This window comes from Lissotriton helveticus, chromosome 7, assembly GCF_964261635.1.
Source record: "Lissotriton helveticus chromosome 7, aLisHel1.1, whole genome shotgun sequence".
Taxonomy (NCBI): domain Eukaryota; kingdom Metazoa; phylum Chordata; class Amphibia; order Caudata; family Salamandridae; genus Lissotriton; species Lissotriton helveticus.
In genome coordinates, this window is record NC_136068.1 from 543,789,719 (window position 1) to 543,861,807 (window position 72,089).

At 42.3% G+C, this 72,089-nt stretch overlaps 1 protein-coding gene across 1 annotated transcript; it reads left to right on the top strand.

The window, feature by feature from the left end:
• Window positions 1-23,258: 23,258 nt before the first annotated feature.
• Window positions 23,259-30,262, top strand: LOC144766879 (hemoglobin subunit beta-2-like). The gene is made up of 3 exons (XM_078650589.1): window positions 23,259-23,350; window positions 23,716-23,938; window positions 30,086-30,262. The coding sequence occupies exons 1-3, from the start codon at window positions 23,259-23,261 to the stop codon at window positions 30,212-30,214; spliced, it is 444 nt and encodes a 147-aa protein (XP_078506715.1). The 3' UTR covers window positions 30,215-30,262.
• Window positions 30,263-72,089: the final 41,827 nt, after the last annotated feature.

Here is a 72,089-nt window from a genome sequence, read left to right on the forward strand (position 1 = left end):
AAAATAATTGTTGATCCCATATGCTCTACTCTGTCAATAGCTTCTAGTTTCACAATCTCCTGCTTTTCCAAATGCAACATTTTGTTCTTGAATTTGGCACATTCTGCAAGAGTTGGCATCAAACATATTCCAGATTTCTTCTCAGTAATTTTCTGAAAAATATTCTCAGGCACAACATCTTGTTCTGGATATAAATTTGACAGTAATCGTGCATGTAAAGCTTCTTTCCCATGCTCGGTCACTTTTCCAATTCTAACATCTTGTAGAATACTCTTGTAAACTTCATCCTTAGCCTGACGCATATTTTCATGCAGTTCAGCATAATTGAAGTTTAACCATATATTGACGTTGCCAATGCTCCCTAGGCACTTCCTGGTATCTTCATGCGTGAGCATTTTGAACACAGGTTGCCCTTTCACTGGTGTCAGCTGCAGAAGATCTCCGAAAACAATGATGTGTTTGCCACCAAATAACACATCATACTCTGTTTTGAGAACTTCTTGCATTCTCAAATGCACAAACGCAAGCATGACATTGGAAACCATGCTTACTTCGTCAATGATAAGAAGTTTCATTTTCCTCAAGATTCTTGAAACTTCAAAACAAGCATCTCCAGATAGCTTGTGATATTGTAATTTGTTGTCATGCTCCACTGCCAGCATCAGTAAACGATGTAAAGTAATCCCTTTAATGTTATGTGCTGCCAGTCCAGTTGGAGCGGTGACAACACAAGACAGCGAGGACTCTGTCCTTTCCTGCAAATAGCATGAAATTGCTTTAATAAGGAAACTTTTTCCAGTTCCCGCTTCTCCACTCACGTACAGTCGGACAGGCTTCAATGACGTACATGAACACTCTTTCTTGTCATGACTTAATCCATGATCAATTTGCATGGTAACTTCGTCATATATTTTCCTCTGCTCAACGTTGAGTTGTCTTTCCAACTCTTCTAAGTTAACCGCATCCTCCTGAGCATGTGCCATGGCTCTTTCCACTTCATTCATAGCAGTGACAGCTTCATTTTCGATAACAGGTCCTCCTAGTGGATCCTGACTCAATGAAGCAGAACTCTGACTGTCCTGAGAACTGTCTCTGGCAATCTCGGCTGCAATCGTTGCTTCCTGCTCAATTTCCGCATTCAACATTTCTACATATTTGGGAAAAGCAGGACATTCTATGGTCTCCTTGGCAGCATTGAAAGAGTCTTCGTAACAGAGGAAATCTCCAAGCAGTTCCTCTTCTGCACGCCAAGGCTTGAAAAGTTGCAAAAGTGCTAAATAGAAAAACTCCTTTTTTTCAGGAGATTCGCCACACAATTTTAGATGGTTTACCAAGTGGCATTTTCTTTGCTTGACCAGACATCCCTCACTTCCTATTACAGCATACACTCCTTTCTTAGTATCTTCTTTGATGTTCCTCTTGAATATGTAATTTTGAAGAACCTCATACAGACAAACATTGTCGAGGTGTTTGCTTCGATTTGGATAATATGTATCCAACATGTTGGTCTTCAAAATGTCGGTACTGTTTGGCTCCTTTTCCGCCAAATACTCAATTTCCCGCACAGGTTTCAGAACTCAATTACGCGTTGCAGCAAGACCAAGACTCGCCCAAACGATACTCCTGGACTTGGCATAGAGACTTGCTGAAGACAACCGGTCAGAGCATTCGTAAGCTCCGATTTCTCGATGCGACAACATCTTCAGACTGAAACTGTACAACTTCTTGCTGAGGCTCTTTTCATGGGAAATGTCCTCCCACATATCCTTCAATTCTGTCTTCTCTTTTTTGGTGATGTAAGATGTCACATACCGAGCCACAGCCATACAGTTATCAGCCACAAACTGTATATCCATGTTAGCATTCCACATGGACAAAATCACCGGGTTGTAGTCGTTGATGTACTTGGACTCTTCGTTCCTCTTCAAATTGTATGTGTTTTTAGGTGATTTCTTCATCACATTATGTCGCAGCGAAGACATCAAACTGTTTACTCTTCCTTTAGAAATCACCGGTCGTAGAAAGCCGAAACGACATTTGGTGTAGAACTTGTCCTTGTTTCGGAATTTACGACGACAGTACTTTCCACATCGAAGGCTTTGGAAACGTAGAACTTTTTCTCTTAGGCTTTTCTTCTCCTTTGCGTTTGGAACAGCACACGTAGAATACTGTTGTATGAAACTCATCACTGAGTCTTCTGGATCCGTTCCAAATTTAGGTGCATCCTTGATCCACAGCAGCATATGTATATGAGGAGCACCTCTTGCTTGGTACTCCTTTCTCCAGAAGAAATCCAACACCTCTCCAAGAGGTGGATTCTTCTTATTCATGATGAAAGACATCATAGCTTCAAATCTATGATTGAAGTACCTGCATACATTGACTGGATCCAAAGAGCACAGTTCTCCGGGTGTCTTGAATTCGATGTTTTCGATGTTTGCATTTGCCTCTCGTAGAAATTCAAGTAAGTCTTCCCAGCCATACTCGGCACAGCTCAGAGTGAGGAACCATGTGGGAGTTCCTAAGTTCCTCAGCATACATTTTAAATCACCATGACGACGGTACCAGTACTCATTAGTACCACGCTGACACGCCATGAGATTAATCAGGTGAGAATCCAAAATACTGTCTTGGACATTGACTTTATCCATAAAGTCACTTGCCGAGATGTTTTGCATGTGTATACCACTTTTCAAGATGTGGTTCACTGCATATGACAGTCCAGACAGATCGCTTTCAAACAGGAGATGAAACAAATAGGGAATGCATTGTCGAAACCTAGCATCTCCTGCATACAATCGCAAAGTCCGGTATTCAGAAGCAGGAATTTGATGAGGTCGCTCATCATATCTTCCTCCCTGACCTGTTGGAAAAAGCTGTGGGAAACACCGAGCTTCCAAACTTTCCTCCCAAACACTAATGGGACTCCCTTTGGCTTGTTTCATTTGAAACAACTCAATAGCATTCCCCATGACTTCCTTGGAATGCAAAGGATGAACACTATAATGTTCATATATTTCTTCACTAGTACAGGGTTCTACTTTCTCAATTTGACCAGCACACAAATCGCTATCCTCTTCCTCACTTACTTCCTCTTCTGCAACATATAAATTTTTATAGTATTTATTATTTTTTTTCAAATACAATGTTGCCTTTTTGACTTTCCTAACATCCACTAAATCTTGCCATATTTTCTTATTCTTTGTCGGAACCCCATTAACTAAGATAACCAGAGGTTCCTCTTCCACTTTTTCTACTCCAATTGTGTTAATGTTTTTTTTTCAAATCTAGAGGCAAATAAACAACTCTTCCCTTTAATCCTCTCTGTAAATCTGATGGAGGCAATTTCCATGTCTTTGGCTCCATTCTTACAATAGCCTGAAAGGGATGGATACTTTGAATCAAAATAGATTCATAAGTATTTAAATCCTTCAATTCAGAAGGAATCTCAACCAATTCCAGATTATTATGAACTGCTCTAGCAGGCATCTGGTTTTGATTTAATTTGTTACAACAATAAGTACACACACGTTGATCCAATCCCAAATCAAAACAATTTTCTACCATCAAGTATGTTGTAAAATCCTTCCATTCACTATTATTTTCCCTTTCACTTTTTGCATATAAATCCACTAACTTAGTCTGATTCTTATAATAAGTGCGTCGACAACACACACAAGTGAAATTTGGCCCCTCACTTGATTTCACCTCAAACGTCGCAATTTCCCTCTGGAAATGATCTGTACTGGAAACCTGTACACTATCTTCCACATTACTCTCTTCTTCTTGGTCAATTTCAACATTCTCCTCTTTACTTCCAAAGTAACAAAACTCAATTTCTTCACATATATTCTTCACATCTATTTCAGAACGATGCAAAAGAGCAGCACATAATTGTTTAAGCATAATTGCTGGACTCTTAGCATAATACAACATTCTAACTAATTTCCTCACTTTATTATGATGCACTGCTAGCATCCTGAAATGATGAAAAACACTCTGGCATACTCTCCTGGAAAGACAAGCCAGTGAATGACCATGCAAACCTGTCACTTCTCTCACTCTGCAAGGATCTAATTCTTGCAACAACTTCATTTTCTGCTTCAAACTTTTCTTATTAAATGTCCGTACAAAATCACAAAGCAAATTGATGGAATCCTGTCGCACACTGCAAATACTACTACACTTCCAGGTGTACACAGGACCCTTAGGACGTCTTCCTAAAACCTCATTATCTAACACCTCTTCTGTCTCTGTTGTCACAAGTTTTTCTTTTTCAACTGGACAACCATCTTTCACTTCATAAGCTCGACCACTGGTGTCAACTGCATGCACCAAATCATTATCCTGGAAATAACTCTCCTCATTAAAAAATGCCTCAGAGCTTGAACTATGCATCCATTCTCCAGAAAAAACTTCACAAAAATTACTACGATTAACTATTCTCTTCCATCTACTATTTCTTTTGAAATCATAAATTGCCTTGTTTAGCTTCCTAATTCTATTGATTATCAAAATAAATAACTTACGTTTAATTTCAAATGCCTGATCAATAACTTTCTCAACTATTTTTTTTCTCTTATAAAAAACCACTTTCTGTTGACCTTTCTTAATATTTTTTAACAAATTGCCAATTATCCTGTTGCGGAACATTCGTTTACGAATGTCCCTAAACTGTTGTTTCCTTCTACTATCATGCACAGAGTTATCTCTTGCTCTAGCAGTAACATTTTTCATTGGCCTTTCCTTTCCGTTTGAATTGCTTCTCCTTTTCTGGACTGAAACATTTTCTGTAGTAATATTTTTTTTACTACAGATATTTCTTATGAATGTTTTTGTACTCTTACCCGGTGCTTTCTTGGTGACTTGACAAATATTTTTGTTAGAGGACTGCTGCTTTTTTTCATTGACCTGCTGTCTTTGACGTTTTGCAGCCTTTCTCAGTCTTTCTTTGGTTGGCATGCTGAAATCTTGAAATGATCTGCAGTTGAATCTGTGGTAAAATATAATAAATAATGTTATTAACCACTATTACCCAACAGTAAATCAATAACAGTCATCAAAAACTTAACACACTACTTAACATTTTTACATAGAAGATTTTTCAGTGCTTGGCAAATTTAGAATACAGAAATAGCAGAAAAGAAATGGAATTTATATTCATTTTACCTGTGCTGTTTTATATGTGAATCTGACCTAATTTTATGAGCATATTTTAATATTTTATTGAAGACACTACACATAACCTGTTTTTGAAGGTGTCTTTATTTTTAAATTAAACGGTTTACATTTTTACTTTTTATTTATTATAAATTTTTTAAATAAATGTTTATAGTTCCATAGGCTCAAGCACGTCAGCTTCCCATCCTATGTCATACAATTCTGACAAATCTGCATCCTCATCACGTTCTTCTTCATCCTCAGGATTTAAATCATCCAAGGGATCAACATCCACTGATGTTTCAATTACGAGTTCAATGATGAGGTCGAAATCAACTGATTGCTGATTGTCGCTCATGTTGATGTTGTCTTTATCTTTAAAGAAAGATAACAACAATGAGATGTTCCAGAGTAAGAGACAAATCTCAGAGATTATAATAGTAAAATTGTTTAACAAGAGTAACATTTTGCAGCTATTATTTAGCCATGTCCAGCGATGCTGAGGAGGTGAAGCCTATGTCAAATTTTTCAGTGAACAGGACTCATCTCTTCTTAACCTTGGATAAGCCTCACCGACTCTGTGTCCCCTGCACATACTTAAATGTAAAGGGGCAGATTGATGTTAACTAGCACATCCCCAGGGATGCACCAGTTAACGTGCACCGCTGCTCTGCCACCCATGGTGTGCCGCATTTACAATCAGATAGGACAAAGCTGCGTCAAAACCCTGCGCCTGCTTGAAGCAGGCATAGGTCTTGACGCAGGTAGGCTGAAAGCTAAAGCAACAACTAAGTGTTGTGTGCAGAAGTTGCAAAAAAGGAAAAATGGCGTTTAAACCGGTAATGAGCCCATGCTAATTTAACACGGTGTAAAGATATCCAGGATCTACATCAGTTTGGGGTTCACAAACCTGGCAGGTACAAGGCACTGAGGCTTTGCACCGTGCATGTCTCATCCCGAATCATATGTTGTTTCTGAATGAAACAATTTCCCAGACCACATGCTTTGGATTGGCTACTTCTAAAAAATTAAACACCCCTACTATCCCGGAGTTAGAGGAATATGATGGTTGGAGTAATTTTACTCGGTTGTCCATTAGTGATTTACAGGCCCTACTCCGTAATTCTTCCTTTAACATTTCCAGTATGAATCCAAAAGGTTGGCTGCTTTGGCAACGTAGTTCAGATTCTTGCCAGAATCGATTTTTGGGTTTAACAGAAGGTTTTAAAAATGTTAGATCTGATCCCCGGTTTGACTTGGTCCACACTGTCACGACTTACTCTGTAGGAAAATTGTGTCAGAATTGGCTGAAGCATTCAACTTTACTTGCAGTTAAAAGTCACCTTTCTAAACTGAATGCAGACGTGGATTTGAATGATTTCATTAAAGGCCCGGCTAGTGGCAGGTCGAAAAGGTGGATATATGCAGCTTACAATGAAATTTGGAAACTGACTCAGATTGAGGCTGCTACACGCCTTAGGGCTATTGATCAAGCGAATCTTGAAAAAGTGCTTGCAGTTGTTGACAATAGTATTAGCGTTCTTTCATCTAGAATTTACACACTAGATGACATTGTGTCGTCAGTTGTCGATATTGTGCATGATGAAGTGTCAGTGTTATACCATGGTCAGAATCAATTAAGATCAATCATGCAATTTGCTTGGACCCTTCAAACTCTGAAAAATGGTAAAGTTCCCTGGGGATACATGAACGTTTCTTCTTTATTTGCCCCATTCAATTTCACTGACAAACAACGCTTGCTGTCAATGCGTGATGCTTCCTTTTCTATGTTACATATTGAAAGGTTAGAATCTTTGCCTTTTTCCGTGGCAGAGGCCACTGCTGCAACGTGGCTTATCCACGGTTTAATAACGCTGCCTTTTGCTTTATATAAGTTTTCAAATTGTATGAAATATGTACCAATAGGTCGTTATGAACCTTTAGGTAGTGGTTTTCTTCATGAGGTCTGGTCGCTTCCATACACATACAGATGTTTCAAAGATGATCAAGAAGTTTATCTGAATGGAGAGGAATGCACTGAGACGCCAGATCATTCACTAATGTGTAGGCACATACAGTTACACGGTTCATGCAACAAAGACCGACCAAATATGGCTTGCGTGTTGCAAGGCACACCAGTTCCTGCTATCATCCCCACGTTCAAGTTGTTGGAAAATGGTAGTTATTTGATGCTCAATAATGAAGATTGTTGTGGGTTAATTAGAAGTATTCCTTTTATCGTAACAGTAAGTGAACGGGTTATTTGCTGCAGAAATGTTCTATTTCCTCCCACACATGAACATAGGGAGTTTTCAATCTGGCCACAAATACCAACCTTGGGAGCAGATTTCAACGGCATGGCAAGAATAAGGGCTCTTTTGTCTCAGAGAGAGGTGGCCTTGAGTTCGGCCCGTGAAACTTTCGTGCTTCACATAGCGAACACCCGTACAGAGGTGCAAGCCCTTTTAAATACTGATTCGCCTTTGCATTTCAGCGACATGGTTCGGACTATCTTTAACGCGTCCTCCACAAAGGGCCTGGCGCATTTTTTTAAAGTTGTTAGCAGTGGTCTCGTGACTTCATTTGAGAAAATCTTTGGAGTCATCCCTGCTTTCTTTCATTCTATTTTTTCCACTTTGTTTCGTGGATTCCCAGTTTTACTTGCATTAGCAGCGGGCGCTCTTGTGGTTTTTTACATTTTTAAATATGGATGTCCTTCCTGTGCAAGGTCCCGCCCTGCAGCTGCTGACGCTGTTCCGCAATCGCATGCTTGAATATTATGGCACAATGCCGTTGGCGATATTAAGCACGGCATATGGATTATCTTTTCGATTCTCCTACTTCACCTGTGTCCAGCCTGTATTTCACTGCCTGACCTGTGATTTCGATTGGGCCATTGATTAGTGTCTCTGCGGACCGGTTTCTCCTGACGTCGACTTTAATCAGCTGATGAGTCCTATCATTACTCACGAGTTGGTTTGTCCTGGCGAAAGGATTATGGCTGTGGCATTGATGCATGGACTAATTGGTCCCTGGAATTTACTGGCGGCAGCACAGTCTTTCTTGGAACAGAGCTTTCTTGAAAACCCACCGAGCTGTCCTCTGATGGTGATAGAGGATCCGGTGCTGGGAGAGCACGTATGTTCTTTTCCGCTTTTAAGTTGGATGGCTGAACTGTTTTCGGATGAAGACGGTGACTTCCTATTGGAGGCTGTTGCAGCTTATTTTGCATACACAGTTATGTCATAGACCTTTTTCATGTTTGACATGCTGAGTACTAGCATTTCATTGACAATTCATTGACTTATTTGTCAAGTTTTTATTATTTAGCTTGCCTATTGGCTTAAGCCTCGATAAAGTAGTTGGCTGTTTTATTTTTTTTTAGCATTAAATTTTGCTAGTTTTTAATGTTTTACCTTGCGGACCGTGCACATATAAAGTTGCAATCTGCTCTCATGAGATGGCACTTCTATTATCTTATTCAGTTCGTTTCCGGATCATGGGGGGGTGTCATGTAGATCCTGGATATCTTTACACCGTGTTAAGTTAGCATGGGCTCATTACCGGTTTAAACGCCATTTTTCCTTTTTTGCAACTTCTGCACACGACACTTAGTTGTTGCTTTAGCTTTCAACCTAGTAGTTCATCGTGGTTTACATGAGAATAATATGTTATTGCTCTACTATCTGCTTTGCTTGTTAAACTATGTCTGTACAGGGAGTGCTGAAGTTTCAAGAACAACACGATACAGAATTGTTATGAGGTCTGATCTCCACGACTTCATAGTCATAACATAAGTGCAGCTTCTGCCAATTCTGGGCATGAGGCGGTTTTTATATTGCTTTGCCGAACACACATACACAACACTTGATGCGGTTCACATGAAGAGAGAGCTGGTGTATGCTGATGTGATTCCTTCAAATCTAGGACACTAAGGTATGGGCCCGCCCTAAACCAACCCAAAGAGACCTTCTTAGCAAATAATATAATATGTGTATTAGGGAGGGTGAGATATAAGTGTTGCTAACTCTTATTCATTTACAGCATGTTAACATGCTGTCACCATTCGCTTTTTATGTACTAGTAACTATGCTGGTAATTTTGCTACTGATAATATGTGTACTTGTATTATCTAAGATACTACGCCTGAGAAGACGGCATTAGTAAATAAACATTTCAAATGCACATGTGTTCTTCTTAACTCCATGTTCTGGTTTGTAATGAATATATAACGACCGAGTGTTCATGAGTTCCACGTATCCTGAGGTACTGTAAGTTCATGTTCTGGATTGTCTAACCATTGGGAGTTTGTTATATCCAATGTGACACTGTAGCTAGCTTGGTAAGGGGTTTTTGGGTACTAAGGTGAGTTTTGGGGCACCCTAATTCGCCGAGGTTCCAATCCTCTGTGCACAGTTCTGTGTGAGAACAGAAACCCTGCGACAGGGGCACCCCTGAGCCTTGCTGGAGCTTCATCACACTTACGATACAACTCCAGCAATGCGCCACCTTTACGGCACAGATGCGTCACGCATCTGTGCTGTTTTTGCCCCATGGTGCGCCGCATTGTAAATGCAGCACACCATGGGTGGTGGAACAGCGGCGCAGGATGACTGGCACATCCCTGGTGATGTGCCAGTCATCATAAATCTATCCCTAAGCTTCTTATCTTGTTAGAGATGAACCGCCATATGTATCATCAAAGTTTTTTGCATTTCCTAAATAGCGAACTTTAAGGAATAAATAGCGATTCTTTACCATTCCTAATTTGCAATGAGCAAATTGCTAATTGCAAATTACCCATTCATTTCCATGGAGCAGGAGGCCCATAGGAATGAAGGTGCAATTTGCGATTAGCAATTAGCTCATCGCAAATTAGGAATTTTTCCGAGGGTGCAGGGGTGTCTCAAGAACACCCTGCTGCACCCCTGAAAAACAAATTTGGGGGCATATGGCGCACATAAATTTTAAAAACATTCCTTTACCTCAAAAACGATTTTCAACTCATAATTTGAAAACACTGCCCACGGGGAAATGACTTAAAATGTCCTCAAGACACATGAAAGTGTTTTTTTAAAGCCTTTGCAACTTTTTTGGGTCACTTTTAACATGGCTATGTAACTCAAACAGTCAAAATCTAAATTTACCATGCACAGGTGGGAGCATATTTACAAGGAATTTGCTCCACGGGGAAAGGTCTTTTAATTAAATATTGGAAAAATAACATCAGAGACACTGAAATGCCTTATAAAGAAGCATACACCATTATGTCCTTGTCATCAATTTTAAAAGCATTCCTTTTCCCCAAAAACGATTTTCAAGTCATAATTTAAAAACACTCCACATGGGGAAATGACTTAAAATGTCCTTAAGACACATGAAAGCGTTTTTTGATTGCCTTTGCAGCATGTTTGGGTCACTTTTAACATGGCTATGTAACGCAAACATTCAAAATCTAAATTTGCCATGCACAGGTGAGAGCATATTTACAAGCAATTTGCTCCACAGGGAAAGGTCTTACATTAAAATGGGAAAAATAACATCAGAGACACTCAATTGCCTTATAAAGAAGCATACACCATTATGTCCTTGTCATAAATATTAAAACCATTCCTTTTCCTCAAAAACGATTTACAAGTCATAATTTGAAAACACTCCACAGCTCCTATGCACAGAAAAACCCTGTCAGTACTAATACTTCACATGTTCTCCAATTACAATTTCTCAAAGAAACAAAATCTATTTGTAAAACACTTGAGACAAAGCAACATTTGAAAAACACAACTTTCTTCATAATTTTCTCCTTAAAGCACACTATTCTCTATCTAAATTAAAGAAATCTTTTCTCACCTTAGCAAATACTTTGAGTTTCAAAACAGTGTCAGAAACACACCAATTTGTCTTCAGCAGAGCAAAAGGTATGCACTCCAGAGTCTGCAGCTATCAAAAGCACAGAAATGCTGTAATTCTTCACACATATCTCTCATGTCACCCAATCAAAACTCTTCCCTCACTTTTTTTCAAATCAAAACCCTTCCCCCCTCTGCCCTCTCTGCTTTTTTTGCATAGCAACCACCTCTTGGAAGACCTCTGGTGTTTGCAAGTTCACACAACAATGTTGCAATTGAACTCTGAACTCTCAGTGCACCTGCATATCCAGTGCATTCTTTCATTTAATGATTTTTTCTTGACCACTCAAAATACATCTTTCAAAGAACTCATCCATGCACCCTAACTTTCTGTTTTCAGCAATCAAAATCCACCAATCACTCTTACTGATTCATTAACACAGAAACTCCACAGTTTTTTTCATTTTAAACTCTTATTTTGTCAACTGCCATTTCATTGCCACACTTCATCTGACTGCAGCAGAACCTTCTCTCACCATGTTTTCTGTCTGGATTGTTGGACATAGTTACATCTACTGGGCTCAGAGGTATGCTTATAACAGAAATTTACCTAACCTCAATTTACAAGATGTGGAAATTAAGTGGTTTGGCCACAGAGGATTAAAATGTCACCAATTGATACCATTGGTGAAAACCTTTATGCATTTGCCAAAACCTGACCTGTTAATTGTGCACTGTGGAGGTAATGACTTGGGCACTTTGACTGGGGTAGGTCTGGAAATGCTTTTAAAGGACACCTTTGAGCAATTAATGGCACTTTTTCCTCAGACTGCCTTGGTATATTCAAATATATGCCAAAGACAGAAATGGAGGTGGTCGAACCAATTTTGTCCACAAATTGAGAAGTCGAGGAAGCATGTAAACAAATCTGTTTCAGCTTACATGAGAGACCATGGAATGGGCTCCTTGTACAACAATAACTTGCGTTACTACATGCAAGATATCTACAGAGGAGATGAAGTTCACTTCTCAGATGAGGGCAACAGAATTTTCATTCTGAATTTAAGACTGTGCATTGGTACCTACTTATAAGTACCTAAATGTACCATAAACCCAAAAGCTCTTCTCAGAGCTACCCTACATCTGATCACTCACAATTATTATTTTACTCTAACTTTTTTCACTAATTTTCAACAAAGTACGCTCCCCAGAACGCTTCCCGGTTCGCGAACCGGACGCTCCCCACGCAAAAAAACAAAAAAACATTTTTTATTTTTTTTTGCCCTGCGGGGCCCTTTTAAAGCCTCCACATCAAACCTAGGGGGTCAGGGAGGATCTACTATGCCCCCTTATGGTCATTTGCCCCTTCGCTTTGGCCTCCTCTTGTCTCTCGATCCTACCGAGAGACAAGATGGCGGCCGCTACGGACTGTTTGGAATGTTTACAGACGCCTGAGAACCAATCAGCTTCGCTTCACAAAGCTCCGTAACGCGAAAAGTACGCGAAGCGGAGCGCTGCCCGGTCCGCTGTCACAGATATATATCTTTTTTTGAACGTTAATTTCTCAAAATCCACTGGAGCACATATATTGAGACATAGCAAAGGCACATCGGGCTACCAGTACCTACAATTTTGCCAAGTTTCGTGCAAATCCATTCAGCCGTTCGATTATTATTTTTATTTTTTTTTTTGCCCCGCGGGGCCCTTTTAAAACCTCCACATCAAGGGGAGGAGCCTAGCTCGCGGCCGTGATGGTCGCCTTTTAGCTCGGCTCCCGCAGCCCTCCATCCTGACTGCCTATCCTGTCTTTTATCCTGTCCCGGGACGGCACACTTTTGGGGAATTGGAAACATTACGGCTTGTTTGTACTTACCATCTGACCCCGGGGTCTTGACGTGCAGTGGCTCCGGAGTTCCGGCCTCCGAGAGATCGGGGCCTCTGCGAGACTTGGACCGGGACCTGGCCGGTGGGATCCGATGGCTCTCGGCCCCGGCCGAGAGCGAGAACCAGTGTTGTGAGCCGATGTGCGAAGATCCCGGCGATCCTGACCCGGACCTGTCCTGCTGGTCGCGTGGCAGACGTGGGTGAGAAGCCCCGGGACCTGATTCTGAGAGGGGGTCTCCCCCCGCCGCTGCTTTGTCCGGCGGCCCTGGTCCTCGAGGCCCGGACTCCGCTTGTTTGGGGCACCGGTGCTGGTGCGGGCGGAGACCCGTTTTGGGCGGACATCCTTTTTGCATCGAGGCCGCCCTTGCTGGGACCCCCGGTGCTTGTAAAGTCCTACATTTGAGAACTGTTATTTCCGGGGGTCCTCGTGGGCGGCGATTGGGCTGATCACGAAATGGCGGCTGGCCCTCTGGATCGAGAGTCACCTTGTGGCGGCGGGCCCGAGTTGCCTGATTGTGTGGGGATCGGATCTGGTGGGCGTGAGCCGACAGTCGGAGACATCCTGGAAGCCCTCAGATCCCTGTACGCTTCCCTGGCCCTGGGCGTCTCGGTGGGTCCGCCACGATCCGCCGCCATTTTGGGCGGCCGTTTCTTCTTGTCGCCCTCTTGTTTCGATGCCTCCATTGCCTCACCCCCCTCGATTGACCTGAGTGTCTCCACCGCTGATCGAAAATCGTGTAATATGCTGGTGACTTTGGGGCGCCCTGCTTTTCAAGGCTCGGACCCCGGGGACTCGGATGCTGTACTGCGACCCTGTTCGACATTGTTGCCTGGATTTATGGGTGGACTTCCTCCTGTGCCTGCTTCGATGACTTTGCCTGAGTTTAAAAATGGGACCACCTCGCCCGCTCCAGTGGCGCAACTGAACTCCTGTTTCTCATGGCTCGTGCTTCTATTGTTGATGCAGCGATACTTTCAGTTTGAACTATTGCTCACTTGTCGATCTATCTACTCCCCACGTAGCTATGCTAGTCTCCATTCCACTCGATTATCTGCTGATTTCGTATTTAGTATGTGGTTGTACATTGCCATGTGGTGGGTGGGGTTTGTCGCTCGGAAGGGTTGGGGGTGAAATGTACGACTTCTGCTTGATTCCCGGTATGCGATTTCGTTGCACACTTGTCTCTGATTGTAGAGGGGTGGGAGGTCCCCTTCTCCTAATATTTGGTGGCGCGTGATGGGGTGACATCCTGGTCTGTTTTTTTGATTGTACTTGTCCGGTTGGGCGGAGGGCTGTGGCCTATCGTTTGTATTATAGCTCTTCTGCTCCTCCCTCCTGTTTTCTTTCTCCGTTTTTGTGGTCTTTTTGTCTCGTTTTTCATTCTTTCTTCTTGCTATATTTCGGGTTCTGGTTTAGGGCGACAGGCACGCTGTTTGAAGGGTAGGCCGTAGCCTTCTACAGGGGTGCAGGGTGGGACGGGTGGGTTGGGTTCTATTTTTTGTTTGTCTTCTGGTTCTATGGCCCTTTTGTATATCTTTTTCGTGAGGCCGCGTCTGTCCCGACCTCCTATGGTGTGTTTCGGGTGGGGGTATGGCGTCGTTACTCCTCCTGCTACATTTTGGCTGTCTTTTCATCCGATTGCCATGCCCCGCTTGGACCGTTAATCCTTTTGTCTCCTGTCCTCTCACCATGGGGCGCCGTGTCGGCGTGTCTTTTACCTTTCTTTTTTCATATTTCCCTATTCCCTTTTATTATTTGGTTTTTCTTCCCTCCATTTTCCTTTCCCTTCCTCTTTCCCCCTCCCTACCTAGTCCCCCTTCCCTTTTTCCCTTCCTGCGTCCCAGAGGGTACTGTGACGGGCGGGTTTTCATGCATTGTCTTCCGATCCCACTGTTCTGGCTTGGTAGTGTCCCGGGTGGCGGGCGTGTTACGAGGATAACGCTCAGGGGTTGACTGTATCTCACATATCCTGATTTCTCGAATGCATTGTGTTGTCCCCCTGATATTTTGCCCCACGCCCCCTTCTTAATGTTGAGGTTGATTACGGGATATCGGATGCCTCCGTATTGCAATTGTGCCTGTCATATGTCCTCTCCCCTTATTGTAAAATTAAGCCTTCTTTACTCCTGTGTTTTAGCCCTTTAGTTTCTGTATTTCTTTTTCCCTATTGCGATTATACGGCCTCTGCTTTGTGTTGATTGATTATGTACTATTTGCCTGATGACTCCTGACTGTTTTGTACATTGCGGCCGGCCGGCATGGTTGTGGGCCTCTATTTGTCTTCTTTTGATATCAATAAAGGTTTTAAAAAATAAATAAATAAATAAATAAAACCTCCACATCAAACCTAGGGGGTCAGGGAGGATCTACTATGCCCCCTTATGGTCATTTGCCCCTTCGCTTTGGCCTCCTCTTGTCTCTCGATCCTACCGAGAGACAAGATGGCGGCCGCTACGGACTGTTTGGAATGTTTACAGACGCCGGAGAACCAATCAGCTTCGCTTCACAAAGCTCCGTAACGCGAAAAGTACGCGAACTGGAGCGCTGCCCGGTCCGCTGTTACAGATATATATCTTTTTTTGAACGTTAATTTCTCAAAATCCACTGGAGCACATATATTGAGACCTAGCAAAGGCACATCGGGCTACCAGTCCCTACAATTTTGCCAAGTTTCGTGCAAATCCATTCAGCCGTTCGGGCTAAAAGTGAGGCCAACCGCCCTATGGAAAACTCAATGTTAAAAACACGTTTTGGGACCCCCTTTTTTCTCGGCCCCCCCTTGACGAACCCCCCCCAAATTTTCAGGGGCTGCTCAGAAACAAAATGTTCCATTTTCCTGAAAATTTCAGCCAATTCCGTCCACAAACGCCAAAGTTATTAGACATAGAATTTTCAAAAATCCCATAGAGAAAAAATCCTAACTATATATACCTACTGGCGACCGCCAGTAGGTAATATATATATATATATATATATATATATATATATATATATATATATATATATATATATATATATATATATATACAATTACCGCTCCGGTGCTTGAACCCACCACAAAGAGAAAAACGAACTGTTTCTGATATGATTAAACTCATATCCGTCAATTGGTGACGATTAATTAGAAGCTTCTAAGTCTGGCTCAATCGTGAAGGCACCCTGAGAAACACATAAAAATATGAAATCACAACGTGAATCAAGGCCGATACACGGCGTTAATTGTATTACTTGTTAATAGCATGAAGAAGTAAGGTGTATACTTAATGTAAATAATGCTTACTATTGTATACTTACTGTGACCATATAGACCATTTCAAAATGGCGGGACCGTTTGGAATTGAGTCACAAGTCCGTTGTTTATTTCAATAACTGATTGTGGTTTTAAATAACGGCGCTGCGTGAAGCACAATGTTGAACCACTGACGAAGGGACGCTGTCCCGAAACGCGTTTGCTTAAGAAATAAAAAATACTGCTGCATCTTTCTGAGCCCGGGAGTGCTGTTTTCTGGTTTTTCCGACCCGGCTGGGTATGGAAATAAAGTTTGGAGCTTGCATTTAATAACGCGGTACACCGCCGCGTTCTGACAGCACCCAACACCAAGAGTGACCCACGGTTCCGGTGTGTTTGGAGCCTTCATATATATATATATATATATATATATATATATATATATATAAACCAAACGATCTTCAGATGACCACACTCCTGTTGTGGGAAACACGAAGACACGGACCCAATGGCTGTAGTCAAGGAATTCTTTAATCAAACCCTCGCTGGTTACGCGTTTCGAGCACCGAGTGCCCTTGGTCATATATATATATATATATATATATATATATACAATTACCGCTCCGGTGCTTGAACCCACCACAAAGAGAAAAACGAACTCTTTCAAATACTTTTTCATTCACTGCTGGCTATATATATATATATATATATATGTACTGGACAACTAAACACCCACTTCCCTTACAAAGAAATGGAAGGTTTGCATCTCTGTAGCCTTTCTTATTTTTCACCTTATTCATCTTCCGCTCAATCAACATATCATCCACAAATACACCCACCTACTTGCTGCCTTTCTTAGCTGGGCTTATCAATTATTATTCTTTAATTCAAATTCAAAGTGCAGGCCCTTTATTCAGCCTTCTTGGTAACTAATACCCGTGAATAGAAGTGGGTAATTTGTACACTTCCGTCCTTTCTTGTGTCCTTTATGCACTAGCTTGCTTCCTTAGATGTGATACTCGTTTCTCTTGTTCCCACTGCGGAATCCAACACCCTATCTGTGTAATGAGCTGGAAATCCAAAGATCCACTTCACTGACAAGGCAGTGGGTAGTTTGCGTGTCTCCAGCCTTTCTTATTTTTCACCTTTTTCATCGTCCACTCAATCAATACATCATCCACACATACACACACACAACTACTTGCTGCATTCCTTAGCTGTGATTATCAACTATTCTTCTATTTCATATTCCTATTCAAAGTGCAGGCCTTTATCGAGCCTTTTTATTGTAACAACTACCCCGGCCAAAGGCACTGTAAATTTGTACACTTGCTCCCTTTCTTGGCTGGGGTTATCAATTATTCTTCAATTTCATATTCTTATTCAAACTCAAGGCCCTTTATCAAGCCTTTTGTCAGAACCCTCACTCCCCGTCTGTCCACAATAACGCACTACCAGCCTGAGAAGAGTAGCAGAAGGTCAAAAGATGCTTCCTGGTCCACTTTAACGCGATCGCCGCTCACTAAGATGGCTGCCGAGGTCGCGTGGAGTTAGCAGTCTAGTGTTGCATAAAACTTCCACCGCAGCTCAGGTGAGGCGCGCGATGCCAACGAACTGCGCACTTCACCGAGGAATTCAGCCTGCGCAGTATTGGAAATTGTGTCACCAGAATTCCGAAGTGTAATGGCAAAAAGACAAGAGAAAAATAACTAGAGACATTGAAAAGGTTTTGAACAAAACCTTACTACGTGAAATATTAGGCGGTTCCCGCATTTTCTGTGAGAGTTATCGAGTGTTGGAGTCAAGAGGAAAAGCGAGAGTCCAAGTCCGTTGCAGTCACCGCTGAAGGGAGTGACGTGCGCTAGTTCGAAGCATCTAAGGAAGAAGAATTAAAGAAAACAGATAAGTGATTTTTCTAAGACGTAATTGCAGGCAAGAGACATTGTATGAATACTGGTATCAAAGTGAGGCTCTGCTATGTTAATACTGGTAAAGCGAGGCTCTGTGAATACTGCCGTTGAAACTGTTCTTGACATATTGAGGCAAAGCGAACAACGAGGTAGCAGTGCTGCTGAGTGTACTGCACACAGTATGTACTGTGGAAGGGTAGTGGCACTTCCTTCTGGGCTCGTGTGAAAATAAGAAGGCGATATTATTTCACATAATGGGGCAATGATTGTAGTGGCATTAAAATGTGTGCATTATATACCGAGATCTAGGTGAACAGCGGTATGAAAGTGTTGCTTAAATATTGGGTCAATGTGGGCACCATAATCAAACTGGAGCTCCACATAGTGGGCAATATGAAGACTGGCATGAACATGCTGCTTTAAATACTCGCTAAATGCGCAGATTGGCATGAAAATGGCGTTGTACATACTGGTGGGCAGTGTTTAAACTGGCATTGGTAGGTATTTTACTTATTTGGGTGATGTAGGCACTCCCATTTTGGCAGCATCCCTACCCTGATGGACAATTCTGCCGTCAGGTGCCTGAGGCTGTGTTTTATTAACCTAAGGAGTCAAGTAACCGCATCAGTTTTGGCAGGATGGGTAGGGCAACAGCCCTGGCATCCTGAGCAATCAGCTAACACAGTGAGAAGCCCACTGGCAGAATGAGCAGCCCCCTGAGAGAGCTCGCCTCCTCAAAGGCTAGCGATCAGTTCTGAGAGCCTCCATATTGAACTGAGCAATTGCATATTCAAGCAGTACAACTGGCAGGCTGGCACGGTGACATTATATTATTATTACTATTAGTAGTAGTAGTAGTAGTAGTAGTAGTAGTAGTAGTAGTAGTAGTAGTATTAGTAGTAGTATTTAACACTTGAGCAGGTTTCTAATGAAATGTGCACCACCATGAAGCCTTTCACAAGCACTTATACATTCGAACTATCAGTGTGAAGAAACACAGGGCAGTAGTTCTGCGAGTTTCTACAAAAAATATGAAAACTTCTCAAATTTCTATTCAAATAGTGTGTTTTAAAACTATCAAGGAAGACACAAATTAGTATTAAAAAGGTAGAAAATAATTTTCAAGTTGCTTTTCTCTTAATATTATTTTCAGCAAGATGAGTACAACCAGTACAAGAGTGTTTTTCACTTATTTTGCGGAATACCTGAGAGCTGTATGGTTACACTCCTCCAGCATTCGCCACCTGAGAGATGCAGCACACCCCACCCCTCTGACCGCAGCATGTTTATACCGCCCTGCCAGCATTCACAACCTGAGAGCTGCGTGGTTATACCCCTCCAGCATTCACCACCTGAGAGGTGCATGGTTATACCACCACAGCATTCACCACCTGAGAGAGAGCTGCATGGTTCACTCCTCCAGCATTCACCACCTGAGAGCTGCATGGTTATACCCCTCCAGCATTCACCACCTGAGAGCTGCATGGTTATACCCCTCCAGCATTCACCACCTGAGAGCTGCAAGGCTATACCCCTCCAGCATTCACCACCAGAGAGGTGCATGGTTATACCCCCACAGCATTCACCACCTGAGAGAGAGCTGCATTGTTCACTCCTCCAGCATTTCCCACCTGAGAGATGCATGGTTATACCCCCACAGCATTCACCACCTGAGAGAGAGCTGCATGGTTCACTCCTCCAGCATTCACCACCTGAGAGCTGCATGGTTATACCCTTCCAGCATTCACCACCTGAGAGGTGCATGGTTATACGCCCACAGCATTCACCACCTGAGAGAGAGCTGCATTGTTCACTCCTCCAGCATTTCCCACCTGAGAGCTGCATGGTTATACCCCCACAGCATTCACCACCTGAGAGAGAGCTGCATGGTTCACTCCTCCAGCATTCACCACCTGAGAGCTGCATGGTTATACCCCTCCAGCATTCACCACCTGAGAGCTGCATGGTTATACCCTTCCAGCATTCACCACCTGAGAGGTGCATGGTTATACCCCCACAGCATTCACCACCTGAGAGAGAGCTTTTTTTTTTTTTTTGGTAATCCTCATATACCATTATTGGATGTCTTGATGGGAAACTGGTAACCTTCGCGCTATTTGGTCGTCCTGATCCGGCCCTTGTTGTTATGCTTGACCAGAAGCGGGATAGGTAACCTGATCCCTCAAGTAGCCACTGCTTTCCCATCCATACTCCGTTTAGCAGCTCTACTAGTGCCCCGTGCTACTTTGGAGTCAAGGGAACCGGCAAGGCCCCAGATAAATCATTGGAAAACCAATCATCCGTGTTGCCATGCCTCGAGGGCCGCCCAAACTTTAACCAAACTTGTGGGATCGCATGCCAAAGCAGACTTGCTGGTAAAAATGATTTGTCGTAAGCAGCATGGGAAAGTGGGGGGGCTGGATCCTTCCAGGCTCTACATATTTCTCCCCTTGCAAGGAGGATGACATAAAAGACGAGTTTTGTAGAGGGGTCATTGATATTGTAGCCCATACTTAGCCCCGTCAGGATGGTAGTTATAGTTATTGCAGTGGGGACACCAAGAACCTCTCCCAAGAAGTCGTTGATCTTCCCCCAATAGCCTTTCAATTCGGGGCAGTCAGCGAACATGTGAACATCGTCAGCTTCAGGATGGCTACATCTCGGGCAACAGTGCTCTAACTTGGTGATCTTCGCTAATTTCTTTGGAGTTATATAAACCCGATACATAGTATACAGGTGGTTTCTTTTTAGCGTCGCAGGTTTAACTACTGATTGTAAGATAGCAAAGGAGTCAAGCCACCAGTCTCTGAGGTTAATGATATCCGTGGTTAACTTGTTCATCCAGAGTTTTTTTAGTTCGGGTTCAGTTAATCATCTTCCTCGAGCAGCGATGTATACCAGTATGCGATTTGACTCTTCCACCTTCCTCTTCTAGTTACTGCGTCAAATTTGGGGTTTGGGATTTTATTGCCCTCACTTCTAGTTGACCACCAACCAGATAGCTGGTAGTATTTGAACCTGGTGAGTGATCCCCCTGTCAAGTTGAAAAGAGCGTCCCATGTCAGAAGCTGGGTTCCTTCCTGTAGGTCCCCCCAGCATTCCAGTCCTGCCACCTTCAATGGTCGAGACAGTTGGTCGTCAAGACAAGCTGGTGTCCCAGGAGAGTCTCATATCGGGGCCTGTACTGCGTAGTAGGGAATGTTAAGCTTCTTCCTGACAAATACCCAGTTTCTAACCGCAGTCCCCAGAAGCATGTTTATACCGCCCTGCCAGCATTCACAACCTGAGAGCTGCGTGGTTATACCCCCACAGCATTCACCACCTGAGAGAGAGCTACATGGTTCACTCCTCCAGCATTCACCACCTGAGAGCTGCATGGTTCACTCCTCCAGCATTCACCACCTGAGAGCTGCATGGTTATACCCCTCCAGCATTCACAACCTGAGAGCTGCGTGGTTATACCCCCACAGCATTCACCACCTGAGAGAGAGCTGCATGGTTCACTCCTCCAGCATTCACCACCTGAGAGCTGCATGGTTCACTCCTCCAGCATTCACCACCTGAGAGCTGCATGGTTATACCCCTCCAGCATTCACAATCTGAGAGCTGCGTGGTTATACCCCTCCAGCATTCACCACCTGAGAGCTGCATGGTTATACCCCCACAGCATTCACCACCTGAGAGATAGCTGCATGGTTCACTCCTCCAGCATTTCCCACCTGAGAGCTGCAGCACCCCCACCCCCCTGACCGCAGCATGTTTATACCGCACTGCCAGCATTCACCACCTGAGAGCTGCATGGTTATACCCCTCCACCATTCACCCCCTGAGAGCTGCATGGTTATACCCCACAGCATTCACCACATGAGAGCTGCAAGGCTATACCCCTCCAGCATTCACCACCTGAGAGCTGCGTGGCTATACCTGGTAACATTCACCACCTGAGAGCTGCGTGGTTATACTCCTCCAGCATTCACCACATGAGAGCTGAGGCACCCCCACCTCCCTGACCGCAGCATGTTTATACCGCCCTGTCAGCATTCACAACCTGAGAGCTGCATGGTTATACCCCTCCAGCATTCACCACATGAGAGCTGCATGGTTATACCCTGCAGCATTCACCCCTGAGAGCTGCATTGCTATACCCCTCCAGCATTCACCACCTGAGAGGTGCATGGTTATACACCTCCAGCATTTCCCACATGAGAGCTGCATGGTTATACCCTGCAGCATTCACCACCTGAGAGGTGCATGGTTACACTCCTCCAGCATTCACCACCTGAGAGCTGCAGCACCCCCACCTCCCTGACTGCAGCATGTGTATACCCCCTCCTAGCATTCACAACCTGAGAGCTGCATGGCTATACCCCTCCCAGCATTCACCACCTGAGAGCTGCATGGCTATACCCCTCCCAGCATTCACCACCTGAGAGCTGCATGGCTATACCCCTCCCAGCATTCACCACCTGAGAGCTGCATGGCTATACCCCTCCAGCCTTCACCACCTGAGAGTTGCATGGCTATACCCCCACAGCATTCACCATTTGAGAGCTGCATGGTTCACTCCTCCAGCATTTGCCACCTGAGAGCTGCATGGTTATACCCCACCACCATTCACTCCACCAGAGCTGCAGCACACCTCCTCCCCCCTGACTGCAGCATGTTTATACCCCCCTCCCAGCATTCACAACCTGAGAGCTGTGGGGTACAGCCATGCTGAGAGCCTGAGAGCTCCATGGTTATACCTTCACCAAGTGTGTTACACCTCTGATTACACTGAGAAAACTAAGCTATAGTATGATTGGTCTGGTAAATGGTAAATTATGTCACCTTGAGCCTTTTATACACTGGTAATCTATAATGCCTTGGAAACTTTCCATATAGCATCACAATATGTGGATCTATGTACTGATCGTCTTTTGTGAAAGGAGCACAACTTAACCAATTAGGGTGACGCACTTTAAGGTTGTATATTGTGCACCAGGCGTGCGGACGTGATAAAAACATATTTTTTTTACAAGACGACGTCAGAAAGGGCAGAGCGATGGGGGCTAGAGAGCCCCCCTGAGGAGATAAGAGGGTCCAGCGTGACTCAGCAGAACGACCCACCCTGGGTGTGTCTTGGCCGCCGGCCATATAAATCTCTGGGGTCTCAGAAGTCTTCAGCAGCAGCAGCTTCCAGCAGCAGACTCTGACTCAACAAACTACCAGCACCGCCAGCAAAGATGGTCCAGTGGACAGCAGAAGAGCAGGCCGCCATCAGCTCAGTGTGGGCACAGGTGGACGCGGCAGCTGATGGGCAGGAAACCCTGGGCAGGTATTTACAGCCAATTGTAATCTCCCTTCTCCCACCATCTCCACTCATTCATCTTCCTTTACACCTACACCTCTATAACCTGATACTCCCCCTGTCCTCTCAGCCTTGGGAAACCTAAAATGGCCTCTTCAGCAGATTTTCCTAACATGTTTTCAACCCATAGCTTACTAGCCGACGACATTTTCTAGTAAACTATCCAAGGTGATTTCCCAGGGTCATGGAGATGTCTGTCGAGTCAGACAGGCTCACAAAAAGTGCCGGTTTGGGGACCTAAATGTATTGGGTATTTTCAGCAGAAGTTGATTGTGTATGCATATCAGCATTATTAACAGCCTGTTGCCTCGCTCCTTTCTCCGCCCTCTTAGGGTGCTGGTCGTCTTCCCCTGGACCCAGAGGTACTTCAGCAGCTTCGGGGATCTCTCCACCGCATCAGCCATCGCTGGCAATGCCAAGGTTGCCGCCCACGGCAAGAAGGTCCTGTCCGCTCTCGGAGGGGCTGTCAGCCACCTCGGTGACATCAAGGGCACGTTGGCCAAACTGAGCGAGCTGCACGCGGACACCCTCCACGTGGACCCTCAGAACTTCCAGGTGAGGAGAAAACGGTTGAGGGGGAAACACCATCCTGAGGACTGGCACACCTGAGGAAGAGAAGCCTCACGTCTGTCAGAGAGAGAGTGCGTGCATGTGTGCGTGCGTCAGTGTGCGCGCGGGTGCGTTTTTGAGTATGTTGATATACACACATCAGGAGGCTATATCTCAATATGGAAAACAGGGGCGGCTCTAGGCTCATGGTGGCCCTGGGCAGGGAGCGTAGGTAGGGGGCCCCGGAAGAGGGGGCCTGGGCAGGACGGAGCGTAGATGCCAGTGAAGGGGGGGGGGGGTTAGGGTGTTTGGAAGTGGAACAGATGCGGAGGCCGCCAAATCCCGGGCCAGGGGCCGCCACTCAAATATGTATCCATCCTCAGAGGATTATTATATTAAGGATATATATTGGAGTGGTGGCCCCTGGGGTTTGGTGGCCCTGTGCAGGTGTACAGCTTGCACATGCCTAAGGCCGCCCTTGTGGAAAAAAACAATACAGTGCAACTCTTTATATGAGTGCCGAGCCTAGCAGGCACACCCAAGACCTGGCCTAAAACCAACGGGTTTTAAGTCCCAATACATTACTAATGGGCTTTCAGCGTGCACACAGGCCAGGGCAATGGCGGTTTCGTCATCTCTCCAGCATTCTAGATGGATGTCTAGGTCCAGTGAAACTAAGGGAAAAAACTGCTGAGTAACAAATGCTAGCCTGAGGATTGAGCCGACGAAAGCAGAGAGCAAAAAGCCCTGACAGAGACAGTTCGAGAAATAAACAGAGAAGGGAGCACGCCGCAGAGGACTGACTTCAGGGAGGTAGACACCTCACCTTCCTCAGCGTGGCCACTTCACTCTAGTATCGTCAGGACGCCACGTTTCCATTGCGGGCTTTTCTGAGTCACATCATTGTTATCAGTTGTCAGATTATTTGGTTCAACAGAAGCAAATCAGAGCTTCAAACTTAAACAGATATTTATTTTTTGTTATCAAATTAAAGTCAAGAATTGAAACTATGGCGCTCTGGCGAGATGGAGCAATGTAGCATCAAAAACCTGTGAGCATAGGCACCGGGAAGAAAGAGAGAATTCCTCACTGAGTTGGATGAAAAGAGAGAAGGGGAGGGAGACAGAAATCTAGCAGGATACTAAGAGCGAAAGAACACTTTTCTGAAGGCTAACACTCTGGAGAGAAAGGGGGCACACCTCTGAAGACTGTCCTGTGAGGGAACAACCCTCTGGGGAGCTGACCCGAGAAAGACAGAACGGCCCTTGACTGATGGCCGGAGACTGAGCACAGCTGAGACCTCGCATCAAGGGTAGGGTGGGCAGGCGTCCTGGATTTGCCAGGAAAGGTTTGGATTTTCACCACCCGTCTTAGCTAATTTCAGCAAATTTAGCACATGTCCTGGTTTTCAGAGAGGGTCAACTGAACACAGGGGGAGGAATGTTTTCATGTTTTCTAGTGGATAATTAGCAACTCCTAACAGAACGTAATTTTATTGCCAGGAGGTGATACCAGGCGTGCAATGCCCATAGGGCTAAAAGAGCTGTAACCCCCCATTCCCCTCTCCCACACCACTGCCCCGTATTGTGTCTCAGCCTGGGTTGCTGTGGGTTCTAGTACCCCCTGGTCCCCACTCCGCCTATTCCTCACATTTGTATTTTACTGTTAATGCCACAGTGGGAGAATGCATTTAGTAAAAAGGAACCTCACAAGTGGGGATGCCACCTTTCCAAAATAAAAATACCGGCCATTTGTTGTTGAGTCTGAAAAGGCCTCGCCTTGAGACTAAATAGGGCTGTAAATTAAATGGTATGTATTCATTTATAATATGACTTTTCTGTCTTTGTTTCCTTTAATTATTAGTTATGGATCATTAATGCAGCCCTAGAACACATTTAAAAGTGCTTTCTATTTATATTTGCTGTTTGAAGTATGCAGAGATAAGTGATAAAAAAAATACCAGCTTTAGGTGTTTTTGCTTATTTTTGTACTGGTTGGGAAATACCAGTGGTTCCAGTAGAAATCAGATCAGCTGGCACCCCTAACCAGGATACTGAAAGTTCTTTGCAGGATTTGCACATTATTTATTTCTTCCACCCTCCATCCCTGATTGATGCCATAGTTTAACTTATATCTAAAACCCTACACCAGTCGTCAATACAATGCTGAGTTACTCCAGGTGTCTGAGAATACAACCTGCATGCAAACAATTCACTCTTCGTTCTCACCGCTCACCCTGCAATTACAGCGATCACATTGCACACACACTGTTCAGAAAACACGCACGCCATTCCCCTTCTCCTGCCTTTCACTCACATGAACACACTGCTCACCCTGCATGCACATGACACTCCACTCACTTGTCACTTTCACCACTCACCTTACACTCACAGTGATCACACTAAATTCATGCTGTTACCCTGCACTTACACAGTTCCTCCTCCTCTTGCCCTGCGCTCACACGAGCACACCACTCACCCTGCACTCACAAAGACCACACTGCACTCATTTCCCTCGCCATGAACTCATGCCGTTCTCCCTCCACTTACCCTGCAGCCACATGAACACACTGCTTACTCTGCACTCATAGTGATCACACTGCACTCACACCACTCACCACCTATTCTAACAATGTCATATCGCTCAAGGGATGTATGAAATTACAACGCATGCTTTTACCACGCATGCCTTTACAACGCGGTTTTTACAACGCAAACCTTTACAACGCATAGCGCTTTGGGGTGCTGGATAGTGAATAGTTTAATTTACTATTCCAACTTCAGTCCCCGTGGACACTAGGGATGGTGTTGGATAGTAAATTATACTTATTCCCTATCCTAGAGCGCCCCCCAGCGCAATGCGTTGTAATGGTTTGCGTTGTAAAAGTTGCATCGTAAAGGCACGGCGTGGTAAAAGTTGCGTTGTAAAGGATGTTTCCCCGCTCAATGTGCACTCACATAGACACTCCTGTCACTCACAAAGCTCACCCTTCACTCATATGGGCACATCACTCACCCTGGACTCACACCACACAAACAAGCATAGCACACACCCTGGAGCGACACCACTTACCCTGCGTTTTCTCCTCTCACCCTGCACTCACAGGGGCACACCGCTCAGCCGGCATTCATACAGGCACTCTCTTCATCCTGCCTGCACACAGGGGCAATAATCTGCCAGAACTCTTAGGGACACACCACACACTCAGCACTAACTCCTCTCACCATGCACTCACCAGTCCTCTTTCTTGCTGTTCACCCTGCACCACATACAGGAACACCACTCACTCTGCATTTACACCGCTCACACCACCCTGCATTCACTTCTCTCACTCTGCATGCACTCCTCTCACCCAACACTCACATGGGTCCTCCTCTCACATTGCATTCATGCAGCACAACCGACAGTCACATTGACACATTGTTCAAACTACACTTGCACCAACGCTGCACTCACTCACAATTTTCACCATCACTCAGCACTTACACGAGCACACCTCTTACTCTGCACATATAAAAATTACACAACTTTCATGAATATACACATATTTCTACAAAAGCACCCACAGAATACCTGCTCCTTACATAGTACTAGATGCCTACCTAATTCCATCTGCAACAGCGGGCAGGTGCAAGAAGGGAGAGTGGACTGAGAATGTAGGATGGCACAAGGAGGTAGGCTAGGGCTGAGGCTTTGGGGTATGGTGCTGGACTGAGGATTGTGTGACACCTTCAGCCATTCCTGAATTTCCATTCACCGCAGTGTTTCATTACGAAACATGTAGGTTTTCTTTGTTTACATTGTAAGTTGTTCTCAAAAACCCCAAAATTCAAAGTGTTACTTGATAAAAATCCATGGTTGCCGAAGAAGTCAAGCATTTCATAAGATCAGTTGGATGCTGTGATATTAAATGTTAGAACATGAATTACTTCATTTTCAATATTGTAACTGCTTGATCCACACATAAAACCAAATATAAGCCCGTACAGTTATTTTAAGGAAGTGCACTTTACTAAAACAATAAAAGCAGATTGACTAATAGAAGTGTGAGGGGCAGTGTGTCTGTGTGTGAGTGTGACAGCGTGCTAATGTATGAAAGAGTACAAAGGATATGGTTAGAATGTGTGTGTCAGTTTATGCATGTTGTGCTTACAAGTGTGCTGCTGGTCTGGCATAATAGAGGTTATTCTTGCCTTATGGGCATGGGCACCAAAAGCATAAGGATGGAAAGTTACCTATGGCAAACTGCAGGCCCTGACATGCTTCTATTAAGACACCATCATTGACTGTGGGTATTTGAACTATCTAACTGAAAAAGGCATTAGCCCAGTCATTCCCAGCAGCAGGGACACATAACATGTGCCATCACACCTGGCCGTAGGCCCTGACATACACTTAGGGCCAGATGTCCGACCATCTCATTTAGCGACTCGCAAATTGCGCTGAATTGCGAGTCGCAATTTGCAATTCGCAAAATGACATGTACAACAATGTCTGAGACACAGTTAGCGTTTCCTAATGGAGTAGCAAATTGCATGCATCATGCATGTTAATAAGGCACTCGCAATTTGTGACCCCTTTTAGGAATGGCTAGCCCTCCTAGGTATGGTGGCCTGCTGGGCTCAGCAGACCTCCCTGTCTTGGACTGTTTTTAAATAAAGCAGTTTTACTTTTTCAAATGCAGCCCGTTTTCCTTAAAGGAAAATGGGATGCATTTAAAAACAGAAAAATTAAATGTTTTCGTTTAATTTTTTATGGGCTGGTAGTGGTCCCTTGGACCGCAGCCTGCCCCTAAAAAATATTTTCCCCTGCATTCGCAAAGGGGAAGGGGTCTCCCGGGGACCCCTTCCCATTTGCGAGTGATTTACCACCCTCTTGAAGAGAGCGGTAAATTGCGAGTGTTTTGCGACCGCAATTGTGGTCGCAAAACATTGTTACATAGGCCTCTGACTCGCTATTAAGAAGGGACGCCCTTGGAACCCCCCTACCTAATAGGGACTCACAATTCCTATTTAGTGAGTTGCAAAAAAAATTGTGACTCGCTAATTAGGGCTTGTACATGGCCCTATTAGATTTTGCGTGTGCAAATGGGTCGCAAACCCGTAGGCGCATGCAAAATAGGGTTGTACGTCTGGCCCCTTCTTAGCATTTGGGGTGGATCCATAGCAAAGTGTTGGAACTGATATTAGCGGTACCCATGACTGTGGCTGAAGTATCCATGGTAAATTCCTGGCACTGTCATATTGAATGTCCTCCTTGGCATATGGGGCTCAAAAATGATGACCTATAGTGGAAGTAATTTCTGACTTAAGACTTTAGAAAAAAATGACATCTATTCGTAGGAAAGGCCAGGCTTCCCTGGTGCACCATGAAAGTACTGGAATATTTCATGAATGCCCTATAAGGGTCTGCAGTTTTTTAGCAAATTTGATCCTAAAAGTTTTACAACGTTCTCAGAGGAGAAGTCTACTCTCCCTTAAAGCATCTACAAGAAAGCTGTTAACTTGTTTTGCTTGCTTGAATTTGGGAGAAGTATCACACCCCAACACTTCGATAGATCTTTTTCCTCATATAATGGCTGTGAGCAGCCACGGTCGGTGCAGGTAAGAGAGGTACGGCGGTGGGGCCGGGTGAGGAGGGGAGATTTCGACTGACAATGAGAAGGAAAAATTAAATAAATAATTTATTTTCCCTAGCCATCGTCCGAATTCATGGAGAAGGAGGTTATAGGGGAGGAGAGCACCAAAAAAGACTATCGTAACAACCTCATCCAGTGCTTGAGTCAGCCCTGGCTGGGAGTCTTAGCCCCCACCTCCTGAAGTTCGGGTCTAGTTGTGCCCCTGGTGATGTATACTAAAGGTGCATTTAATTCCCCTAAGATCCTCTCTGTGATTTTCAGGGTGGTGAGCGGAGCGCTGTCAATTGCGCCATTCTGTGCCTTTAGGTCGATGCAAAATTTTCGTTTTTTAATTGTTTATAGAATGTCACGGTTTTTGGTTTTCAAAATCTTGTCACCCCTACATCTGGTACAGAGACAAATTTGTGCCACTCAGCAGATGAGCCTTTCTTAACAATATTGTGCATATAAGCGCTGATTCTAGGGTTTTTGTCCTGTGACAACTCATTAACAGCCCCATTTGCTTCCCTCCTCAGCTCCTTGGAAACTGCCTGGTGATCGTCTTGGCCCGCAAGATGGGAGCCGCCTTCACCCCTTCAGTGCACGCGGCCTGGGAGAAGTTCCTGGCAGTGTCTTGCGCTGCTCTGTCCAAGCATTACCACTAGAGGGCGCTCTCCACATCCACTTCAGGCAGCTGTCTGCGACTGAAGAACTGAAGAACTGCAGAGGCAAACCGCAGATGGCAATCTGTGGTAGCTGACAGAGGAGGCCAACGTTTTCATCAGGAAATCCGAAAATGTGTGAACACCAATAAAGAGACCCGCTGCCTTTCTACTAAACAGTGTCCTCCGTGCTTACTTTCAATCCTAGCAGCCAAGGTGTCAGCATGTTTTTCTGTGTAATTTATCCCTCAACATTCAATCATCTCTCAAATGTATGCCCATCCTACCTCTTAACCAGGGCCAGTTCTAGGATGTGTGGAGTCCTGGGCCAAAAGAGAATGTGGGAGGCCCCTCCAATTTACAAAAGTGACACATTCAGGGCTCCCGAAGCTGCTTTGTGCAGATTCCTCCTGGGCTGTAGCTCCTCCTCTTAGCCTCCGACAAGCACCTCTTTTACAGCTCTATTGGGCTGAAGAGGTGAGAATTGCTTGTGGGTGAATGTTAAATCTGTGGGAGCGCTAGAGTGCTGACAATGGGCGTCCCGCAGTGTCTCTGAATGGTCTCCTTGCAATTGGAACAAGAGGAAATGTCTCCCTCCCCTAGGCCTCCCGACACCTTCCCCGAAAGGCCCGGGGAGGGGGGCCCCTTCCATGGACCCTAATTGCAAGTAGACACCTTGCTTTCTTTCAGTTGGATCGGCAGGGAAACAACAGGACTGGTGGTATTTATTTATTTTAAAAGTTTTATATAGCACTAGATTGACCCATAGGTATCAGAGCGCTTAACATACACACTGTAAAAACAGAAGGAAATTGCATTACATAGTAGGAAGGCAGTAAACGGAGCTAAAAAAAATACAACATGAAAAATAGGCAAATAGTGCAGGGGAGGGAGAGAAAACAAACGAAGGTGGCTAACATAATCCGGTCACCAACTATCCTTGAAGGTTGTACTGGTGCGGGGCCCCATGCTGGTTAGATGAGTGCAAGGCCCTGGGCAGCTGCCCACCCTGCCCATGCCTATTGCCGACCCTGCTCTTAACACTTGTGTGCCCACTGCAACCACTTTTGACATTATTCCCACGATTAGCCTCGCTCTTTTATGAACGAACCATGGGATTTAAATTTGTGTTTAAAAAAAAAATAGAAATATAAAATCAGGGTTTCCCTCTGATGAGGATGTGGATGCAGTGGACCATATCCCGTAGATAGTGGCATTTTCATTACAGGACAAACCAAGTCATTCTTTGGCACACCTCCAGGGCCTCATGAGAACCCCAAGGGTATACCCAGTAATTCTGTCCCCATCTTTCCCCACCCGATTGGCCATCTTTTAAAAAAAAACATAATTTTTCAGTTATGTAACATATACAAAGAACACCCTCAATTGGCATAGTTACAACACATGTACACAGCTCGACAACCTCATTACGACACTTGAGGACACAGGTATCACCTAGATAGGTAGGACACACCGGGATTAACAGAATAGCAGACAAATAAATAACATCATGAGGAAGCAGCCGAGCACCGCCCAACTCCCTGTAATAAATAAGCTCTAGCAGTCCCCCCCTCCCTCCCCATCAGACCCCGACCCCACTGGCAAGAACAATTCGTCACTTGGCCCATCAGACTCACTTTGGGAAGACAACCCCCTCTCCGACAGTCTCGAGGCACACATAATTCACCAGGCGAATAAATCGTCCTGCAGTTTCTCGTTCCTCCGAGTGAGTTGCATATGAGTTTCCTCTGCCAGGGACCATTCTCTCACATCTTTAAGCCAGGTGGGCACCTCTGGGGCCCTCTGTCCCATCCAAGTAAACGCCACTCTAAGCCTGGCAAGTACTAACATTAATTGCAATAGTTTATAGGAAAGTTTCCTTCTCTTGGGCTTTGGAACTAACGCCAGTAAACAGTGTAAGGGATTCATTGCTATCTGAAGGCCTGTAGTGGTGAATATGCGATCTACCACCCCGCCCAGAAACTCCTGATCAAAGGGCAGTCCCAGGCTAAATGCATCTGGGGAGAGCATGGGTTTAGAGCATGGATTGCCCCAGAACCCCCTCAAGTCTATGTTGATTAGCAGTGCTTTAATCAGTCGTAACCATGTTATTTTATGTAACTGGGCTATCTCTAAAACATCTCTCAAAGTTATTACATAGTGTTCTAATTTGGGGGTGGACAACAGCCTTCTCCAATATAAAAGTGGGAGCAATCTTACTTTAGAAGCAATTTCTTTTCTGCCCAGATTTAGCATTAAAGTATTCAATGGAGTACTAGCAGGAAGGCGTGTTAGATTTTTTAGAAATTATTCTCAGCAGCGGTTAATGCTGCAATATCAGAAAATCCCCATAATTCTTAGCCATGCAGGGCAGAGCCCAAAGCCTTCGCGTCATAAATTTGTAAGGCCGGGCCTATTGGTTTAGTATGAGCGCAGCTGTGTTCCTTCAAAATGACCCCACTAATCTGCCTAAGCTTCATGGACGCGGCGTCCACTTGAAGTTTCCAAACCATATCAGATGACAAAGTGACGCCTAGATAGTTGAAAGCATGTGTGCGCTCTAGTGGCATACCTCCCAACATTAATCTTCCCCTATAACTTCTAGGTTAATTAAACAACATATATTTAGTTTTTAAAGTATTGATCTTGAGGCCTGAGCTTTGCAGAATTCCTCAAAAAGAAGCAGCAATCGTTACAGACCTCCTGGTGTCTTAGAAATTAGCAGGATATCATCCGCAAATAATAATATTGGCATTTTGATACCTTCCATTACAGGGGCATCGATCACACTCTGGGGCCAAAACAATACAATGTAGTTGAGAAATAGTGAAAATACGAAGGGGCAAAAACGCAACCCTGCCCAACACCCATATCTCTATGGAAGTGCTCGGTAAGGTTACCCTGGGTACTCCATCACAAGATTCAACAGAATGAGTGGCATCCCCATAGACGAGGATATCCCATTACTTTTTTGTGGAACCAAGTCAAATGCTGACTTTAGATCCATAAAAACCACATACATAGAACACTTTCCAGTTATCACAACCTTTCAGTACAAAAGTAAAAAACTGAAGACCTGGTCCACAGTGCTATTTTTATTCTGAAAACCAGCTGTCTAAGGGGAAAGGACGTTGTTCTTGGAGATCCAAATCTGGATTTTAGCCAAAAGTAATTGTGTAAAGATTTTTTGCATGCCACAGATTAAACTAATTGGCTGATAATTTAGTGGGGAGGACCGATCTCCTTTTTTGAAAATGGGGATTAGCGCCTCTGCAAGACTCTGGGAGAGGAGCACCACCGGCAATAGCATTTGCCAGCTTTAGAATGTATTGTGACCAGTTGTGTCTATCCTCCAGGAATAGTTCCGCAGGGATGCCATCAGGTCCTGGGGCTCTACCTCTAGCTATTAGTTGATTATCAAATCTGTATGATTGGATCCGGCATCTACTATACAAGAGCCTTCAGCATATACAATTGTACAATATTCAACCCGTGCTGATGGGGCTATGTGATTTTGAGGAGGAGGAGCTACACTATCGTTGCCCCATGTAACTAAGGACCAAAATCTATGAGAGTCCTTGGCAAAGCAAGCAACCCTAAGATCCTGTCACCTCCTCTCATCCCAGTCTCTCTTTGCTTGAGCCTAGGTGGATTTATCCTGTATTCTTGCATCACAGATGCGCTGGACATCCTTATCTTTGATTGATTTAACCTCATCGCTGCTAGAGAGTTTCCCCTGCTGTGCTGGACAGCAATAAAAACGGGTGTGGTCATGACGAGTTCAGCTCGTCAGGAGCACCTGAGAGGTATATGCCATGACGAGCTGAGCTCGTCATGAGCATGGAAGGGGTTAATCAACAAGCGCTTCCGTTTGCATTCCATGTTGAACTAAATGCTTGGTACGTGATAGGATCGGTTGAGGGAAGGCTTTGGAGTGAGAAAGTATAGGAGGAATCTCTTAAAAAGCTTGTTGTGTCAGGCTATACCTATACTTGAATCCTCCTGGTGCAGGGGGTTTGTCTGTCCACTCAGTCAGGCAAGAAGATATGTCATTACTAGTGCTAGATAATATTTCTGCAATCCAATCTGCATTACAGTGTTGTGATTTGCTCAGGGGAGCAATCCTCCCCAGCCCTTAAGGGGCGTCCCACAGGGACTCCCTTTGGGACCAAAATGTAAAACATTAGCCTCAATCCTGCAGGACTCCAGCGAGATTGCAGCAAATAAAAACTTCGACTGCCATTTAAAATAAGTTTTATATGACCCACAAGGTGGTCCAGATCACCGGGTCAAGTAAATGTATTATTTTGGGAGGGGCTATGTGTAAGGCCACCCTCTCTGATCTATTTTTGGCCCCAGGAACCGCATCCCTCACGGACCGTTGTTTAAACCAAATGGGAGAGGTTATGCAGTCCCTACCCTGAGGTTGTAAATGCCCTGGGTATCCCATCACCATGTGCCAAAACTTTAATATAAAGGCAACGGGGAAGGGCTGGCCAGCTACCTAACGGTCTCCCGGGGAGCCCACCCCTGGGACACACTAGTTTCCCTGCCAGTAACAGCACGGGCAGGGAAGGCATGTGTACTCGCACCTGGCAGAGACTTTATAAATGTTCCCACAGGGTGGGAGAAAACATGTTTTCCCTACCATGCTCTTGCGGGAAGAAAAACTCAGACTGCTCCCACATGGCAGGAGCAAGAAGAGAAAGCTGCTCCCACCGGGCGGGAGCAAAGTTGGCTCTGCTCCCCCACAACACTCTCGGTGTGTGTTGTGGGTGCCTTGGGTAGGCACCGGGGCACCAGGTAAGGCCCCGGGAAATGGGGGCTCGCCCTCCTCCCCTTAAAAAAAAGAAGGGCCCTAGGGTTTGAGGTCCCGGAGGCCCACAGTGGCTCCGGGAGGGGGGTGGCACGTGCCCCCCACTCCCCTTATTGAAAAATAAAGACATTGGTGGATGGGGTTCCTGCGGCCGTAGAGGCTTGAGGAGGGGGGCTGCATGCTCCTGCCCCTTTAATTAAAAAGAAAGGCTCCAGGGGTTCGGGTCCCCGGGTCCTGAAGTGGCATGGGGAGAGGGACCACGTAACCACATTGTTAAAAAGGCCCTAAGGGATGGGTTCTCTAGGGCCCAAAGTGGTTCGGGTAGAGGGGGCCATGCCCCCACCTGAATAATATTTTTTAAAAGGTGTCCTGGGGGGCACCAAAATCAATAATAAAGGAGTGGCAGGAGCCGCTCATTTATTATTCACTGCTCTTTCTAGGAGAGGCCCATGATGCCCTGTAAGAGCTTTTTTGTTTATAATTTTTTTTAACATGCAACTTCAAATTATAGAGCGATCTGATTGGCAGGGGGACTTTTTTACCCGTTGGCTGGGTCGCTTCTGTGTGAAGGAGAAGCTCCTGTGAGTCCCATGGGAGCTTGCGTGCTGTGATTGGCTGGCTGCAACATGAAAGTCCCTGTTTCCTTAAAATTGAAATTAAATATGTTATAAAGGGGATGGGTAGGGGCACCTTGACACCCTGGACCTTGTGGGGCCAAAATGTAATCAAAATTAAAAAGAAAATTGCCTGCCATGATCCCGCTGGACTCTTGCCTGATAAAGCACATCCCACCTTACTCCTACAAGAGGCGTAAGGGATCGAAAAACTATGTAAAAAAGGGAGGTGGGGATCCCTAGGGGCAGGCCAGGCCTTGCAGCCAACTCCACTCTGCGCAAATAAAATCTGACTTTACGTTTAAAGGGACCCTAGAAATCCATTCCAAAAACAAAGTTTAAACAAAGGTTAAAAAGATATTATAGTTAGGTATGATGATAACGTCTTAGTTTACAATAAAAAATCTAAGCAATTGAAAGAAAAACGCTGACCTATTCTATGACATCATTGAGTAACTTAAGAAAACGTGCACACATTTAGAATTACCAAAACATTTAAAAAGTCAAAAACAAAAAACAATCAAAATCCAGGTCTTTTTTATAGAAATAGACAATAATTTAGTGAACAAATGACACCAAAAGAACAAAAATCCAGTAAAAGAACAGGACATATGATTTAAAAAAAGTTTTAAATAAAATTTGCACCTAAAGGCATTAAGCACCAACCATGGTGATCTGACTGTGCGTGACCGGTACCTGGGCGTGATTTAAGGCTGCCCAGGATGAAGCCAGGGTCTGTTACAGAAACCAGATTCGTCCCATTCGGAAGTATTACCTTCTGGCTTCAGGCCTGATTATTAGTTTGAAGTAAATGTGCTCCACATTTAGAGATGTCCGCCGGCCTAGTGCACATATCTTAACATTGGGAGGAACCCCCATTATGGCCGTTTCTGTCAATGTTTTTAAAGTCTGATACACAGCTCCATCAACATGATTGTACCATCCATCAAACTTTTAACATGTTTTTGTATATATATATATATATATATATATATATATTCACTGAAAAAACCATAGGTTATAGACCATATATAGTTAGGAATTAGCATTTACAAAACCTTGAAAATTCACTGAAAAAACCATAGGTTATAGACCATATATAGTTAGGAATTAGCATTTAAAAAACCTTATTTTACTCACACAAAACCATTGAAATTCCATATATAGTTAGTTGCACTAACTATATATCGCGCACCCGCAATCCACTGCTGATCATGTCACATATTACATCATTCATGACATGGTCAGTGACATCACTGATGACATCATCTAGTGTCTGTGTGTTTTTGTAAAGTTTAAATATGTTTTACATATTGAAGAATGAGTGGATGTATGGAAGACTGAGTGTGTGTGTGGCTGGCTGGGAGGTGTGTGACTGTGCATATCAATGTGTACTTGTATCAGTGATTGTATAAGAGAGTAAGTATGTGTTAGTTTATGTGTGAAAAGTATGGTGTTCTGTGTTTAACTGTATAGATGAGGAAATCGAAGTGTGATTGATTCTTCACAGGACTGACTAGGTGTATGAGTGCATATGATAGTGTTGTAATAATGAGTGACTGTATTTATGAGTGATTGTATGGGTGAATGAGTGAATGTGTGTGTAGACGTAGGAATCAGTGAGTGCGTATGTAGTAACTGGTATTGGTGTGTCATGATGTCATCAGTGATGTCATTTGAGATGTCATCAGTGATGTCATCAGTGATGTCATTTGAGATGTCATCAGTGATGTCATCAGTGATGTCACTGACCATGTCATGAATGATGTAATATGTGACATGATCAGCAGTGGATTGCGGGTGCGCGATATATAGTTAGTGCAACTAACTATATATGGAATTTCAATGGTTTTGTGTGAGTAAAATAAGGTTTTTTAAATGCTAATTCCTAACTATATATGGTCTATAACCTATGGTTTTTTCAGTGAATTTTCAAGGTTTTGTAAATGCTAATTCCTAACTATATATGGTCTATAACCTATGGTTTTTTCAGTGAATTTCATAGGTTTTTTAATAGCAAATCTTTATAAAAATAATACATTTTAAATCTAATTTTATATTTTATAATTTTTTTATTTTTTTTTAATATTATTTTTAGTGCGCTCCCGGGGCGCGGACAGGTGAACGCACGGGTAAGCGCAATCTGGCGGCGCGCCCCGAGGCGCGTACTAATGCGCGTCCCGGAAGCGCTATTGTCGAGAACGAAAACAACATCGTGACGTATCGCGTAGCCGCCACGCCTTGCGTCATAAGACACGTATCGCGTAGCCGCGAGATGCGTCTTATGACGCACCGCGTAAGCGCACCCGGAAGCGCATACGATCGCGCAACGTAAGCGCCCCGATGCGCTTACGATACACGCCCGGGACGCGCCCCGGGCGCGTAGCGTAAGCGCGTCAAACCATGTGACTTTAAAATAACACTTTTCATTGGTTCAGAACTTTTTTTTTTCCAAATTGTGTGAAACCCACCCATTTCTCTCACTATTGCTTTGTACTTGGAGAGAGCAAGAGCTGTTGTGTCTACTCTATCTCCTACTTTTCTGATCTCCAGCAATGGCTGCAAGAGAGTCATCCAGCAGTGATTCAGAGGGATTTTTGGATGAGGACCCTCCTCAGCAAAAGAAAAAAACCCATTTCATTTGGAAATTTTACGACATCCCAGAAGGACAGAAAAAAGTGAACGCTCCCAAAGTAACATGCAAAATATGTGGGAGTAGTTTATCCAGAGGCAATCCTCTGAAAAAATATAGTTTTGGCAATGCCAATTTGATCCGGCATGTCAAAAGAAGACACCCTAACAACTTTGCCAGGGAGAGTGTCAGAGAGCTGGCACGGAATGTACCAACAGATGGCGGCAGCACCTCCACTGGTGGAGCAACACCTTCGGGACCACCCCGTGGAAGAATGATCCCTAACATTCAGCCGGTGTTTGCGGGCATCAAATTTTTGTGCGCAGAGTGTGACGAACTGCTCTGCTATGGGGAGCAGAGTGTTGAACTGATTGCCCTAAAGAAACAGCAACACCGCTGCTCTTCCAGTCCCTAAATTTTCAATTTTTTTTGCTCCTGTTGAGCAGTTTTGGAATCCTTGTTTTTGTTTTTCCCTTGAAAAAAATACAAAAAAAATATAAAATTGTTTTAAAAAGTCTAAAAAAATATAAAACAAAAAAAACAAAAAAAAAATATATATAAAACAACAAAATGAAAAAAAAAGTTCTTTTCAGAACTACCTCCAATTTTTAAAAAGAAGCTTTATTTTTTTTAAAGTCTGTCATTTTTAATCTCCATGGTACGCTCCCCCGTACGCTCCCCGGTGCGCGTACCGGGCGCTCATCCCCGCGAAAATCGATTTTTTTTTTATTTATTTTTTTCACCCGCGGGAGCCTTTTATGGCCCCCACATGAAACCTAGGGGGTCAGGGGGTGTGTACCCTGCTCCCTCTTGCTCATTTCCCCCTTTGATTTTTGCCACCTCTTGTGTCTCAATCCTACCGAGACACAAGATGGCGGCCGCTGCGGACTGTTTCGAATGTTTATAGACACCCGAGAACCAATCAGCTTGCCGTGCGCAGATCGCGTGGCGCGCCTGGAGCGCTCCCCTGTACGCGTACGTGGGAGCGCTCCAGGCGCGGCTCTAGATATATATCTTTTTTTGAACGTTAATTTCTCAAAATCCACTGGAGCACATATATTGAGACCTACAAAAGGCACATCGGGCTACCAGTCCCTACAAATTTGCCAAGTTTCGTGCAAATCCATTCAGCCGTTCGGGCTAAAAATGAGGCTAACCGCCCTATGGAAAACTCAATGTTAAAAACACGTTTTGGGACCCCCCTTTTTTCTCGGCCCCCCCTGGACCAACTCCCCCCAAATTTCCAGTGGCTGCTCAGAAACAAAATGTTCCATTTTGCTGAAAATTTCAGCCAATTCCGTCCACAAACGCCAAAGTTATTAGACATAGAATTTTCAAAAATCCCATAGGGAAAAAATCCTAACTATATATACCTACTGGCGACCGCCAGTAGGTAATATATATATATATATATATATATATATATTCACTGAAAAAACCATAGGTTATAGACCATATATAGTTAGGAATTAGCATTTACAAAACCTTGAAAATTCACTGAAAAAACCATAGGTTATAGACCATATATAGTTAGGAATTAGCATTTAAAAAACCTTATTTTACTCACACAAAACCATTGAAATTACATATATAGTTAGTTGCACTAACTATATATTGCGCACCTGCAATCCACTGCTGATGATGTCACATATTACATCATTCATGACATGGTCAGTGACATCACTGATGACATCACTGATGACATCTCAAATGACATCACTGATGACATCACTGATGACATCTCATTTGACATCAATGACCACATCACTGATGATATCATTCATATGACAATACAATGCATCTCCTCACATTTTAATATAACCTCTGTTTCACCCAGTGTTAAATACAGAATATAATTTTTGAAACCATTGACACACCAATACTAGTTACTACATACGCACTCACTGATTCCTACGTCTACACACACCTTCACTCATTCACCCATACTATCATTCATACATACAATCACTCATCTTTACAACACTATCATATGCACTCATACACCTATACAGACACTCACAGTCTGCCACTCATCCATGGAGTTACTCACACACCTAGTCAGTCCTGTAAAGAATCAATGACACTTCCATTTTCTTGTCTATACAGTTAAACATAGAGCACCTTACATTTTCAAACATATACTAACACATACTTACCTTGTTATACAATCATTGATACAAGTTCACATTGATCTGCACAGAGTCACACACCTCCCAGCCAGCCACACACACACTCAGTCTCCCATACAAATACTTGGACAATCAATCAGTAACCCATATAGTTAATTATATAGCTACTGATCAAAACATGCAGCAGTTTACAGAACAACAGACATAATGATGCACAAATTAAGACACTTTAGTCACTAACCCATGCACTCAGTGAGACACATTTAATCACTCACTCATGCATTCAGTCATGCACCTACTAAATCCTTTGTCCAGACACTTATACTTCCACTCATTCTTCAATATGTAAGACACATTTTAACTTTACAGAAACATACAGTCACTGGATGTTGTCATCAGTGATGTCATCAGTGATGTCATTTGAGATGTCATCAGTGATGTCATCAGTGATGTCACTGACCATGTCATGAATGATGTAATATGTGACATCATCAGCAGTGGATTGCAGGTGCGCAATATATAGTTAGTGCAACTAACTATATATGTAATTTCAATGGTTTTGTGTGAGTAAAATAAGGTTTTTTAAATGCTAATTCCTAACTATATATGGTCTATAACCTATGGTTTTTTCAGTGAATTTTCAAGGTTTTGTAAATGCTAATTCCTAACTATATATGGTCTATAACCTATGGTTTTTTCAGTGAATTTCAATGGTTTTTTAATAGCAAATATCATAAGCTGTCGAATGTCAAGTACGTGGTAAGTGAAAACATTTTCGTGTTTATGCACACTGATCTGCTTTGAATGGTGCCCCCCCCCCCTCATTTCTATTAGGAGTACTCTCTCTTTGCAGATAGTGAAAGGTAGTTAACGCAGGCCTTTGCCCCCGTTGTAATCCGTCGTGCCTGCTTCTCTCTCCATTTGATTGATTGTTATCCAAGTATTTACTGTTTTAGAATTAGTTCTCTTTGGTTCATTCTCTATTTACAAACAAACACAGAGTCGCAATACTCTGTTTAGTCTTTGCAGATAACGAAAAATCGTGTAAAAAAAAAGAAAAGGAATCGAGCAAAATCAGTAGGCCACTAATGGGATCTCTTTTTGACCTCGCTAAAATAGAAACATTAGGAACAACCCCTCATGACAAATACAAAACTAGTGAGATGAACTGAACTCCACACAATGATGGCTGCAAAACAGCTCGGCTCCGCCACCCACCCCGCCCAAAATAACGATAAAGAGCGGCTGCCATGATTGGTTGCGGAATGGCCACGACGGAGCTACGAAATGATGCTGCTCTCATGCTAACCCCAGCTTCAGTCTGAAACATCCAGAAACACTGTAGACTACCAATTCGATCAGTTCCGGTAGCGCCCCAATGTAACCCGGTAGAGAAGAACTAGCCCTCCCCTCTTTCACTGATGGTTCTTGTTGCCTGTCCCTTCTGTTCTCATTTAACAGAACTATTTAGCCTGCTGAAAGGGGTTGTGTTCCGACCGCTGGTTGGTGGAGACATTTTGACTATATTCTGGACCTGCGTTGTCGCGTAATGCGTCATATGACGCGCCGCGTTAGCGCATCCGGAAGTCATCCGGGGCGCGCAGCGCGTAACGTAAGCATAACAAGTCATGTGACTTGTTAATAAAACTTTTCATTGGTTCATTTTACTTTTCTTATTGTAATGATGAAAGGCTTGCTCATATGACCTAAAAATTACGCTTTTCATTACTTCCGAACATTATTTTTTCTTAAATATATGTTATAATGTTCCAGGCTAATGTACTTTCCCGGAAATTTTACAACTGTCCTGCAAGTAAAATATATTCTTTTTTCGAGAAAAAGAGCGTTTCTTCGTCCCATGATGGAGCCGTTGAGCAAAAGAGGGTCGACCTGCTGTCTTAGTCGCCGATACGCCTGAATATGAGATTCTTATCGATCACTTTATGTTGCAGGAATAGAAAACACAACAGCCCTTGACCATTTATCTTTACTGCGTTCCTTCGTATTATACCTTTTACCCTTCATGTAATTGGTCTGCTTTATTTCACTTGCCTTTTAATGATTCTAAAACAGTGACTATTATTACAAACTTTACCAATGTATATACTACTACCATGTTTTCTTTTAAAAACCTTTATTGTGAAAATTTCATTATACAAATACGAGCCTATAACCACGTGGGCCGGCCACGGAGCAAACTGTAATCGTATGTGATGAGTAGACATTTACACTGTAGAGGAACGTAACGGGCGGGCCATTAGGTTGCAAGAACTAAGGTGTCTAACAGTTATGGAATCGGTGGACGTACATTTTATAATTAAAATACGACAGGGCCAGTTACAATAAAATTATCTAGATATACATTTGCGGGCAAGTACCATGGGTGACGTTAATTCGAACTTTCAACAGTACAGTAATCAATAACACATCAGAACTTAATATCAATAGGGATGTCGAAATATTCAATCAATTCTCGTCCCCGCCCGCCATGTGCTTCAAAACTGCATACGTATCTCGTGATTTCAAGGTTCTGCAACCAGTACACAACAAGGAGTTACGAGTCCCATTTATTCCGGCGCCATTTTGGGCGAGGACGGGCAGGTCCAGGATATAGTCAAAATGTCTCTACCAACCATCGACTATGATGATGTTCATATGCTGTATTTATTAGAGTAACACTCATCTGCCCACATGAAATTAATTTACCACAATCTAAACATGTCATTTTAATCTTTCCAAAGTTCTTCTAAATATTTGGGACCGTTTCCCTTGCCTCTGAAGCTCTCAGTGCCACTTCTTTGATGAATGTACTAGCAGGTCAGGGGTTCTCCTCCAAATCTCTCTTTTATGCAGCACTATAATTAATTGGTGCCACCTCTCCATATGACGATGCATGGTATAGTTACCACAACTATATATTTTTTCGTTTCCTCTGGAGAGTTCATCGTGGCAGATGAAGCGTGTAACATACCGGGCATTTACCTTTTTTTGCATGTACAGGAAAGGAAAAAAAAATCGAGCGTTCGAGTTCTTAGGTGTCCCAGGGCCATTTTAGTGGACCAGGCCCAAATCCAAAGAACAGCTATCTCACAGGCTAATGGGGCGACCCACGCCGAGTTTCAGCATTGTAGGATGACCACACAAGTACAGCAACTTGCTAGACATCACCTCGGTGCCATCCGGATCTCGGCGCCCCACTGCAGATGAAGTGCCTCTCAACTATGAAACCACCAGAAAACGCTTGAGTCAGCTTTGTGTGAAGCCGCCATTTTGATTCAATCAATAGCGTCCCCCTGCACACATTCAGGGACCTGGTCGTGTCTTCAGGTCAAACGAATTTGGGACAAGATGCAGAAAGGAAAAGGAAAAAAGTTCCGCCGGACCCCGGGAGGTGGCCGCCTATGTCATGGGCGATCTTAGGCCACACCAGGGCAATAGTGAAGCTGCAGCAGGTGCAAATAAGCTTCAGACAGTGTTACAAGCGCTGCTCAGAACTCTCAACTATGACACCACCTCGGTGCCATCCGGATCTTGGCGCCTTGTGCTGGTTCCGGCCTATTCACACATCGGTCCGCTACTGACGCCACCTCACAGGCCAACGGGGCACCCCACGCCGACTTTCGGCGCAGCATTGTAGGATGGCCACACCAGTGCGGCAAATTGCTGGACACCACCTCGGTGCCATCCAGATCTCGGCGCGTTGTGCTGCCTTCGGCCTATTCGCCACAAGTGCGCACGCAACTCAGCTGCATAGCGAGTGAAACATCAAGGGGCGCCCCACTGCAGCCGAGGAACCTCCATCTTGGGGGCGACGCACAGCATCACATTGCTTTCCAATGCAGTCAGATCCTCAAACAGCCCCCACTGACTGACGCGAACTCACAGGCCAACGGGGCGCCCCACGCCGACTTTCGGCGCAGCATTGTAGGATGGCCACACCAGTGCAGCAAGTTGCTAGACACCACCTCGGTGCCATCCGGATCTTGGCGCGTTGTGCTGCCTTTGGCCCCATTCGCACATCAGTCCGCTACTGACGCCATCTCACAGGCTAATGGGGCGCCCCACGCCGACTTTCAGCATTGTAGGATGACCACACCAGTACAGCAACTTGCTAGACATCACCTCGGTGCCATCCGGATCTCGGCGCCCCACTGCAGATGAAGTGCCTCTCAACTATGAAACCACCACTGTGACATCCGGATCTTGGCGCGTTGTGCTGCCTTCGGCCTATTCGCACATCGGTCCGCTACTGACGCCATCTCACAGGCTAATGGGGCGACCCACGCCGAGTTTCAGCATTGTAGGATGACCACACCAACTTGCTAGACATCACCTCGGTGCCATCCGAATCTTGGCATCTCAACGCCTAGTGGTATCTTCCATACAGAAAATATTGTTACGCTACCTTTGGCCCCATTCGCACATCAGTCCGCAACTTAGACATCACCTCGGTGCCATCCGGATCTTGGCATCTCAGCGCCTTGTGGTGTCTTCTCGTCAGAAAATATTGTTGCGCTGCCTTTGGCCCCATTCGCACATCAGTCCGCTACTGACACCATCTCACAGGCCAACAGGGCGCCCCACGCCGACTTTCAGCATTGTAGGATGGCCACACCAGTGCGGCAACTTACTAGACACCACCTCGGTGCCATCCGGATCTTGGCGCGTTGTGCTGCCTTCGGCCTATTCGCACATCGGTCCGCTACTGACGCAAACTCACAGGCCAACGGGGCGCCCAACGCCGACTTTCAACATTGTAGGATGGCCACACCAGTGCTGCAACTTGCTGGACACCACCTCGGTGCCATCCGGATCTTGGCGCGTTGTGCTGCCTTCGGCCTATTCGCACATCGGTCCGCTACTGACGCCGCCTCACGTGCCAACGTAATTTCTCCGCATTTTATACCCTATGCCGCATAACAGGTCATGTGACTTGTTTATAAAACTTTTCATTGGTTCATTTTACTTTTGGTTTCCTAATGATGGAAGGCTTGATCATATGACCTAAAAACAACACTTTTCATTGGATGAAAACTTTTTTTTTCCCCCAAACGATGAAAGCCCCACCTTGTTTCTGGATGTTTCAGACTGAAGCTGGCGTCAGCATGAGAGCACCACCATCTCGTAGCTCCGTCGTAGTCATTCCGCGAGCAATCATGGCAGCCGCTCCCCACCAGAAGCCTGCAGGAGTCGGGGCCCCCAAAACTTTTGATGAATTCTCAAGGCGGAGGGGACGCTTTCGAGAATGGGGTCCAAGACCTAGCAGACAAGCGTCCGATTTCCAAGGTGTCCCAGGGCCATTTCAGTGGACCAGGCCCAAAAAGGAAAGAGCCTGCCGCCATTTTGAGAGTCCTGTGACAGCCGCCTATCGCTGCACCGCAAGAGTGGGCGCAACTCAGCTGAATTGCGGCTTTTGACACAGTGGACCAAAAACGGACGGAATGGCAACTGAAACGGTAAAGGGGCGCCCCACTACAACAGATGACACTCCACCTGGAGAGGCCCGTTCACGCCGCCTCCCCCGGGGCGCCCCACGCCGTTATTCGGAGCAGCATTGTAGGATACCAAAACCAGTGCGGCAACTTACTGGACATCACCTTGGTGCCATCGTTCTGCTGCCTTGGAACTATTCGCACAACAGTTTGCTACTGAAGACCCACCCCCCGCGACGCCCCACGCCGTTATTTGCTGGGTGGCAACTTACTAGACATCACTTTCGTGTCATCTAGATTTCAGCGCGTTCTGCTGCCTTGGAACTATTCGCACAACAGTTTGCTACTGATGACCCGCCCCACGCCGGAAATCTGGACGTTGTGCTGCGTTGGGACTATTCGCACAGCCGACCGCTACTTCGTTGTTTTTCCCTAAAAATGTTTATATGTTATTACTATTTTTGTTTTCTTGTATATATTTATAAATTATTAAAGTTTTATAATCTTACTACTTTGTCGGAGTGCTATATATTTTTAATGTGACACATAATTGTAAAAACTTTGATGTACAAAGAGTCATCCCTGGAATCTTCCGCTTCACGCTCGGTCCCCTCCCCAATCACAATACAGGATGGTTTTCAGATAATAGCAACGCTTCTGCTGTGACGGATCTCATCGAGTGTGGGCCTTGATCTACTATAACTCCTTTGAAGAGGGGTGAATCTTTACAGCTGTGGCCATAAACTACATCTGCAGGGCTAGCTGATACCCTAGGACCAGCCTGGACAATCGGACACAGAGGAAAAGGAGTGTCAGAGGGTGCAGTAGTGAATAGGGCGAAAGGGAGGTGTCGGGCGGGCACAGGGTGTGATTCTCAGGAAAGAGCAGCGCAGATGGGGGGAGGTTTATTACCCATGCATAAGACAGAGAGCGGGGGTGACCACTGCCTGGGGGAGATGCTTGCGAGGGTGGGGAGCCATGCTAAGGATCGACAGCGTGCACAGAGTGGGTCTGGTCAAGGCATCTAAAATGGCTGCCGTGCACGACAAAAGTGTGGCATTTGAAAAAAGACAAGATGGCGCAGACAATGTTTTTCAACACTTCCTGATTTCCTTCGAATCGAACGTTAACAGACGTTGGGGCATATTACCAAAGTTAAGCGATATTTATCCCTAACGATGCATTGCAAAGATTTTTTTACCGTCAGAAATTATCGCAGATAAACCTTGCTATTATCAAAGTTTATCGCAAATACGATAAAAACCGACCGCAATGCATTAATATCGCTGAAAACTCAGCGATATTCATGCATTACCGAGCTAATCCTCTTAGCCATGTTATCCACCTCCCATAGGATAACATGGCTAAGAACTGCTCAGGGCAGCTGTTACTTTTTGGAGATATTCGCGCTTATCTCGAATATTTCCAAAAGTTGATAATAGGAGATAGCGATGTTAGCGACTGTTTCCAGTCGCTAACATCTTGGCATGCCCACTTTGCATGTCATTAGTGATAAATATCACTCACATGCAAAGTGGGGCCCAAGATGGTCGCTATCTCCTACTAGCCGTCGCTAACTGGTGTTAGCAACAGCTAGGTAATACAGATATAATTTTATCTCCGCGAAGCGGAGCGCTGTTACAGATATATATCTTGTTTTTGAACGTTAATTTCTCAAAATGCACTGAAGCACATATATTGAGACCTAGCAAAGGCACATCGGGCTACCAGTCCCTAATATTTTACCAAGTTTCGTGCAAATCCATTCAGCCGTTCGATTATTATTATTATTTATTTTTTTTGCCCCGCGGGGCCCTTTTAAAACCTCCACATCAAACCTAGGGGATCAGCGAGGATCTACTATGCCCCCTTATGGTCATTTGCCCCTTCGCTTTGGCCTCCTCTTGTCTCTCGATCCTACCGAGAGACAAGATGGCGGCCGCTACGGACTGTTTGGAATGTTTACAGACACCGGAGAGCCAATCAGCTTCGCTTCGCAAAGCTCCGTAACGCGAAAAGTACGCGAAGCGGTGCGCTGTTACAGATATATATCTTTTTTTGAACGTTAATTTCTCAAAATCCACTGAAGCACATATATTGAGACCTAGCAAAGGCACATCGGGCTACCAGTCCCTACAATTTTGCCAAGTTTCGTGCAAATCCATTCAGCCGTAAGATTATTATTATAATTTTTTTTTTTTGCCCCGCGGGGCCCTTTTAAAACCTCCACATCAAACCTAGGGGGTCAGCGAGGATCTACTATTCCCCCTTATGGTCATTTACCCCTTCGCTTTGGCCTCCTCTTGTCTCTCGATCCTACCGAGAGACAAGATGGCGGCCACTACGGACTGTTTGCGGCCACTACGGACTGTTTGGAATGTTGACAGACGCCGGAGAACCAATCAGCTTCGCTTCACAAAGCTCCGTTGCGCGAAAAGTACGCGTCCTAGGCCGCTGCCCGGTCCGCGCTTACAGATATATATCTTTTTTTAAACGTTAATTTCTCAAAATCCACTGGAGCACATATATTGAGACCTACAAAAGGCACATCGGGCTACCAGTCCCTACAATTTTGCCAAGTTTCGTGCAAATCCATTCAGCCGTTCGGTCTAAAAGTGAGGCCAACCGCCCTATGGAAATTAACATGGGAAAAACGCGTTTTGGGACCCCCCTTTTTTCTCGGCCCCCCCTTGACGAACCCCCCCCAAATTTTCAAAGGCTGCTCAGAAACAAAATGTGCCATTTTCCTGAAAATTTCAGGCAATTCCGTCCACAAACGGCAAAGTTATTAGACATAGAATTTTCAAAAATCCCATAGAGAAAAAATCCTAACTATATATACCTACTGGCGACCGCCAGTAGGTAATATATATATATATATATATTACCTACTGGCGGTCGCCAGTAGGTATATATAGTTAGGATTTTTTCTCTATGGGTTTTTTGAAAATTCTATGTCTAATAACTTTGGCGTTTGTGGACGGAATTGGCTGAAATTTTCTGGAAAATGGAACATTTTGTTTCTGAGCAGCCATTGGAAATTTGGGGGGAGTTGGTCCAGGGGGGGCCGAGAAAAAAGGGGGGTCCCAAAACGTGTTTTTAACATTGAGTTTTCCATAGGGCGGTTAGCCTCACTTTTAGCCCGAACGGCTGAATGGATTTGCACGAAACTTGGCAAATTTGTAGGGACTGGTAGCCCGATGTGCCTTTTGTAGGTCTCAATATATGTGCTGCAGTGGATTTTGAGAAAATAACGTTCAAAAAAAGATATATATCTGTAAGCGCGGACCAGGCAGCGCCCCGGTACGCGTACTTGACGCGTAACGGAACTTCGCGTAGCGAAGTTGATTGGCTCTCCGGTGTCTGTCAACATTCTAAACAGTCCGGAGCGGCCGCCATCTTGTCTCTCGGTAGGATCGAGAGACAAGAGGAGGTCAAAAGCGAAGGGGCAAATGACCTTAAGGGGGCATAGTAGATACTCCCTGACCCCCTAGGTTTGATGTGGAGGCTTTAAAGGGGCCCCGCTAAGCAAAAAAAAAATGAATGATAGACTTTTCAAATGCTGTATGTTAATTGATTGTTGGTTTTGTTGATTTTTTTTTTTTTAAACTTTTTTTATTGTGTTTCATAATTTATTAAACTTTCTAACATTTCATTGTCAGAAATTTCATAATCATGGAATATAGATTGTAGTCTCTGAGGTTGTAAAATGTCCTCATTTGCAAGGAGGTTATCTACTGCTTGCACACATTGCAGTAGTTCTTGGTCCCATGTTTCATCCATAAATTCAATCTCATTTGGATCAATGATTTCTGTGTTGGACTCTGGAAGGACAATTTCAAATGAAATGTTTTGTTCACTTTCCATTTTTCCTGAAATTTGCATAAAAAAAATATATATTAGTAGAGGTAGGGCACTGTTGGGATTAATTTTAGATAGGCAGTTTTTATCAGAGAATTTATCTTTGGGCAGTGTATAGTATCAGAGTGGAAGTAGGAATATAAAAAAGTGTATCTAAATTTATAAGTACTACAGAGGGATAGTATATAACTAACAGAAAAAGTTTGCCATATTAACTTAAAGTGCACAATATACTTCAGTTTTAAAAATAACAACTTACCTTTAAAAAGAAGTTGAAGTTATTAATGAAAATCCAAATGAAATGTACACCAGGAAGTAGTAGTCAAAATGGCTGTGTTTCCTTCTCTTCCTTTATATATATTCGGGTACATAACCAATCAAATATCATGTAAAAAAAGTAGAAAATGAAAGTAACATTTTAATTGGTTGTCAATTCCAACACTTCAGATGTGTTTTGTGAAGTAATTTACCTCACGGTATTTAGAGAGGACTACAGGCTAAATGGCTAAATGGAATTCCAATCAAATTTGTGAAAATGGTAGGGATTGGTATGTAGTATGAGTTATTCTATATTTGGTGAAATTGTCTCCAGTGGCTTTTCTGTGAACTACTTTCCCACCTTTTTTGATGGTGCGCTTCCCAGGAAGCGACCCGGTACGCGAACCGGTGAGCGCCCTGGTACGCGAACCTTAAGCGTAACGGGAGTTCACCATTTTGTGTTTCGGTCGAATTATGATACAAGATGGAGGGCAAATAATGTTCAGAATGGGTAGAAGGGGGCACGGTAGACTTATCTTGACCCCCTAGGTTTTGTGAGGGTGGCTGAGGAGGCCCATATGTGCGGAAAAAGAAACATTTTTTTTAAAAATTTCGCGAGGTTAGCTCCCGGTACGCGTACCGGGTAGCGCACCAGGGAGCGTATTTTGTTGAAAATTAGTGAAAATAGTTAGAGTAAAATAATAATTGTGAGTGATCAGATGTAGGGTAGCTCTGAGAAGAGCTTTTGGGTTTATGGTACATTTAGGTACTTATAAGTAGGTACCAATGCACATTCTTAAATTCAGAGTGAAAACTCTGTTGCCCTCATCTGAGAAGTGAACTCCATCTCCTCTGTAGATATCTTGCATGTAGTAACGCAAGTTATTGTTGTACAGGGAGCCCATTCCATGGTCTCTCATGTAAGCTGAAACAGATTTGTTTACATGCTTCCTCGACTTCTCAATTTGTGGACAAAATTGGTTTGACCACCTCCATTTCTGTCTTTGGCATATATTTGAATATACCAAGGCAGTCTGAGGAAAAAGTGCCATTAATTGCTCAAAGGTGTCCTTTAAAAGCATTTCCAGACCTACACCAGTCAAAGTGCCCAAGTCATTACCTCCACAGTGCACAATTAACAGGTCAGGTTTTGGCAAATGCATAAAGGTTTTCACCAATGGTATCAATTGGTGACATTTTAATCCTCTCTGGCCAAACCACTTAATTTCCACATCTTGTAAATTGAGGTTAGGTAAATTCCTGCTTTCAACGTACCTTTGAGCCCAGTGAATATAACTATGACCAACAATCCAGACAGAAAACATGGTGAGAGAAGGTTCTCCTGCAGTCAGATGAAGTGTGGCAATGAAATGGCAGTTGAAAAAATGTGAGTTTGAAATGAAAAAAACTGTGGAGTTTCTGTGTTCATGAAGTAGTAACAGTGATTGGTGGATTTTGATTGATGAAAACAGAAAGTTAGGGTGTAGAGATGTGTTCTTTGAAAGATGTATTTTGAGTGGTCAATAAAAAATCATTAAATGAAAGAAAGCACTGGATATGCAGGTGCACTGAGAGTTCAGAGTTCAATTGCAACATTGTTGTGTGAATTTGCAAACACCAGAGTTTCTCCAAGAGGTGGTTGCTATGGAAAATAGGCAGAAAGGGCAGAGGGGGAAGGGTTTTCATTTGAAAAAAAGTGAGGGAAGAGTTTTGATTGGGTGACATGAGAAATATGTGTGAAGAATTACAGCATTTCTGTGCTTTTGATAGCTGCAGACTCTGGAGTGCATACCTTTTGCTCTGCTGAAGACAAATTGGTGTGTTTCTGAGACTGTTTTCAAACTCAAAGTATTTGCTAAGGTGAGAAAATATTTCTTTACTTTAGATAGAGAATAGTGTGCTTTAAGGAGAAAATTATGATTTATGTGGCGCAATTTGCTAGTAAATATGCTCTCACATGTGCATGGAAATTTTTGATTTTGAATGTTTCTGTTATATAGCCATGTTAAAAGTGACTCAACCATGCTGGAAAGTCAATCAAAAAATGATTTCATGTACTTTAATGACATTTTAAGTCATTTTCTGATGTGCAGTGTTTAGAAATTATGATTTGAAAATCGTTTTTGTGGAAAAGGAATTGTTTTTAAAATCATGACAAGGAAATAATGGTGTATGGTTATTTATAAGGCAATTGACTGTCCTTGATGTTATTTTTCTCATTTTATTGTAAGACCTTTCTCTGTGGCGCAAATTGCTTGTAAATATGCTCTTACATGTGCATGAAAATTTTAATTATCAATGTTTGTGTTACATAGCCATGATAAAAGTGAACCAACCATGCAGGAAAGCCAATAAAAAAACGCTTTCATGTGTTTCAATGACATTTTAAGTCATTTTCTCATGTGCAGTTTTTTGAAATTATGATCTGAAAATCGTTTTTGGGAAAAAGGAATTGTTTTTAAATTCAAGAGAAGGACATAATGGTGTATGGTTCTTTATAAGGCAATTGACTGTCCCTGATGTTATTTTTCCCATTTTAATGTCAGACCTTTCTTTGTGGCGCAAATTGCTTGTAAATATGCTCCCACCTGTACATTGAAAATTTTGATTTTGAATGTTTATGTTACATAGCCATGTTTAAAGTGACCCTACCATGCAGGAAAGCCAATCAAAATACGCTTTTATGTGTCTTAAGGACAATTTAAGTAATTTTCCCATGTGTAGTGTTTTGAAGTTATGATTTGAAAATCGTTTTTGAGGTAAAGGAATGTTGTTAAAATTTATGTTCGCCATATGCCCCCAAATTTCTTTCTCAGGGTTGCAGCAGGGTGCTCTTGAGACACCCCTGCACTTTTGGAATAAATTCCTAATTTGTGATGAGCAAATTGTTAATCGCAAATTGCACCTTCATTTATATGAGCCTCCTAGCCCATGGAAATGAATGGGTAATTTGCAATTAGCAATTTTCTCATCGCAAATTTGGAATGGTAAAGAATCGCTATTTATTTCTTAAAATTCGCTTTTTTGGAAATGCAAAATAGTTATATGATACATATGGCGGTTGATGTCTAACAAGATAAGAAGCTTATGGATACATTTATGATGACTGGTGCAATGAAGTAGAAATCACTTACTTCATTGGTAGGCCTTTACAATAAATTATCTCCTCTGTATTCTTCATCAAGCATAACTTTAATCTGCAATCCTGAGTAGGCCTCACCTTAAACAAACCTCTGGATAGGCCACATCTTATTGTCATCCTGATTTAATCATTTATAATTCTAGGGACAGATTTATGATAGGTGTATACCTCTTTTGTGCCACTTAGAAAACATTGTCCATGGGGAAATGAATTAAAATGTCATTAAGACACATGAATGTGTTTTTTTTAAACGTTTGCAATTTTTTTGGGTCACTTTCAACATGGCTATGTGTCTGAAACAGTCAAAATCTAAATTTGCAATGCACTGGTGGGAGCATATTTACAAGGAATGTGCTTCATGGGGAAAGGTCTTATAATGTAATATGGGAAAAATGACATTAGAGATACTGAAATGCCTTATAGAGAAGCATACACCATTATGTCCTTGTCATAAATTTGCAAACCATTACTTTTCCCCAAAAACGATTTTCAAATTATATTTAGAAAACAGTGCACATGTGGAAATTACTTAAAATGTCAATAATTCAAAAATTGTGATTCCTTAAATGCAATGTATAAAAAAAAAATATGTAAAAAATGATATTAAGGATTTGGAAACTACCACCAACTTGTAGTTTGTGGTAATTTGCGAATTCTTTTCAAAAAGAATTTTTTTTTTTAAAAAAAAAAGGTCCCATATGACGCCCATACATGCCATTAGGGCATGTAGGTGTGCCATGTGCTCCCAAATTTCTTTTTCAGGGGTGCAGCAGGTTGTTCTTGAGATACCCCTGCACGCTTGAAAAAAATCCTATTTTGTGATGAGCTAATTGCTAATCACAACTTGCAACATTAATTCCTATGAGCCTCCTAGCCTATGGAAATGAATGGGTAATTTGCAATTAGCAATTTGCTCATTGCAAATTAGGAATAGTAAAGAATCGCTATTTATTCCTTAAAATTTGCTATTTATAATATGTAAAATATTTTGATGATATATATGGCAGTTCATCTGTAACAAGATAAGAAGCTTAGGGATAGATTTATGATGAGTGGCGCATCCCCAGGGATGTGACAGTCATCCTGCGCCACTGTTCCGCCACCCATGGTGTGCTGCATTTACAATGCGGCGCAGCATGGGGCAAAAAAGGCACAGATGTGTGACGCATCTGTGCTGTAAAGGTGGCGCATTGCTGGAGTTGTATCGTAAGTGCGATGCAGCTCCAGCAAGGATCAGGGGTGCCCCATCTATACAATGCTGCGTCAAGACCTATGCCAGCTTCAAGCAGGTGCAGGGTTTTGAAGCAGCTTTCTCCTATCTGATTGTAAATGCGGCACACCATGGGTGGTAAAGCAGTGGTGCACATTAACTGGTGCATGCCTGGGGATGTGCCATTTAATATAAATCTGCACTTTAACATTTGAGTATGTGCAGGGGACACAGAGTCGTTGAGGCTTATCCAAGGTTAAGAACAGATGAGTCCTGTTCAGTGAAAAATTAGACATAGGCTTCACCTGCTCAGCATCGCTGGACATGGCTAAATAATAGCTGCAAAATGTTACTCTTGTTAAATAATTTTACTATTATAATCTGTGAGATTTGTCTCTTACTCTGCAACATCTCATTGTTGTTGTCTTTCTTTAAAGATAAAGACAACCTCAACATGAGCGACAATCTGCAATCAGTTGATTTTGACCTCATCATTGAACTTGTAATTGAAACATCAGTGGATGTTGATCCATTGGATGATTTAAATCCTGAGGATGAAGAAGAGCGTGATGAGGATGCAGATTTGTCCGAATTATATGATATAGGATGGGAAGATGACCTGCTTGAGCCTTTGGAATTATAAACATTTATTTTTAAAATTTATAATCAATAAAAAGTAAAAAGGTAAACCGTTTAATTTAAAAATAAAGACACCTTCAAAAACAGGTTATGTGTAGTGTCTTCAATAAAATATTAAAATATGCTCATAAAATTAGATCAGATTCACATATAAAATAGCATAGGTAACATAAATATAAATCTCATTTCTTTTCTGCTACTTCTGTATTGTAAATTTGCAAGGACTAAAAAATCTTCTATTTAAAATGTCAAGTAGTGTGTTATGTTTTTGATCACTATTACTGATTTACTGTTTGATAATATTTTTTTATTAACATTTTTATTATATTTTTCCTCAGATTCAACTATGCCTACAAAAATAAGAGAGATGAAGGCTGCAAAACGTCAAAGACAGCAGGAGAAAAAAAAAATGCAGCAGTCCTCTAACAAAAAGATTTCTCAAGCGATGAAGAAAGCACCGGGTAAGAGCTCTAAATATTTCATAAAAAATATTTCTAATAAAAAAAATATTAGTACAGAAAATGTTTCAATCCATAACAACACAAGTAAATCAAATGGAAAGAAAAGGACAAATGAAAATGTTACTGCTAGAGCAAGAGATAAATCTGTGCATGATAGTAGAAGGAAACAACAGTTTACGGAGATTCGTAAACGAATGTTCCGTAACAGGATAATTGGCAATTTGTTAAAAAATATTAAGAAAGGTCAACAGAAATTAGTTTTTTATAGGAGAAAAAAAAAAGTTGAGAAAGTTATTGATCAGGCTTTTGAAATTAAACGTAAGTTATTTATTTTGATAATCAATAGAATTAGGAAGCTAAACAAGGCAATTTTTGATTTCAAAAGAAATAGTAGATGGAAGAGAATAGTTAATCGTAGTAATTTTTGTGAAGTTTTTTCTGGAGAATGGATACATAGTTCAAGCTGTGAGGCATTTTTTAATGAAGAGAGTTATTTCCAGGATAATGATTTGGTGCATGCAGTTGACACCAGTGGTCGAGCTTATGAAGTGAAAGATGGTTGTCCAGTTGAAAAAGAAAAACTTGTGACAACAGAGGCAGAAGAGTTGTTAGGTAATGAGGTTTTAGGAAGACGTGCTAAGGGTCCTGTGTACACCTGGAAGTGTAGTAGTATTTGCAGTGTGCGACAGGATTCTATCAATTTGCTTTGTGATTTTGTACGGTCATTTAACAAGAAAAGTTTGAAGCAGAAAATGAGGTTGTTGCAAGAATTAGATCCTTGCAGAGTGAGAGAAGTGACAGGTTTGCATGGTCATTCACTGGCTTGTCTTTCCAGGAGAGTATGCCAGAGTGTTTTTCATCATTTCAGGATGCTAGCAGTGCATCATAACAAAGTGAGGAAGTTAGTTAGACTGTTGTATTATGCTAAGAGTCCAGCAATTATGCTGAAACAATTATGTGCTGCTCTTCTGCATGGTTCTGAAATAGATGTGAGGAATATATGTGAAGAAATTGAGTTTTGTTACTTTGGAAGTAAAGAGGAGAATGTTGAAATTGAGCAAGAAATAGAGGGTCATTTGGAAGATACTGTACATGTTTCCAGTACAGATAATTTCCAGAGGGAAATTGCGACGTTTGACATGAAATCAAGTGAGAGGCCTAATTTCACTTGTGTGTGTTGTCGACGCACTTATTATAAGAATCAGACTAAGTTAGTGGATTTATATGCAAAAAGTGAAAGGGAAAATAATAGTGAATGGAAGGATTTTGCAACATACTTGATGGTAGAAAATTGTTTTGATTTGGGATTGGATCAACGTGTGTGTACTTATTGTTGTAACAAATTAAAACAAAACCAGATGCCTGCTAGAGCAGTTCATAATAATCTGGAATTGGTTGAGATTCCTTCTGAATTGAAGGAATTAAATACTTATGAATCTATTTTGATTCAAAGTATCCATCCCTTTCAGGCTATTGTAAGAATGGAGCCAAAGACAGGGAAATTGCCTCCATCAGATTTACAGAGAGGATTAAAGGGAAGAGTTGTTTATTTGCCTCTAGATTTGAAGAAAAACATTAACACAATTGGAGTAGAAAAAGTGGAAGAGGAACCTCTGGTTATCTTAGTTAATGGGGTTCCGACAAAGAATAAGAAAATATGGCAAGATTTAGTAGATGTTAGGAAAGTTAAAAAGGCAACATTGTATTTGAAAAAAAATAATAAATACTATAAGAATGTATATGTTGAAGAAGAGGAAGTAAGTGAGGAAGAGGATAGCGATTTGTGTGCTGGTCAAATTGAGAAAGTAGAACCCTCTACTAGTGAGGAAATATATGAACATTATAGTGTTCATCCTTTGCATTCAAAGGAAGTCATGGGGAATGCTATTGAGTTGTTTCAAATGAAACAAGCCAAAGGGAGTCCCATTAGTGTTTGGGAGGAAAGTTTGGAAGCTCGGTGTTTCCCACAGCTTTTTCCAACAGGTCAGGGAGGAAGATATGATGAGCGACCTCATCAAATTCCTGCTTCTGAATACCGGACTTTGCGATTGTATGCAGGAGATGCTAGGTTTCGACAATGCATTCCATATTTGTTTCATCTCCTGTTTGAAAGCGATCTGTCTGGACTGTCATATGCAGTGAACCACATCTTGAAAAGTGGTATACACATGCAAAACATCTCGGCAAGTGATTTTATGGATAAAGTGAATGTCCAAGATAGTATTTTGGATTCTCACCTGATTAATCTCATGGCGTGTCAGCGTGGTACTAATGAGTACTGGTACCGTCGTCATGGTGATTTAAAATGTATGCTGAGGAACTTAGGTACTCCCACATGGTTCCTCACTCTGAGCTGTGCCGAGTATGGCTGGGAAGACTTACTTGAATTTCTACGAGAGGCAAATGCTAACGTAGAAAACATCGAATTCAAGACACCCGGAGAACTGTGCTCTTTGGATCCAGTCAATGTATGTAGGTACTTCAATCATAGATTTGAAGCTATGATGTCTTTCATCATGAATAAGAAGAATCCACCTCTTGGAGAGGTGTTGGATTTCTTCTGGAGAAAGGAGTACCAAGCAAGAGGTGCTCCTCATATACATATGTTGCTGTGGATCAAGGATGCACCTAAATTTGGAACGGATCCAGATGACTCAGTGATGAGTTTCATCCAACAGTATTCTACGTGTGCTGTTCCAAACGCAAAGGAGAAGAAAAGCCTAAGAGAAAAAGTTCTGCGTTTCCAAAGCCATCGATGTGGAAAGTACTGCCGTCGTAAATTCCGAAACAAGGACAAGTTCTACACTAAATGTCGTTTCGGCTTTCCACGACTGGTGATTTCTAAAGGAAGAGTAAACAGTTTGATGTCTTCGCTGCGACACAATGTCATGAAGAAATCACCTAAAAACACTTACAATTTGAAGAGGAACGAAGAGTCCAAGTACATCAACGACTACAACCCGGTGATTTTGTCCATGTGGAATGCTAACATGGATATACAGTTTGTGGCTGATAACTGTATGGCTGTGGCTCGGTATGTGACGTCTTACATCACCAAAAAAGAGAAGACAGAATTGAAGGATATGTGGGAGGACATTTCCCATGAAAAGAGCCTCAGCAAGAAGTTGTACAGTTTCAGTCTGAAGATGTTGTCGCATCGAGAAATCGGAGCGTACGAATGTTCTGACCGGTTGTCTTCAGCAAGTCTCTATGCCAAGTCCAGGAGTATCGTTTGGGCGAGTCTTGGTCTTGCTGCAACGCGTAATCGAGTTCTCAAACCTGTGCGGGAAATTGAGTATTTGGCGGAAAAGGAGCCAAACAGTACCGACATTTTGAAGACAAACATGTTGGATACATATTATCCAAATCGAAGCAGTCACCTAGAGAATGTTTGTCTGTATGAGGTTCTGCAAAATTACACGTTCAAGAGGAACATCAAAGAAGATACTGAGAAAGGAGTGTATGCTGTAATAGGAAGTGAGGGATGTCTGGTGAAGCAAAGAAAATGCCACTTGATAAACCATCGAAAATTGAGTGGCGAATCTCCTGAAAAAAAGGAGTTTTTCTATTTAGCACTTTTGCAACTTTTCAAGCCTTGGCGTGCAGAAGAGGAACTGCTTGGAGATTTCCTCTGTTATGAAGACTCTTTCAATGCCGCCAAGGAGACCATAGAATGTCCTGCTTTTCCCAAATATGTAGAAATGTTGAATGCGGAAATTGAGCAGGAAGCAACGATTGCAGCCGAGATTGCCAGAGACAGTTCTCAGGACAGTCAGAGTTCTGCTTCATTGAGTCAGGATCCACTAGGAGGACCTCTTATTGAAAATGAAGCTGCCACTGCTATGAATGAGGTGGAAAGAGCCATGGCACATGCTCAAGAGGATGCGGTTAACTTAGAAGAGTTGGAAAGGCAACTCAATGTTGAGCAGAGGAAAATATATGACGAAGTTACCATGCAAATTGATCATGGATTAAGTCATGATAAGAAAGAGTGCTCATGTACGTCGTTGAAGCCTGTCCGACTGTACGTGAGTGGAGAAGCGGGAACTGGAAAAAGTTTCCTCATTAAAGCAATTTCATGCTATTTGCAGGAAAGGACAGAGTCATCGCTGTCTTGTGTTGTCACTGCTCCAACTGGACTGGCAGCACATAATATTAAAGGGATTACTTTACATCGTTTACTGATGCTGCCAGTGGAGCATGACAACAAATTAGAATATCACAAGCTATCTGGAGATGCTTGTTTTGAAGTTTCAAGAATCTTGAGGAAAATGAAACTTCTTATCATTGACGAAGTAAGCATGGTTTCCAATGTCATGCTTGCCTTTGTGCATTTGAGGATGCAAGAAGTTCTCAAAACAGAGTATGATGTGTTATTTGGTGGCAAACACATCATTGTTTTCGGAGATCTTCTGCAGCTGACACCAGTGAAAGGGCAACCTGTGTTCAAAATGCTCACGCATGAAGATACCAGGAAGTGCCTAGGCAGCATTGGCAACGTCAATATATGGTTAAACTTCAATTATGCTGAACTGCATGAAAATATGCGTCAGGCAAAGGATGAAGTTTACAAGACTATTCTACAAGATGTTAGAATTGGAAAAGTGACCGAGCATGGAAAAGAAGCTTTACATGCACGATTACTGTCAAATTTATATCCAGAACAAGATGTTGTGCCTGAGAATATTTTTCAGAAAATTACTGATAAGAAATCTGGAATATGTTTGATGCCAACTCTTGCAGAATGTGCCAAATTTAACAACAAAATGTTGCATTTAGAAAAGCAAGAGATTGTGAAAGTGGAAGCTATTGATAGAGTAGAGCATATGGGATCAACAATTATTTTGTCTGAGAATCTGAAATCAAAATTGGATTCATTAGAGAAGACTATATCTAAAACTGCAGGTTTTGAAAAGACTCTGAATGTGTGCTTGAACTGCCGTATAATTTTAAGAAGGAATTTACATGTTGAAAGAGGTCTGGTAAATGGATCAATGGGTAATGTTGTTGATTTTGTGAAATACAGAAATAGAGATGGTATTGAATTTTTAAAAATTAAATTTGATGGCATTGAGGAAGTACAGCTAATTGCTCGTTGTTCTGCTAGATTTTTGCTTGTAAAAGACTTATATGTTCGCCGTAAGCAGTTCCCTGTTTGCTTGGCATATGCGGTGACAATTCATAAATCGCAAGGTTTAAGTGTAGACACTGCATTGGTGAATATTGGCAGTTCTGTGTTCAAGGAGGGTATGGCATATGTGGCATTGTCACGAGTTAGAACTTTATCGGGATTGTACTTGATTGAGTGTGATGTCAGAAACATTTGTGCAGATCTAGATTGTGTTAAGGAATACAATAGGTTAAGAAGAGAGTATGCGCCACATTTGCCTCAGTTTCCTTTGTTTGAGAAACGTCTGGTAGGCCGGAAACGAAGAAATGAGAACAATACTGGGGAGGTTGTAGCAAAAAGACAAAAAGTGAATGAACCTAAAATTACAAGCAGAAACAAAGAGGATTCTGTTGAAGATGTTGTTGGTTTTCAGTTTGAAAACAGTTCTGGTGTCAACTGCTATGCTAATGTAGTAATGAATGTTTTGTTTTCTCTAAAAAATGTAAAAGAAGAGATTGTGGTCAATTCTGATCAAAGATTTTGCAGTTTGTTGAATTCTGTGTTAGAGAAATGTAGCACAGATAGAACAAAAATAGAAAGTGTGTCTGAAATTCGAAACCTGTTAGACAGATGTTCAGGGCAAACACAATTCTCTCAAAATATTCAGCAAGATTGTCAGGAGTTTTTAATGTATATGCTTGATGTATTACATGCTGAAGGTGTAGATGTAGATCAGCTGTTTGGGCTTTCTTATCAATGGCAGCATGACTGCGAGAACTGTATGGTATCAAGTACTACTAGTGTAGACTCAGAAAGATTTATATATTTAACTTTGCCAGACAGTAAATCAGTCTCCTTTAATAAGCTAGTAAAAGCTGCTAATCACAGCATGGAGTGTAGCCAATGTAAATCTGAAATGATGTCCACATTATTTATACGAAAATATGGCCAGTACGTCATTTTAATGTTCCAACGATGTAGGCCTGATGGAACAAAATTGACAACTTTAATAAAAAATTTTGTAGCTTCGCAGTTGTCAATATCAGGAAGGACTTTTGTAACTACAGCAATTATATATCATGACGGCCCTTCAATATCATCAGGACATTACACAGCTTATTTAAAGTCTAGAAATGGCTGGTCATTCTGCAATGATTCTGTTTTAATTTTCAAAAAAAAATTGCCGTATGACCTTAAAAACTCTTACCTGGTGTTTTTAAAACCAAAATTTTAGGAAAATAATCTCGGGATATGATCTGTGGAATTTCAAGAAGTTCTAATGGCTCCTACACAATTTGGCCTTGAGGATAAGTGTAGTTCAGAGACATAACTTCTAATCAAAGGATTGGACATCATGGAGATGTATGTGCACTTTAAATGAGTTCAGAAAAATTGTTTCTTTTCATAAGCTAATTGAAGCAGCCAATCAAAACATGGAGTAGAGGGAATGTAAGTCTGCAATGCTGTCTACTGTTTTACATTGCTTTGTGATTAAAAGTGATGTAGAGAATTAAATAATTGTAGTACTCATAGAGGTAGTGTAAGTCTGCTTCATATTAAGCAGTATCAGTGTCATAGGAAATGTAGAACATGACTGACCAAGAAGGGGAAGATATTACTATTCCAGGATTGTGAAAATGATCTTCAACATTTTAATTCTGAAAGTTGCGGAAATGCCAAATGATGGGATTGGCTTACAAGAAATCCAAGAGTTATAAATATCTCTGACTAGATTTGGCCTTGTGGAAAATAGTGGTAGAGAGCAAGAAGTCATTTATTGCATGTAACGTGTTTTTAAAAACGATGGAGGTTTTCTTTCAGAAAGTGGCGGGCTGAAAGTAATAACAGCACAAAAGAGTGTAAGCTGTTCATAGGACATCCTTGGACGTCATGGAAAGTAAGTTAACTTTAAGGAGTTCTGAATTTTATTTTCTGATGTTGTATGGGTTTTTTAAACACAATCATTTTGATTGTGTTTTTTTTTCCCCGCTGTTACATGATGAATACCTTCAAGTCACTGTTTTTAGTGAATTTTGATACATTCTGAGAACAGCAAAAATAAACCATTTAACATGTATAATTAATTCTGTACTGTTTGCATTTATGATGTATATGTAGAACTGTGTAGGAGGCATGGAGAAGGTGAGTTTTCTGTAAGTGTTAAATTTATTGTATGCAGTGCTGCACTTCTACGTAATCTTTCATATGCTGGACTACATCTGCACAATGAGATACCTAAGCAAAGGAAACACAAGTGATGTGATTGTGAAATGAGGAAAATAAATTGCACATATTTCAATTACAACACTTGAGTTTCCTATCATTACGAATCACATTGTGCAGATCAAGTTTAGGTCTGTCCAGGGAAACATAGGAGGTTTCTACTTTGTTGAAGAGTGCAGTGGACATGACTCACTTCATTAGTAGACTTTCACAGATATTATCTCCTCTGTACACTTCAACAAGTGTAAATCTCATTTTGAACTCTGAGTAGGCCTCACCTCAAACAAATCTCTGGATAGGAGACATGTTATTGGCATCCTGAAGCGACACTTTTCTGAAACAAGAGCAATGCAAAAGATGCACCATGTTTTAAGATAGTCCTCACTTCATCTGCATCAAGATACTGTTAGTTTAAAATGTATATCTTTAGCATTGTGTAGAGGACCTGGAGAAGCAGAAGCTTCTGTCAGTGTCAAAGTTGTTGAAAAACTATTTGTCCTTCAATATTTTCCCTTGTCTTTTGTAATTTTTAAATACATATTTTAATTTTTTTTTAAATGTTGGTTCTCTCTTTCACAGATTGAAAGTATAGAAATAAAATGTGATTAATTTAACAGCAATTACAAGGTAAATAGTTGTACTCTTTTCGTTACATTTCTATCACATTCACCTACTATTAGATCCACTGCTTCACTTCTTTAATCCTCAGTTTCCTGCCTTTGCTACTTTCCTCATTCCTTTCTCTATTACCTATTTACTCAACTCCTTCCAGTCTTTTTCTCAGTCCCTCTGTTCTCATAGTTCCTCAGTCTTGTTCACTCACTCCATCTCTATTACTCTTAGTGTCTGTGAATTACTTTCCCAACTTTTTTTTTTTGGGGACCGCTTCCTGGGAAGTTGCCCGGTTCGCAAACCAGCAGCGTTATGGCAGTCCACCATTTTGTGTTTCGTTCGAATCAAGATACAAGATGGAGGGCAAATAATGTTCAGAATAGGTAGAAGGGGGCACGGTAGATGTATCTTGACCCCCTTGGTTTTCTGAGGGTGGCTCAGGAGGACCATATTTCTTCACTCTTGTTCACTCTCTCTGTTTCTATTAATGTCACTGTTTATGACTGATCAAAAAAATGTTTTTTAAAAAAGAACAGTAACTATAAGGGAAGGAAATAGACAGTTATGTTAAAAGAAAGACAGCTAAAGGGAGTAAACTAACGATACTGTTACCTACAATCCACTGCTGTTGATGTTACTGACCATGTCATGAATGATGTAATATGTGAAATCATCAACAGTGGATTGTAGGTAACAGTATCCTTATTTTACTCCCTAGAGCTGTCTTTCTTTTAACATAACTGTGTATTTCCTTCCCTTATAGTTACTGTTCTTTTTTAAAAAATATTTTTTTGGTTAGCTTCCGGTACGCGTACCGGGTAGCGCTCCGGGAGCGAACTAAGAGAAATACAGGTTGGCAGAGTTCCAAATTTTCTACCAATTTTTTTATAATGGGGAGTTAGTTCTGAAAAGAACTTTTTTTTTAATGTTTTTGTTGTTTTATATTTTTTTTAGTATTTTTTGAACATTTTTTTACTTTTTTTGTATTTTCTGAACGTTTTTAAAATTTTTTGGGTTTTTTTGGGGGGGGGGAAACAAAAACGATCCATTATAAAGGGCTCAACAGGAGCAAAAAAAAAAAAAGAATTTATTTTTTGGTGCGTTTTGTGCAAACATTAATATGATTTTGAATTGCTCGCAAAATCAAAGTGATGCTACTTTCTCTGTAGCAGATGAAAGCGCCACATTCCACGCACACTTGTTTTACGTGACCAAACAACATTTGGATGTTTGCAATCACCTCCCTCGCCTCTGGTCCCGACACCTCTGGAACCACCGATCTTCTTGCCATTTGGAGGGGATGTTGTTGTTGGTCACGTAGCTGGGCAGCACTATAGTTATTTGGGTGCCACCTACTCATATGCCGATGCATAGTATGATTCCCATAACTATATTTTTTATCGGTGCCCCTTGACAATCTGTCACCGCATATGCGGCAAAACACGTAACGAGCATTCACTTTCTTTTGCCCCTCAGGAATTCTGTAGAATTGCCAGATATAATTCTCCTGTCGATTGTACCTCCTGGGCTCCTCTGGCAAAAACTCATGCTCTTCCTCCTCTTCCTCCTCTTCCTGTTCTTCCTCTTCTTGCAGAATTACTTCTGCAGGTGGTCCTCTCTTTCTTGGATTTGGTGGAGGTGGTGGGCTAGCACCAGCTGAAGCTACTAATGAAGCCATCACAAAGTCTCAATAAAGGGTCTTTCTCTCACCAAGATGAAAGTCAGAGTGATGAAAGAAGGAGGGTTTTTCATCATTTGGGAAAAACAAAAGTTCTAAACCAATGAAAAGTGTCCATTTTAGATCACATGACCTTGTATTACATCATTAGGAAACCAAAAGTGAAATGAACCAATGAAAAGTGTTATTATCGAGTCACATGACCTGCTATGTTTACATTACGCGGTCGGCGCCGCGCCGCGGATCGCTTCCGGTTCGCGTACCGGTGCGCTTCCGGGTACGCTAACGTAGCACGTAATATGACGTATTACGCGAGAACGCGAAACGTCATGCTGACGCGAAGCGTCGCGATGTTGTTTTGTAACGCGAGAGGTGCGCTAAAGGAACGTTTACCAGTTCGCGTACCGGGTCGCGCCTCCGGATTGAGCTAACGGGAAGCTAACCGGTACGCGTACTGGGAGCGAAACAAAAAAAAATAAAAAAAAAATTGTATAAAAAACATGTAAAAAATATTTTTCTTTTTAAAGAATAATACATTGTAAAGGTTTTGATATTAGCTATTAAAAAACCAATGAAATTCACTGAAAAAACCATAGGTTATAGACCATATATAGTTAGGAATTAGCATTTACAAAACCTTAAAAATTCACTGAAAAAACCATAGGTTATAGACCATATATAGTTAGGAATTAGCATTTACAAAACCTTGAAAATTCACTGAAAAAACCATAGGTTATAGACCATATATAGTTAGGAATTAGCATTTAAAAAACCTTATTTTACTCACACAAAACCATTGAAATTCCATATATAGTTAGTTGCACTAACTATATATCGCGCACCCGCAATCCACTGCTGATGATGTCACATATTACATCATTCATGACATGGTCAGTGACATCACTGATGACATCACTGATGACATCTCAAATGACATCACTGATGACATCATCCAGTGACTGTGTGTTTCTGTAAAGTTTAAATATGTTTTACATATTGAAGAATGAGTAGATGTAGAAGTGTCTGGATGAAGGATTTAGTAGGTGCGTGACTGACTGTATGAGTGAGTGATTAAATGTGTCTCACTGAGTGCATGGGTTAGTGACTAAACTGTCTTAATTTGTGCATCATTATGTCTGTTGTTCTGTAAACTGCTGCATGTGTTGATCAGTAGCTATATGAGTAACTATATGGGTTATTGATTGATTGCCCAAGTATTTGTATGGGAGACTGAGTGTGTGTGTGGCTGGCTGGGAGGTGTGTGACTCTGTGCAGATCAATGTGTACTTGTATCAATGATTGTATAAGAGAGTAATTATGTGTTAGTATATGTTTCAAAATGTAAGGTGCTCTATGTTTAACTGTATAGATTAGAAAATGGAAGTGTGATTGATTCTTTACAGGACTGACTAGGTGTGTGAGTAACTCCATGGATGAGTGACAGAGTGTGAGAGTCTGTATAGGTGTATGAGTGCATATGATAGTGTTGTAAAGATGAGTGATTGTATGTATGAATGATTGTATGGGTAAATGAGTGAATGTGTGTGTAAACATAGGAATCACTGAGTGCGTATGTAGTAACTAGTATTGGTGTGTCAATGGTTTCAAAAATTATACTCTGTATTTAACACTGGGTGTAACAGAGGTTATATTAAAGTGTGAGGAGATGCATTGTATTGTCACATGAATGATATCATCAGTGATGTGGTCATTGATGTCAAATGAGATGTCATCAGTGATGTCATCAGTGATGTCATTTGAGATGTCATCAGTGATGTCATCAGTGATGTCACTGACCATGTCATGAATGATGTAATATGTGACATCATCAGCAGTGGATTGCGGGTGCGCGATATATAGTTAGTGCAACTAACTATATATGGAATTTCAATGGTTTTGTGTGAGTAAAATAAGGTTTTTTAAATGCTAATTCCTAACTATATATGGTCTATAACCTATGGTTTTTTCAGTGAATATATATATATATATATATATATATATTCACTGAAAAAAACATAGGTTTCACACATATTATAGTTAGCTGGACATTTCACTCATATAAAACCATTTAAATTCCTCCGTTATAGTTAGTTCAGCTAACTATAACTCGCGCGCCCGCAATCCACTGCTGATGACGTCACATATTACATCACTCATGACATGGTCAGTGACATCACTCATGACATCACTCATGACATCTCAAATGACATCACTGATGACATCATCCAGTGAATGTGTATCTTTCTGAAAAAGAAATATTTTTTAAATATTTATATCTAAAGGTCGATGGGTAAATAAGTGTCTAAATGGATTTTTTTTGTAAAATTGATTGTATAACTGACTTATTAAGTGTAGCTTAGTGAATACATGTATTAGCGAGTAATATTTAAATATTTAAATATCTCTATCAGTGTCTCACTTTGTGTATAACTGGCTGCATGGGTTGGTGAGTAGCTACAGGAGTATGTATATGGGTTATTAGTTGTTTTTTTGAGAATCAGTATGACTGTCTGTATGGTTCGCTGTGGGATATTACTTAGTGCATAGATGCATGAATAAGTGACTCACTGTTTGTATGTGTTTTGAAGACAGCATGTCTGCAGGACTGTATTGGTGGATGAGTGTGTGTATGGGTGTGTTAGTGAGTGAATGACTGTCTCAATAGTGTCTTTATGAGTAAGTACATATGTTTTAAACTAGTATATGTGAGCATTGATGTATATAAGTGAGTATATATGAGAGTGAAAGATTGGAAGAGTTGTTGTATAAATAAGTATGTGTTTCTATAAGTGATTGTTTAAGAGAGTAAGTATGTGTAGGTTTCTGTAGAAGTAAATTTAGTGTTGTATGTATAGCTGTATATGCAAGTAAATGGATGTTTGATAGTTTTTTTGCATAGTTTTTTTGCATGTGTGAGTATGTGTGTGAGTAACCCTATGGATGACTATTAGTGTGTAACAGGATGTATAGGTGTATGAGTACATATGATGAGTGACTACATGTATGAGTGACTATATAGAACTGTTGGTGAATTAGTGGATATGTATGTAGATTTTGGAATTACTGAATAGGTTCTTCTAACTGGTATAGGTTTCTCCATTGTTTTGAAAATGTTAATTTCTATTTTTCAATCTGTTTATCAAAGGTTATATTAGGGTGAGAGGAGGTCTGCCACTCTTTCACAAGGATGATGTCATCAGTGATGTCATCAGTGATGTCATTTGAGATGTCATGAGTGATGTCATGATTGATGTCACTGACCATGTCATGAGTGATGTAATATGAGATGTCATCAGCAGTGGATTGCGGGCACGCGAGTTATAGTTAGCTGAACTAACTATAACGGGGGAATTTCAATGGTTTTGTCTGAGTGAAATGTCCAGCTAACTATATCATGTGTGAAACCTATGTTTTTTTCAGTGAATTTCTACGTTTTTTTAATGCTAATTCCTAACTATAACGTGCCTAAAACCTATGTTTTTTTCAGTGAATATATATATATATATATATATATATATATTATATATACATATATATATATATATATATATATATATATATATATATATACTAGCAGCCCGCCCCGGCGTTGCCCGGGGCAGAAGGGGGCTGGGGGCAGCATTTTAAGCCTCTGTGCACTCCCGCCCGCCCCGACATTGCCCAGACCGCATCCCTCCCGCCTCCCGCCTAGCCGCCGCCCGCCCCGACATTGCCCAGCCCGCCGCCCGCCTCCTGCCTCGCGCCTTGAGCCTTGAGCCGTCCGCCTCCCGCCTCCCGGCTGCCTTTGCCTTACCTGAGCCGCCCGCTCCGGACTTCACCGCTACTCCTCGCCGCTCTTTGCCTTACCTGAGCCGCCCGCTCCAGACTTCACCGCCACTCCTCGCCGCACGTCACCGCTCCTCCCCGCATGTCGTCGTCACGTCTAGGTCACGGTCAGCGCTACGTCGCGGCCGGTGCTAGTTTTAGGGGACTACTTTGTTTTGAAATTTTTATTTTTTAATTTACGTTTTTTTTATTTTTATGTCACCTATGTCCATCTACATACCCTGAGGATTCCAACAATGTATTGGGTGTGTGGATTGGCGCTGTGGTTCCCGTGTTTACCTTGCCAAAAGGTTTCTGTTCTCTCTTTATACTAGTAGTATATATATATATATATATATATATCTATATGTATATATATATATAAATATATATATATATATATTCACTGAAAAAACCATAGGTTATAGACCATATATAGTTAGGAATTAGCATTTAAAAAACCTTATTTTACTCACACAAAACCATTGAAATTCCATATATAGTTAGTTGCACTAACTATATATGGCGCACCCGCAATCCACTGCTGATCATGTCACATATTACATCATTCATGACATGGTCAGTGACATCACTGATGACATCACTGATGACATCTCAAATGACATCACTGATGACATCACTGATGACAACATCCAGTGACTGTATTTTTCTGTAAAGTTAAAATATGTCTTGAGTGGATGTATAAGTGTCTGGATGAAGGATTTAGTAGGTGCATGACTGACTGTATGAGTGAGTGATTAAATGTGTCTCACTGAATGCATGGGTTAGTGACTAAACTGTCTTAATTTGTGCATCATTATGTCTGTTGTTCTGTAAACTGCTGCATGTGTTGATCATTAGCTATACGAGAGGCTATATGTGTTATTAATTGGTTGCCCAAGTATTTCTATGGGAGATTGAGTTTGTGTGGGGGTGGCTGGAAGGTGTGAGACTCTATGCATAGATGTGTGAGCAGTTTATTCACTAGGTGTATGAGTTCAAGAGTGCATGTGGAAACAGCTACATGGGCAGTTGACTGTGTGCATGAGTGTATTGATGAGTGAATGGATATCTCAATGCTACATGTCATAGTAAGTACATATGTAAAACACAGTACATGTGAGAGTTGGCATATATAAATAACTGTGCATGAGAGCCACTGAATGAGTGAGTGGTTGTATCGATCATTGTGAACTTGTATCAGGGATTGTATAAGAGAGTAAATATGTGTTAGTATATGTTTCAATAAGTAAGGTGTGTTTAACTGTATAGTTGAAGAAATGGAGGTGAGATTGTTTCTTTGCATGACTGACTGGGTGTGTGAGTAACTCCATGGATGAGTGGCAGTGTGTGAGTGTCTGTATACACTGAGTGTATCTAAGGTTATATTAGAGTCTGAAGAGGTTTATCGTATTAGCACAAGAATGATGTCAAATGAGATGTCATCAGTGATGTCATCAGTGATGTCATTTGAGATGTCATCAGTGATGTCATCAGTGATGTCACTGACCATGTCATGAATGATGTAATATGTGACATGATCAGCAGTGGATTGCGGGTGCGCCATATATAGTTAGTGCAACTAACTATATATGGAATTTCAATGGTTTTGTGTGAGTAAAATAAGGTTTTTTAAATGCTAATTCCTAACTATATATGGTCTATAACCTATGGTTTTTTCAGTGAATTTTCAAGGTTTTGTAAATGCTAATTCCTAACTATATATGGTCTATAACCTATGGTTTTTTCAGTGAATTTCAATGGTTTTTTAATAGCAAATATCATAAGCTGTCGAATGTCAAGTACGTGGTAAGTAAAAACATTTTCGTGTTTATGCACACTGATCTGCTTTGAATGCTGCCCCCCACCCCTCATTTCTATTAGGAGTACTCTCTCTTTGCAGATAGTGAAGGGTAGTTAACGCAGCCCTTTGCCCCCTTTGTAATCCGTCGTGCCTGCTTCTCTCTCCATTTGATTGATTGTTCTCTTTGGTTCATTCTCTATTTACAAACAAGCACAGAGTCGCAATACTCTGTTTAGTCTTTGCAGATAGCGAAAAATCGTGTAAAAAAACAAAAGGAATCGAGCAAAATCAGTAGGCCACTAATGGGATCTCTTTTTGACCTCGCTAAAATAGAAACATTAGGAACAACCTGTTGAAAATAGCAATGCGTATGTACATAAGCGGCGTTCATTTGTGTTCACAGTACCCCTTGTTGATTGTTTCAATCGAGCATTGAATTGTTCGATGTTAATTCTCTTAAGGATCTTCTCTACCTGCAAACGAGGAAGAATAGGAATATTCTCTCTCCCTTTGCAGATAGTGAAGGGTAGGTAACGCAAGCCTTTAACACGTCGTACCTATTTCATTCCTCATTGATTGATTGATTGTCCGAACATTGACTGTTTGGGAATTAGTTCTTTTTGGAGGTATTCCCTGTTTGCAAATAAACGTAGGAAAATCTTTGCAAGTAGTGAAAGGGTACGTAATGCGGACCTTTCTCCCCCGTTGTAATCTGTCATGCCTATCTACTCCCCACTGATTGATGCACCTGTTTCACCCGGACCATTTACTAGACATACGTCATCTGGCCCGACCAGAGAGCACCCCTAGTGAAAAGGACATATGCAATAATAACGAAGTGATCACTGTATCCTGTTAACAGAAACTTTAGCATGAAACAACCTGGAAAGAAAAGAATAGGAAAACGAAAATCAGTAGGCCACTGATGAACATGAACTTTTATTAAACAACGAACAAAGAAACGATAACATAACGTAATGATAAAACCTATTAATGTCCTAGAAACAAGAAAACGTTAAAATATGCCAGTGGTGAGAGACCAGAAAAACAGTAAGAGAAACCAAATCACCCCTCGCTGTCCCACCGCCTGCCACGCCAAAAAAATCGATAGACTAGGGAAAATGCAAGTCAGTAGAACATCCGCCCCCACTCTGGAAACTTCCAAGGTGGGGCAGGGTTCCGGCTACGCCCAGCCGGGAGCAGCCCATATAAGGCAGGTCCTGCTGCCACGCCTCGGCCAGGAGATCCTAACGTAGGGTGTAGCCGGAGGAGAGGCCGAGACCAACGGGACCCGGCCAGGGGATTGCCTTTACAACGCTGAACAGTTGCAGGGGGGGGGAATGTCTCCTCGACCCTCCCCTCTCTCTCCCAGTCCGGCCGCGGTGGCCCTTGAGAGTTGCAGGTAGTCCCGCCACATGCTCTTCCGGTCCGGCCACCAACGGTCGGGGGGCCG

Excerpts from the sequence above, each read along its gene's own strand:
- LOC144766879 (XM_078650589.1), top strand. The coding sequence starts at position 23,259 with ATGGTCCAGTGGACAGCAGAAGAGCAGGCCGCCATCAGCTCAGTGTGG. Across the intron at positions 23,351-23,715 it reads GGGCAGGAAACCCTGGGCAG|GGTGCTGGTCGTCTTCCCCT; the intron begins GTATTTACAGCC and ends CCGCCCTCTTAG. Across the intron at positions 23,939-30,085 it reads TGGACCCTCAGAACTTCCAG|CTCCTTGGAAACTGCCTGGT; the intron begins GTGAGGAGAAAA and ends TTCCCTCCTCAG.